The sequence below is a fragment of the Punica granatum genome, chromosome 5 (genome assembly GCF_007655135.1).
Source record: "Punica granatum isolate Tunisia-2019 chromosome 5, ASM765513v2, whole genome shotgun sequence".
In the NCBI taxonomy this organism is placed as follows: Eukaryota; Viridiplantae; Streptophyta; class Magnoliopsida; order Myrtales; family Lythraceae; genus Punica; species Punica granatum.
Genome location: NC_045131.1, coordinates 14,292,615 through 14,364,703, shown reverse-complemented (window position 1 = coordinate 14,364,703; position 72,089 = coordinate 14,292,615). Strand labels below are relative to the sequence as shown.

Genomic DNA, 72,089 nt, shown 5'->3' with positions numbered 1-72,089 from the left:
AACTTACTTCTTTGATAACATATCAAAAAGGCTGACCAGACGCTCTGATGCATATGCACTCAGTCGATGACAGTGAGGTGCCATGTTTGCCAAAGTTGCGAGACAGTTTGTATGTAAATAAACATCCTGTAAAGTTCAAACAAGAAAATTCCAGAATTAAGGTTTCTCTTAATTTTCAGGGACGTAGAGTGAGCCATCGATTGGAATAGCGATAAAGAAATTGCCATGGCGCATTTGCAATTCAACTGCTGCTTCTGGTATCAATGGTTTTGATGTGAATGCATGGTGATACTTGGACTTTATCAAAAGAATCATGCTACAAACTCTCTTTACAGTTAAACCAAACCCCACGGGCCCCAGCAAGCCTTCTACATACTTCACAGATAGACCATACCAATAATTGCTGTATATAAAGCTTTGACATATTACGACAGGTTCCAAGGGTAACAAGCTGTTGACCTTTGCTACATCTAAATGCATTTGAGGTCAACAAAGCATTCTGTTAAGGATGTTCATATCAACAATCTGCCATAGTCCATTCACAAAATACTATTTAAAGGACATTTGCCCTTTGTACGCCATGATACTGAGCTGCCTACTTTTCAGATTTAACTTATTTATATCTCAAAAATCTTTAACCCGGAGTCCGGTTGCATTTACTGCAAAAACAGAGGTGTTTGCTATGGGCCAGAAAATGCCTCAACATATAGCCCTGATGTTGTGGTGTTCTACTGAAAGTAGGTTCAAAAAGATGTGCAGAATTTATCTTCAAGTAAATTGAAGTCATCAAGCAAGTCTGATCTTAATAGTAGTGAAGATATATTGAGCTGAAGACTCCAACAGTGTAGCAAGATTAGGACATAAATAGGCACATGGAGTCGCATTAGGGTGTTTTGCCAACTAGTCTGCCCCCTTCAGTCAAAAGAAAAGAAGGAAAAAAAATAGGCACATGGAGTGTCTGTACAAGACATACCCGGAGTTTAGATAGGTTGTATTTCACTGTCCTTATTAGTATAATGACTAGCAAAGAGCCAAGAGATGTCTGATGAAGGCGGCGCTCCTGGTACCAGGGAACACTCGGCAGTGTCTGACCAAAAGAATTACATTAATAGCATCCTTAAAATGAAGTTATGTTAAAAAAAAAAAAGGAAAAGGAAAAAAAAAAGCAGCAATTCTCACCAGTTTGTGAACGCTTGCATTAAAGGATGAATCCTGACTAAGTATGAGAAGTATAATCAACAGCATATAGATATGATTGGAGCTCCTCTTTGAGGCATTATACAGAGTTTCCAAAATGGGCACCAACTGTTGTTTCAAACAAAAATGGGTCAATATAAGAACTTATTGCTGTTCTTTGCTGAATAAAACTGAACAATTACTGCAGTTCTTTGCCAAATAAAACTGAACAATGTATCATTGTTCTTGTTGATATTACAAAGCTATTATATTAGGCAGTGATTGCAACACAATCTTTCATTAATTTTGAGTTAGCAGCTTCTATTTCCCCCCTTCCGCTTACCTTAAATCAGAGAAATCCTAGAATTTGTTGAATCAAAAACTTAAAGAAAGGATTTCATGTCCAAGGGCGAAGAATTCCATCTAACTGTTATCTGAGGACGTACCAATCATTTTCAAAAGGGTTTTAATAAAGACACAGCCCATATTTTGAGACATCTCATTCAAAAGAACACGACAATGCTCCTTGTCAATTAGAATTGAGAAAATCCAGTCATCCTGTTATCACAAACATAGCTCTATAGCAAACGTGAGAAAGAGTCAATCAAAGGCTTCTCACATACTAACTTTCCTGTTCTGTAACAAGTGAATTGCTAAAAGTAATAAGTCGGGACAAAACCTCGCGATGCTGCAAATATTAATAACTAAAGGCTCTTCAGCTTCAATTTTAAATCACTATACTAGACATAAATTAAAGCTACAAAAAACAATCATAGTCAAAATCCAAGTATGCGGACTACTACTGTAAACAGAGCATACCCATTTCTGCAAGGGTGATGGGACTTCAATTGATTCGAAGAACTAATGTCACTAAAAGTGTTGGCTTCATGTTTCATCATGTAATCTTGTACATTGTCTCAGTAATCTACTATTTGAAATATTGGAAGGATATTTTGTGCTTATATCTGTTACTTGGATCAGGATCAGTTATCTTTGCCAGGTAAGTTTCAATAATTATACAAAACCAAGGTTAAACATCAAGGGAATTGGAATACCAGTGTATCTATATCCGTTCGCACTAAGACATACTCCAAGAAAGCAGAATTTCCTTGCACCAATGAATAGAGCAACAGGACAGCAGCCTCATCAGTCAAGCACCTGAAATGCAAAATATTTTTTTCCATAAATTTGGAGCTCTTTTAGGTTAAAGAGGTGTAATGCATTCATAAAGGAGTCATCCTTATTACAGCAATAAGAAAGAATTACCCAAATATCTTTCCATCTAGTATACTTAGAAAAGGTTGTAGCATGTATGATATCAATCTTGCAATAAGCTTCTCTCTTGCATTTTTCCATGTTTGTATAATTCAAAGCCTTTGAATGATCTTCATCTAGATCTTGCAGAAACCCTTTAGATGTGCAATGATACTCATAGTATGGACACTAAAACATGTAGGAAGTAATAAACGCAGGTATATTTAGCATTCACACCATAATATCCTACTATGTAACTACCTATCACTATGCACTTGGGACGAGGCATCATCTCAACTATTATAGCAATCCCAACATGTTGAGTCCAAACTTGAACCTCTTCGATTTGTCTCTAAAATCTAAGAAATTAGGGGAGAGAGACTCACATGCCCAGGGTGTCAAAAAGAGATGCAAAAGGTAGCTTCACAAGTGGACCATGGCATGCATTTCCTTCAACATCCACCACACGATCAACTGCGAGAACGGTTCTATCATATCAGAAATAACTGAGATTTATAATTGTAATAGAAAGTTCAAAAGAAATTGCTTTACATTCAATATCTCTTGCATTTTCTAGGGCCTTGCAATAAGGATTGTCACATAGGTATGTTGTCTCTTTTAATAGAGAATCTGAAGTGGCAGTGTCATCACTTTTCTCAGTCATAGCCTCTTCTCGAAGAACACACTTGCAATAATGGATGAGAACAAGTAACACCAGTAAACTGCATTCTGCCAACATACTCCTCGAACCTTCCTCCTTTGGGCTGACCAGATAGTTAAATGGTAACAGTAGAATATTTGCTGAAAGAGAAGATCAAATTTAGCCGGATTTCTAATACTTACAAAGCAAAATTGCCCCTGATATCCTTCAATAAGAAGCACAAACACTAGAAGCTATAAAATAAAATTTAAAAAAAGGGTAAAACTTTAAGCATGATAAATGATTCTCCACATCACATGGTGATGCACCTTATATCATTAAATTCCTAAAACAGGAATACCAGACCATGTATTAACGATCATCAACCGCTCAAGAAAAAACTTAAACATCAGGATACAAAACAATGGTCAGCAATGTATTTCTAACAAGAAGACTAGCACATTTTTAGTGAGTCTGCAACTATTCCACAGGAAAAAGAATATCAAATGATTATCAGCAAGTCAAATTTAGAATTAAAAACAACAGAGTAGAGAGATAATGCAACACGGCAATACATAATATAAAAAAAAATCACTGTTAAAAGATCTATGCCTCACATCAAGCTTGGGCAACATTGACACATCAACATATGCATGTGCCCGCATGCACACACACATACACACATATATCCCACAATACAGAGACATCTTTTTTAAAAAGGAATTTGACCATAAGTCATCTAAGCGTAGGACTTCACTTCGTCTAACTGAAGACTCAATTCAGCGTAGAATACAATTAACTGACAAGTTGGCTCAATTTTAATTTCCAGGTGCGGAAAGCCAAATACATGACACCAGTGCAATTCGCAACCTTTAAAGCTCACAAGAAACTGAAAGAAAAAAAGAAACTATATGCCCACATTGCACATGTAATTTGACTTAATGAACATAAAATAAAATGCATGTCACAAATTCACAAAACATATTTCAGATTATCAATGCTAAAGACATCAACCTACCTGCAGCAGAACCAACTCTTTGAAGAACACCAGGCGGACCACCATCTGATAATGTGGAATAAGATACTCCACCAAAGGATGTAGTAGGCCTTAAAAGATAGTTTTCCAATAGTCTCCGAACCACCAAACACACCAAACTACTTTCCTGCAGATATGAGGAATATTATAAGACTCAAATATGGATATGAGTAGTCAAAGACCAAAAGTAAAAAGTTTCCCATCCAGTAACCTGTGCCATAGCTGCATCAAGAAATGGGTTTACATCTTTCGGTCGTGGAGATGGACCAGAAAGCAGCTGAGTCGACATTGCGATTTGCATGAAGTTAAGTAGCTCCTGGTGCAGGATGTAGGTGTTGGGACTTGTGACAAAAACATATGGTATCTATCAAAATAAGATGTAAAAGAATAATAATAAATTCCAAAAGTTTCAAGGAACTCAGCATTCTATGAATACCTCGTATCCACGGAGCCAATGAAACTAAGCACACTCTGCATGACAAGATTCTCAATAGATTGACCTGAAACAATCTTAAGTGAGTAAGAAACTATTTGAATAGTTAAGTCATAAATTACAACCAAATGAAAATGGTTATCTGCTGAATCAATTCTTTTGCCTCACCCCCCCCCCCCCCCCCCCCCCCCCCCCCCCCTTCAGGCTGAGAAAACTGAAGCAAGTTACACACACCCAGATAAGTAAAGCACATAGTATTTCACGTATATTTCCATTATACTAGCTGAAGATAATGTCTTAAATAAATAAGCACAACACCTAAATGGTAAGCTAGCATGCAAAGGAGGTATAATTAAGAAAGGCTGAAGTAATTTCTAACATCGGCAACTGGCGACACCCATCAGCTGTCTACTCTATAGCACGGGTATGAAACTAAAAGACCTCCATTATGTACACCCCGAAGCCTCCACCCATCCCCAATGAACAAAAAGATAAGATGTAAATGATCAATCTACAACAATCAAGCTGGAATAAAAAAAGGCAGATTTCAGCGAAGGGGTCCAAGGATTAAACGAAGTACCTCCCGTAAAATGATCTGGAGTAGGCTCGGTTTCATCCAGAAACAGATACAAATCCTGGATACAGTCACTTTTGGTGTTCTCAATCAAGTGCTTCAAGAAGACAGAAGAAATAAACAATGCGTTGAGAATCTTCAAGGTTAGTGAGGGTGATGCTCCGGATGTCGACATCGACTCTTGCAAGCACCATGACAGGTGAATTAAGATTTTCGACAAATGCCTCGTGGAGCCATTGTTTTGTGCTGCAAAAGAAGGCAAAAATATAACAAAGTCAAGCACTTGGCTGGATTTACTATACGGAAGCAATAATTCTAGATGGAAATTTTCCGAAAAAATGGCCATCGTAGCCCAATCCTAGCTTTGCCGACGCAATTACACACGATAAATTGCTGAGCGAACGAACAGATAGAACAAGTGGCAGGAAAACCAGCAATCTGACACAATCGCGTGTCAATAGATTTAGCAAAAGAGAAGCAGAACTGCATACAATGTGATACCTTCACTCAAATCACCAAACTTACATCTATGAATGTACAATGCGAGTCACTTCTGAGTAATCAATCACTCATAGGAGTGGCCAATACATGCAACAGGTGTCAATCAACGAAGCTAACAACAACCGCTGGAAGATAAGCAAGCACGGAAGACAAGACATACTCACCGAAGAGCTCACAAGCTTGATTGACGCGGTCAGGCGGCCAGCGGAGATCTTGCGGCAGCTCCAGGAGCTTCTGCCAGAAATCGGAGCCGAGGGGGAACGACTTCTCGCCGACGAGCGTGCCAATCAAGTACTCCGCCGTGTCCTGCTGCGTGGAACCGCCGTACCGAGGGGTGGAAGGGACCGCTCCCATTGCAGGCAGAAAGCTGTGGGGGGGGGGGGGGGGGGGGGGGGGGGGGGGACACCGAGTCGGTGAAAGACGGGGGTCGCTGGGTCAACTGGGATCGGCCAATGACTGGGAACGTGTCGGCAATGATGGCATTATCTGAGGAACGGATGGCGACGGTGGAGGTGGAATTCAATCCGCCGGCCGGTGAGGTTTTTCTGAGAGTTACTTAGAGAGAGAGAGGATGGAAGGTCAGGAAGGAAGCTGGCAGAGGGAAGGCCGGGATCAGGGAGGAAGGACGGAAAACTTAAAACAAAACTTCGTGAGCAATTTTGGGCTTTTCATTAACGTGATGACGACTCGTATTTCTATTTCTATTTTCTTTTTATCTTTACGGAATTGGCCCTGAACTATTTCCTGCATCCAGAAGCGCAATGACTCCTGACGGGCTCATCCGGTCGACTCGTAGAGGGGTTCTCTCAGTCGTTGATTTTTTTTTCATTTATAAAATTCAAATTCGAAATACTATATAAATAAAATAAATATCGAATCACCTGAACTAACATGCTTTGGCTGGTCATGAACTTTTTTTCTCCATACTTGTAATTTATCATTTTCCAAGGTATATCTCACAATGTATTCGGCCAAAAATAGTGTTACTTTAAAATGAATTTTTTATATATTATTTTAAAATGAGGGATGTCTTTATTTTTGCTCGACTAATCCTATAATTTATGTAAATAAGAAACCAAAACAATTTTGGCAGACTTTTATTTACTTTTACTATAAGAACAATATATAATTCTTACACTTTTCTTAAAAAAAATGATTGATGAAAATGAAAATTGATACGGTGATAATCGCACTTGACCTAAAACTAAAAATATCATAAATTTGATATTTGTCAATGAAATGGAATGGAAGAGTATGGACAAGCTGCAACATATGGACAAGCGATGAGCCAAAACCACGAGCTGACGATAAAGTCAAAGAAAGGTTTGTTCTTTGAGCTATTGGATTGGATAATGATCATCCATAATTAATAAAGCTAGAAGAAAATTTACTATTTGAACAACTGAAATTATTTCCACAAACTAGAAGACAAAACTATGCTTCTATTTATAAAGTAGAATCAGCCCCTATAGAAAATACATAACAAGATACTCCTTGTGGTTTTAATTTCAAAAGAAAATGAATTTTGAACATTTCTTAGATATACTCAAATAAAATAAAATAAAAAATTAACATGCATATATTTGAGAAAATGAGAAAGCATAATTGCGTTGTAATGATTATATTTATTTGGAGTTGTAATTATGTGTTATTGAATTATGAAAAAAATGTGGGAAAAAGTAATGAATAGTTGAGAGAATTTAGTATTAAAAATTGAATTGAATGTTAGACAAAAAAATGAAAAAAATTGAAAAAAAGTAATAATTGTGTTGTGAAGATAAGTGGAGCTAAAGTATATTAGAATTAAAAAAAATTATTCATTTACCAAACAAGGTCTAAGAGATTTTAAATTTAATTTTAGTGGACGAGTCCCCAATTCCTTTATGCTTCTTTTTTCCTATCCATGCTAATCTTATTGACCTTCATGATGACAAAATAATGCATATACTTTGTAAATTATTTCATATATGGTCAATTAGCAGATTAATTGCTCATTTCTGCCCTAAAGTTTTAGGACTTACACGCTACCAAGTCAGATTGGAAACAAAAATATAATGGGCGTGTCCAAGGATGAAAATAATGTCGTTTTGAAATTAAATGATTCCATCTTATTAACTTCCCCGAAACCTAAAACCCTTTGTCTCCCCAACTTGTCTAAGATCGATGAGACACGGTTCTCCTCAAACCATAGAACGTTTCCTCAGTTGTTTGACTTAATAAGTATTATTTGTACAAGATGTACATGCAATCTCTTCAATCTTTCAGAAGGCAGGCCATCCGTCGAAGCCTGGCCTCTGTCGAGGCCTTTGCTCTTCGATGCTAGAGAGCTCTTCGCTCATTTGATCATTGGTGGTGAAAGAGTGAGGACCCCTGTTGAGGGTCTAGCTAGCCCGCTCCTCAATGATGATAACGTAGCCTCTGACAAGGGAGTCCCTCCTATTTGCCTTCCGTGGCCTCGCGATATACCAACAGCTAAAATAGCCTGTGGTTAGATCGATAACGGGACGATCAGTGACATCATGTAACTTGAGGAAGGTTATGTGCAACGAAGGCTACTTCGGGGAGGTTAGGTTAGTACAATTGGTTAGAATTTCATTCTAAAAGAGTTAGGTTGCGTTTGTTTTCATAATAGGATTTTAAAATCAGATTTTGATTTTGAGTGGAATAAATGGGGCACACATTTTGACTTTGTATGAGTTATGTTGTTTTGTTGTGAAAAAAAGTGGTATAAATGGGGCCCACTCTTTGACTTTGTATGAATTATTTTATTTTGTAGTAAGTAGAGTTAAGTTAGAATTGTGATTCTAAAATACTATCCTAAAACCAAACAAGCCCTTAGATTTTACTTTATGTAGGTGTTATAGGATCTGTTATCTCATACATGACACCATAATAGTAAAGAGAAGTAAAATGTGTCATTTCCGTAAAAATCCATCATGTGAAAAATTTAAGACAAAGGACCGAGTTTCTGAAAACTTGTCTTGTTAGTTACGTCCGATACCACGAGGATGAGAAGCATTAATTAGTACGTAAGTTTTTGCATTTTCTTATAAAACGTTCATATTTTGGTTATATTTCAATAAGGACCAAATGTCTTAATTTCTTCTCCTTTTTTTACCTTATGGAACGTGAGAAGTCGAAGCTTGAAACATATATAGAAAATGATTGACAGATAGAATCAAGATATCAATACAGAAATTTAGGATCAGGATTTGGAGATCCAAATGTATCTTCTATTATCGTATGTGCCGGTAAAGACCGACACTCATACGTACTGTGCTCTGCTTGATTAGAACCCAAATTTGACTCACTTTATCTATTATATGCTTTTAACTTGATCTATTCGATTTAGTTCTTGTCTAGTCCAGATATGAAATTATTCTTGTCTAGCGGTTATTGTAATTCGTTGTGATTTATGTGTAAACATGATAAAACATTCATGTAATTGTTTATGAAAAAAAAGTATTCAGGGCGTCAATTTGTTTTTGCTGACTATGGACAATTCTACAAACTAAAAGTTGTGTCCAATACGAAGGATGAAGATATTATTGCATGATTTTGTTTTAGGAGAACTATGAGCCTTGTACAAATTAGTAGACGAGAAGATAAGAGGGCACGAATGTTTCGTCCGGCAAAAAATTTCTAAATCGAAATAATTCATTCCCTGGAAACTCTACCATTCGCGATCCAATCAAAAGCTTATTTACATTATGAAACTGCAGTTTGTTTCTGTTTTCTTCTTTTCGTCAACCCATTGATTCTCCAATGACCACAAAGGATTAGATATAAAAAAAAGAAGAGGAAAATAGGAAAAGGGATAGGGTGGTGACGGATACTAGCCAATTGGAAGGTTAGAAGTCTCCCTCAACCAAGTTTATCATTATTCAAAAGAAAATATATAATAACAAGATGGAAACATCGATCCTATCCTAATGTAAGCTTGTGCTCCGTAAAAGTTATTCTCAACATATTCAAGTGACTAATTACCTAATTTATAGTCCATTAATTAGTATTTTTGGGGATAAATTTGCTGGACGAAATCAACTTTGATACAGTATAAGAAATTGTAGTTCCCATATATCATTGTGATTTCGGAAATTTTCGATTGTAAGCCTGTTTGTTTTGGGAGTTAAAATCACTTTGATTTTAACTTGAACTTGAACTAAATACACTACACAATAAAAATACACATTTTTCAAGTAAAAAATTTTAACTTTAACTTTAACTCAACACACTACACAATTATTTATCATTTTCCATAATCAAAATCAAAATTATTTTAACTCTGAAACCAAACGCATTAGGGTCCAATATAGTTCTCAAGTAATAATTTTATTTGAAATATATTTGCTCTTTTTACTTAATTCCTATTTTGGTTCAATGACTCAGCTAATGGGTCAGAAGAAAAAGAAAAGAAAGAATGATACTTTTGATTTTTTTCATCAATCTTGTCTTTTATTGTTCAATCTATCTATCATGCAGAGTGAAGAAATTACTTTATTGTTTTTTTTGTGGAAAAAAAGAATTTACTTTCAACTTTCAACTAGATGCAAGGCCAAAAAAGTTACAGCTAGATGCAGATCTTTAATCCTAATTGCAAAGTGCTCCCCTATGTTTAAAATTTTGAATTTAGTACGCTAGATATCTCATGATATCATCCGTTTCTCAAATTTATTTCATAATTTAAAAATTATCCAGAAAAATTTATGGTTTACATATGGTTCCAAATATATCATGTCGTTAATTTCTCCATCAACAATTAATAATGTTGCTAATGTAGAACGTAAGTGGGTCCATTCTTGCCACTGTGACTCTTTACCCATTATAGATTTAGGAAAAAAAATTAAAATAATAGGATAAATTTGCGAAAAAAATTGAAACAATGGAATAGGTTTGGAGCCCCGTATGTTTCATTAACGCACAAATTGATGGCGTAATAGATTTGGTATAAAATGTAAATCGTATGTCTTTTTGTGTAAATTTTAAAGCATGAGATAAATTTGAGAAAATGACAAAATCATAGATATATGGCATAATAACCCCTAAAATTTTACACAACACGACTCTACCCATTTGAAAAGAAGCACTATGCATTTCTGACCACTTTTTTTTTATTCTAAAAACTAAAATTTTTATAAAATATATAAGGAAAAAAAAAAGAAAGAAAGAAGGGAACAATGCCAGTGGGGGCCTCACCAATGGCATCCACCCTCAGAAATGGAGAATCATTATGGCAGGGATTGGGTCTCGAATCTTGAGGGGCTCACCAATGGTCTCCACCCCTAATTGAGAATTATAGTCATCTAATTCTTCGTTTTGTTTTGAAAAACTTAAAAGAAAATTGTCTAGGGAAATAGTGCTCTTTTCTTTGTCAACTCAAGTTGTTTGCAAGTTGCATTGGAATGATCTTCTAATTTTAACTTGGTTTTAAATAACTTACCTGGTTTTAAGTAAGATTACTTGGACTCCGTACATTGCGCAGTATCATTTTTTATTCTTTTTACCTATTTATGGGGGTGTTTCTTTCTACAGTTACATAAGAAAATGAACTATAAAAATAAAATAAAATGTAGACAGCTAAATTTGTGCCCATTAAATACTATTTGATCATCAACAATAGGGTTTAAGAATTGGGTGATTATACCATAGAACGTTAACTTATATTTCATGGTAAACTACAAATATCAGCTATTAGATCATACCAACTTTTAATCTCATCCAGTCCATTATTTACATATTTTCCCCCCAATATTTGTGGTCCTTTATACTTTCATTTTAGAACTTTTGTCCACAATAGTATACCACCATTTTCGAATATACTTTCCACTCATACCAATCATATTCCGCCACATCACCTTTCATCGCCATAACACCAACTCGGCCACATCACATGAACATCTCATCCATGTAACCATCATGTCAGCAGCACTTATAATTGGACCGATTCAAACCAATTTACTATTTTTTTTTCAATTTACAAACATAATTGGTTTGGTTTACAATTATGATTAGTTTTAAACCCAAATCGGTTTTCGGTAGGTTAGAAGCAGCCGACAACGGCTTCCGACAATGAGGCTTTGAACAAAGATATCTAACTCCGGGAACATGTCAATGTTTAATCGGTGATTGTTTCCAATGATTTGCTTTTGAATAATCATATCCAACTCAATCTTCTTTTCTTTTTTTCTTTAGGCCATTTGAAAGCATCCGAAAATGGCTTCGGACGATGAGTCTATGAACAATGATATCCAACTCAAGCAACATGTCAGTGTTCGGTCAGTGCTTGTTTCCGACGATCGGTTTTGAACAATCATGTCCATCTCGATAATTTTTTCTTATCTATTTTAAATTTCGTTCATTGCTTTATCATCTACTACGTATTAAATTTTGAAAAACCTAAGGAATCATGGTATAGAAATCAGTAGTAGTATCAGAGACGTATCATACGATAGGCATGTTCTTGGTGGAAATTGGAAATAGATTAGTTCGAACTAAACTAGAATTTAGTTCGAACCAATGATCGGGTTTCGGGTCGCTGCACTTTGCGCTACTGTTTTATGTGATTTTCTTGATGGTTGTCGGATGTCCTTTATTTTTTGATGGTCGGCGGAGGCCATGTCTTTTTTTTTTTTAATTCCGGTTACACTTCGGTTGAATTTTTTTTCCAAAATACGCTTTCCTAATTTTTCTCCCTTAAATCAAGGAAACATAATTTATGCAAAGCAAATTACATGGGTTCCATAATTATCACACATTAGTAAGTAAATAACCTAATTTGTTTGAAACTTGGTGGGATTCATTATAGTTCTCTGAGATTTATTTTCCAGCATTGTTCCTTATAATCATGCCCATCTCGCAATAACTTTCCCTCCCACATTTGAATCTAGGCGAGATTCGATTTTTATTTAGATCCAACTAATTACCATATTGAGTCGACTCAATATATCTATTTTCCTGGGTAGTTTCTCTAAGATTCATTTACCAGTTTTTGTTTCCTATAAACACGACCATTTCGAATGAACATACGACTCTGCAAAATAATAACCACTTTATATATTGGTTCGGACCATTTGCTTGATAAGCCTTAACCAACATTAGTAGCGAAAAGATTACGGTTAATTTTTCCACAAATGGCAATCCGCATAATTGATTGTGGTTATCCCATAATTTTAGGGAGGTCGGTTCCCAATTTAATTATGGGAAGTTAAAATCCCTTTATTAGTGCAATTTGTTATGGGAAGTTGAGATTCGACCCAAAAAAACTAAATTTCATTATGGGTACTTATAATTCCTCAATTTGCGGAATTTATTATGGAAATTACAATTCAATCGGGAAAAAAAATGAGAGGGATGGAAGGACGACTCCTGTGGGGAATGCGGTTATCGTCGGCTTTGTCATACTCCGGTAGCAGGAGACTGAGGTTATTGTCGACTTCGTCATCGAACTTCAAAACGAAGTTCGCAGCCTGGGCGTTGCCATCAACACGATTCAACTAAATTAACCCATCGACTAATTCGTAAATCAAAATGAAAACCCAAATGTCGCAGATGTTAGCCGAACAATCCATGGCCAAAACAGAGTGGGCGTGTCACTGCAATTAAAACTTTGGCGGCAGACTTACCTTCAAAACGATTAAACTGGTCAAATGCACCAATCGATTAAATCGAAAATCGAGATTATTGTTGCGAAAGTAAATCGACCGATCTGTGGGTGAAAGCCAGTGGCCACTGTCGCCGCCGCCGCCACTAGCCTTGTTGGTGGTCATTCAAAATGATGTATGAACCGATCATGTTAAATTGTAAATCGGTTCTATTAAACCGAATGTTGTCAAAGTGAACCGACCAGTATAAACCGGTTTTTAAATCTAAACCGCTCCATAAATCAGTCCACATCATCACGTCACCATGTATGTCCACATCATCTTCATTTCTTTAATCCCAAATCGGCCTACCTAATTTATTTTACTATATATATGGCCTGATAGATTTGAGACAAAATTGAAAGTTCTATAGGCGAATATTTACCTTTCAAAATAGGACTGAAAAAAATTGCGTTCCACCTTGGTAGAATTTGACCTTAAGATTTTATTTCAGTCTTTTTATTTTTTATTTTCAATTTTGGCCATTATATTATATTTGAAATTTTAAATTGATCCTTACACGTCAATTATTTCTGGAATTTCTAGGTAGGACCCCTATTATGTTTTCCATCTTTTTGGGGTTAATTTCAAATAAAAGCATATACTTTACCACCTTATCTAAGTATTAACGGAAAATTCATAAAACAAGTTTGAAAGTACACACTAACATTCATTCTTCTATTAAAAGATGTCATCAAAATAAAAACATATACTTTACCATCTTATCTAAATATTAATGGAAAATTCACGATTGACTGTAAACAAAACAAGTTTGAAAGTATACCCTAAAATTCATTCGTCTATTAAGTTTTCCATTTTTCAATCCATTTCAACTAGTTTTCATTAATTCCTTTAAGAAATTAAATAATATTAGAAAATGATTAATAAAAAGAAAAAAATACATATTAATGGAGGTGTAGCATATATATAAGCAGAGACTCATGGAGGCGAGACGCTGTCACGACCTTTTTTGGGTGGCGGCGGCTGACCTTATCCCGACATTTTCGATTTTTTTTTCTCTTTCTTAGTGCAAATGGGCGAATCCGACTGTGGCAGTAGACAAGGACCCCCAATACCACTCCTAGCTCCTCTTCGAGCATCTCCTTTTTATTTCTTTTTTCTTTTCAATTTTCTCAATTTTGTGCATTTTTAAATTATTTTCACTCTTAGAAAATATATTTCTTATGAAGGAAAAATTAACGGAAGTTACAAGCAATTACAAACAAAACAATTTACGTGTTTTTTAGGGTGGGGCTATTTCCACAACTAATTCTCCTAATTCCACAATTATTAATGTTTACTTGACTATAACGTCCTCACTAGTGAAACACTCGTGCGATGCACGAGATTGGTTATTAAATTTAAAGATATAATTTTTAGGGTTTTGATTAAATTACAGAAATAACCTTTTTAGTCACATTAGTTATCCTTTATTTCATGCATTATAATGTAAGGAAAGATTTAAATTGAATACTTGATTCTGTAATTAATAAGCACATAGACAGTAGAAAATTTAAAGTAATAAATATAATGATCCACATAAGAATACACCAATTAATTGGATAAAGTCGACATTATATTTATTTCTATTAATCCATTTGCATTTAAAGCGTATTTCTTGTTGAAAGTAGAACTTATACGTACGAATTAGACTTTTTAAAGGTAATTATGCAGCAACTGGCTAAAACTTGATGTTATTAAGGTGCCTACTGCCTACAATAGCCCTGCCCATGTGCTCTTCCGAATTTTATCTTCAAAGATTTGATTGGGGTTGCCATATTTTTGCTCGTGACTCCGATTTTTGACCTCCAACTCTAATCACCATAAACCCTATGGAATCTTATTTACTTTTTTAGAACATAGTCATCATTAATAAACAAAAAAAATTAAATATATCAATTTTTCCACGAACTAAGCATTCTAATACAATCAAAACCTAAAATAAATAAAACTTCAGAAAGTGGAAGCCTTACCTCGATTACCACTTCCAATTAAGCAGGAAGCTGTTGAAACTATTATAAACACATTATATCAGCAGTCTTCAATCTAAATACAAAGTTGATTTAGATCGACGTGTAATCTTTTTTTCCCTAACTTTCAGCTTCCATTCATCGGGGGTTTGCTTCCAGCACCTTAGAGAGGAAGTCCTTTTCGTTTTTCTCCGGTCATGATGATTTTGCTTTCCCAGTAATCTACTCATTCTTCCTTTTAATGAACACCGAATGCATTAGTTGTACTTTAACACACAAATATATAAATATATATATATATATATATATGTATTAATCTGAAACTTAAAAAGGTTAGAAGGAAAATTTCCCCTTTAAAGCCATTTTGGCTCCTAACAAAAAGCTATCCCAACCTTACTTGGCAAGATCGAGTAGCAGACAAAAGCTCTTGTGCGCGTGGATATCAAATCCCATAAACTCTGGGATATGATCAACCATGACTTTTCAGCCAGAGAAAGGAAATGTAGAGAGAGGCAGACAGGAGGAGTGCTTTTTGTTTCACTTGAGGAAAAAATAGAATATAAATACCAAATAGAATAATGAAGAGGAAGAGAAGAAGTCGCTATTGTTTCTTTCTTCCTCCGACAAATCCCCATGTACAACTGAGGCCATTATATTCTCTTAAAAATTAAATAAATAGATGCAGTCCCTATAAGATATATATGAACAAATTTCTAATGTATGAAATACTAAAATCAAGCAGATGTTAATAGTTTTGACAACATAATTCACCAATTTAGTATAAAAGTAAGTTCAATAAATTTCATAAATGACGGGTTAAAATTTAAATGATAGTACATTTCATAATGGCGAAGTCATCAATAGGTGGCTGGCATACCAATGCATGATCAATTTTTTTAAAAAAATTTCCATTACTCCCTATAAAAAACTCTTTTGTGAAATCTTATGTAGCTCTAGTAAAAAAAGAAATAATAAATTCAAGAAACCAGTCTCATAGTATCATATCCACCAATTGACCTTCAATATTTTTATGGCAAAAGAAGGAAATTTTTTTATTTAATATACATGCCTTCAATATTTGTGTACCCCATGCATAAACTGGTTGACGGTCAATGATCTTATAGTACCAAAAGAAACGACTGATCATTACTAAATGGACACCGAAACATATATAATTTAATCAAACAACGGAAGGCAAGCAAGACTAACTCATAAATTTTTTGAGAAATTTGAAAATATATGATTAGAAGAACTACCACAGCTAGAAAGTACCTCGGGAAAATATACTTGAATGTGGAACCTTATTTCTGTCTCTCTCTGGAAAGCCGTCCAATTGTTTAAGCATAAGCATGCCAAACTCAGATTTCAGACTTCTCTACATAAAGACATAAGCAGCGGTTTATATTAGTAGTAATAACTGATACAATCTATATCTATCTGTAATATATAAAAGTAGACGAGTGGAATGGTGAGAGTTCCATTTGAGAATCTTCAACTCCTGGTAAGATGTTCTCGATCATTCAAATCACTCCTCTTTAGTTAAACGAACTTATACTATCTTTTATTGGTATTGTATTCGACGAATGTTTAAAATTTGTTTAGATTATTTACATGTAATAATATATAATAAATTATTTATGAAAAATTAAAAGTTTTTTCGATAATCAAAAAGAATTCATCGAAATACGTAATATAACTTTAATCTCAATGTGCCAAATTCTCTATAAATACCCTACAAAATTCATTTTATCTATTGTCTTTCTATTGCTTTTTCCCTAAGGACTTATACATATTATAAGATTATGATCTCTCTCATATTATTCACTTTATATGTCTACGGTACATATTTGTTTATTGTAATCATGATTTTACTTATATGATTGATTTTTTTTATATATATTTTTATCTATTTGTAAGTCACATGTGTTGAAAGTTTACCATGTGTTAAGAGTCGTACAAAAACTCACTCAATTTATCTCTCGAAAGTTTGAGCATATTTTCATCTATTTCTTCTATTCCCTCTCGCACTTTCTTTTACCATAAAAAGAAAACATTCCTCGACCCTAATTTTATTCAACCTCGAATCTTGCCTCCTCATAGATACTTACGCATTTTAAGTCCACTAAATAATAATTCATCCATAAATTTTTCTTGGATCCGCAATATATTCGCTTCACAAAGAAAAATGGAGAAAGAATTTTATGCTTTGATGGAGTTCATTGATGCACGAAGATCTGAATATATGAAATCTCAAAGAGAAAACCATTTTATATTGATGAATGCATGCTTTGATGGTTATTCAAATTATTACCAGATCGCGATCGCACCAGAGGATCAAGAGAAAACCACATTTATGTGCCCAGAAATGGTCCCATTCATGTTCAAACGACTAAATGCTTGAGAGAGAGAGAGAGAGAGAGAGAAGGAGGATGCGCAAATTGGGGGAGGGACGAGGTGGCCCCAAACTGCGGCCACCTTGTTTTAGGCAGCCGCAACCTCGCCAAGTCTCCACTGAATCAAACACGTGCTAAGATTTGTTTCTTAGATTCTTCCTTTACGACTTTGGTGCACATTGCAGGTTCAAAAGGCTGCCAGAGGATAAGCTTCAAGCAGCCAAAGAACAGAGGCTTCCTACTCTAGAAAATATAACCCTACAAGGAGATGGCACAAGCCATGGCCAGCTATGGAATTTCTTACGAACACAAAATCTGGAAATGTATATGTTATGGCAATGTATATGTTATGCACTATCAAATAATGTTTTCTGTAGCTAAATGAATAACACTACCATCTACTATCGGCATTTTTTTATAGGCTGCTCTCTCTCTTTTAGACTTGGACTATGCTGTCACCTAATAGATGTTTTTTTTTCTTTGTTAATGGTCGATATAATATTTTAAGGGATCCTTGAATGTCAGAAAATTCTAAGGTGCAATCGCTTAAATTGGTTGTATGGTGCCAACACTTTCCATCAGTCATTTAATACCAGCTAATCACTTTTTTACCTACAACATCAGGACACTAATGGGTCACAATAAGATATAAGAGATTTCTTTGCACATTTTATATTTTATACCATTCGATATATAAATTACTAATGAGATGACTAAATTATCTATGTATTTAGTAAATCACATCCACTTTAGCAATTTATTATATTAATTTGTTTTACAACTACTAATAATTTTTGTAAATTAACTAATGTGGGTTGATTCAAGTGGTTCGACGCTTGTCCCTTAAGTAAGGTCTCGGATTCAAGTTTTGATAATAAAGAAAATCCATACTATAAGTTTTATCTCTTAGTAGACCAATCAATATACACATCGGAAAAAAATTGAATGTATTATTTAGACATTCATAAATTGCCTACGTTTCAAGTAAGTTACTAATTGGTTGAGTAAATTACTAGGTGGTTGTGTAAATTATATAGAATTTTTTTAGGGTTGATTCTACAATCGAATCCTAACTTGTGTTCCATGATGAAATATTAATTGCAGCCATTAGATTTCATCAACTTTTAATCTCTTCAATTCATTATTTACATATTTTGCTTGTATTATTTCTAGTCCTTCATAGTTTTATTTCACAATTTTCACCTACAATACTATATTACTGTTTCCAAATTTTCCCCACATGTACCAATCACATTCCACCACATCACCCATTATAGCCACGTCACTAAATCGGACCATAAAAACTAATTTTTAAATAAAACTGGTCTAATATAAGCTGAGCACATTAGCAATACGTCATCGACATGTAAGCGAGTTTTAATTTATGGACACGTCAACAACGCTCCATTGACATGTAAGCGACCCTCTAATTTTATTGTATTTTACAGGTGGCCCGATAGATTTGTAACGCCATTAAGAGATCTGTAAGTCAAAATGTTGTCTTTAATATTAAAAGGACTAGAAAAAAATAAGGAAAGCTCAAGAGTAGAGAGAGAACAAATAGAGCTTCAATACTAGAGAGAGAATGAAAAATAAGGGAAAGCTCTCGAAATGACCCCATTTATAGGCGTCAAAATCCCACCAAAATGCCAAAAGTCGTGGCCTTGGGAGTGTTCCCGAGATCATTTGTTCTGGCATGCCCGAGAAGACGAAACGACATCTAATTCAAAGGTTGAGGGTGAGTAGGCTAAAGCGATCTGATGGCTAAGAGGGCACGAGAAGAATTGACGCGGATTGATCCCTATCCACTGTTAGATCGAGGCCAATCTAACGATACGCAGTTGCTTGGAGTGTGCTTTTGGTGGGGGTATGTCTCGCGAGCTACGGAGCAAAATGTGTCAGTGGTTTCCTTGACCACGCGCGTCGCACATGCCCGAGTAGGGGGCCAATGTTGGGGACAGAATTTTAGACTCCGACCCAATGCAGCCCAAAAGGTCCAGAGACTAGGGTGAGGCCCAACGAGGCCCAGTCTAGCCATTTACGATACATGTCCAATCCTTCCAGTGAGGCCCACTCGTAAGGGCCTGTCAATAAGAGTTACTCTGAGGAATTTCCTACAACGACAAGATATACTTCCTAATATATCGAGGTATATGATACAAAAATATACCAAATATCTCATCATGGTGGTAAAGCATATTATCTATAAACCCTCTATAAATACATGCACTATACAAGTTTTTAGGGTTGATAAATACTTCATCATTTTTCTCATTTTTCACAGCTCACATTGACTTAAGTATCAGAGAGAAATCAAGCATCACTCCTGATCTCCCTTTGTGCAAGTGTTCAAGGCTAGACGTGGGATATAGATCAAGTCTCTTCATCGACGAAACGCACGGGAGTCACTCGTAGTTTGGACTTAAATTTCATGGTCCTAACAACTAGAAAGCTCTTCTTCTTCTTCTTCTTCTTCTTCTTCTTCTTCTTCTTCTTCTTCTTCTTTTGGGTGAATCCGAGAACGCTATAAGTTGATTAGCAGTACTTTCCGACCAAATTGAAGCCTGTTACCCTAACATTGATATCAAGTTCCGATCATTCCTTTTCCCTTTGATCGCTGAAAATATCAAATTTGTCAGTGTCAGTGATTATCATATACTGATTTAATCTACACGATAGCAAATTGGCATTTTCTGATAACCCAAGCAGCTGATTGATTAATTACCCATATCGGTTCTAATTCGACCTGATCATTTTCCAGCACACAAAATCTATTTCTCCACTTCTTAATTAGTGACTATATATCGTGCATATTAATTCTTAAACAATTTCACGTTTTATGCCGACCCTTAGCCCTATAATTAATAATTCTTTGGTGTTAGCAAGCACAAGTCAAGTGAATTAAAAGAAGAGGTGATTGTAGGCTCTCGGGGCATTGCTCTTATGTCAGGTAGAATGGATGTCAATCGTAATCGAATCGAAAAATAGGTTTTCTATGCAGCGGCGTTTGCCTTAATTTGGAGCTCAAATGTTCCGAGTTCAATTTCCATCACTCGGAATTTCACGCTCTCTCCTATTCTTCAATAAGTCCATGAATAGAAGTTATAATCCAAAAAAATAAAAATAAAAAAGCGAACGCACAAAACATATATACAAAATGGGCATCTCTAATATCAACTGAGCTTTAAAACTTTATAACTTGGCCAAAATCCGTTCATCTAGACTTAACTCTCGTAAGCAATTAATTATTGTTGATTAAAAATGAACGCTTATCTAAACATTGGTTGCAATACTGAAGTTGCGCCTACCTTCTTGCAGATATAAGAAGGATTTAAGCAAACTTATCAAAAAAAAAAAAAAAGAAGGATTAAAGCAAGTGCTACAGCATCGATCCATTTAAAAAAAAAAATTGGATAAGTGCTACAAGATCGATTCATGCAACTACTATGAATCTCCTACTCTTGACATAAAATAGGCAACTTTTTAGGAAGAAAGTATTTTATGTTAATCCAGGATTTACATAGAGTGAAATAGTATCCACTGAAAATTATCACAAATAAGGTTCTGTTAGATGATGAAAAATACTAATTTGGTTGAGAATGGCAGTGGGATGGATCTTATAGAGTCCTCGCTCACAGATGTACGCTATATGTATGAGAAAGGAGGCCATGAGCATAATAAATAATGACCAAAGGAGAATAATTTTAGAGCAGTGATGGTAATTATTGATCTCAGTGATGAAAATCATCAGAAACTCTTGGTTTCTGGTAGAAGACAAGTGTCCCTGCACTTAACCAATTCTTCGCCATTAATTGGTTTATTCCGTTCTTGGTAAGGTTTGCCAATTATATAGAGGGCAGATATCTATTACTTGGGCCTTACTTAGGATTACTCATGCTTCCTTCTTAGGTCCTAGTCATGGAGAATAGAAACTTTTGTATGTAACGGATATATCACGTGACAATGTCATAGGTTAATAAAGGTTTTCCAATGTCTATTAGTTTTTAGAAATATCCAAAAAAAAATCTACTATTGAGAAAAACAGAATTTTTTATGTCTCTGTGATCAAGGCTGTCAGAATCGCAATTCTATCTAGAATGATCATGGAATCGTGAATTGTAAGATTTTACTTGTAATTAAAAAAAAGCATTTATATATATATATATATATATATATACAAATCTCATGTTTGAAGTAAACATCAAATGATAAATCTTGTTGCTTCCAACTTCGTTCGTCAAAATCAGATGGTGTCTAGTCTTCACAAGAGAGCGCTCCCACTATAACAACCTCCAATAAAAATTGATATAGTACTGTGGTCACGAATCCTATAGGCGAAGCTGCTTTTCTTCCCTAACTTCTTGAAATCATCTTTCTTTGCACTTAAAAAAGTCGAAAAAAATTCTAGCCTAAATTATCTCAAACCAGACGGCAATCAGGAATCGGCCGGAACCCAATTCGAAATAGTTCCATAAACTTTCTAGGTCCCTATCACTTACAGTTATGAGACAAGTTTCAAACTTTTCATAAAATAAGAGAACCAATGAGCAATATTGTCGCACAATGAGAGAGATGAGAAGGGAGAGAGAGGGGGCATAAGACTTTGGGTTGAAACCAGAATTATAGAATCGGTCCGATTCTGCGATTCTACGATTTGAATCGCGATTCAGCCACAATTGTACCTTCCCGATTCATGCCATGGAATCATAATTGATAGCCACCCCTTGAATCGTAGAATCGTAAGATTCTAAAATTCGAATCGCGATTCTAACAACCATGTCTGTGACACAGTACCACGTAATATACCTGTTACACACAATACCTTCTAAGGAGCATCTACTACAACTCTAAATTTGCATCTTTATCATCGTCTTATGATGTCTATAGTGACGAGAGGCCATCGCCCATGACCCAATTTTCGGGAGTTGTTGAATCTTATATATGTGGATCTCCTTAATAAGATCTGACGGCACTTCAGAATGTCATTCATGGTAACGTCATGTCACCTTTTTCTTTTTCGATATGGACCATAGTATCCGGAAGTCCAATGGTTCCCGACTAATTCAGTTGACGTCATGTCACCTTAGAAATTTGCTATCTATGATATAATGTGATTTTAGAGTTGTGTATATGGCTTATAATTGCATGGGTGATGCTACCACGGTTGACTGAAAAAAACAACCACTATGATTGTTCTTTTTCTAGCCGTTGGATCAAATTAAGTAAGATATAGGCTGCATACGTGTTCAAATTCTTTTTACTTAAAGATTCACTCATCAATCTTTAACTTTCGATATTTTCGACCACACATTTTCTCAATGACGCCTGATTGCGTCCATGAACGAGCTAAATCTAGTTCAATATTGAACCGAACCAAAACAATATTCTCGAAGACTTAACTAACAATTCTCAACTCTCTCCAGCATTAGGCTACGATTATCGACTTCAAGATATAAATTAAAGAGATTAGGAACATATGTAAATAGAAGAACACACATAAGCGATGCCCATTTATAATGAGCAGACTTGTATAAGCTTGCCTTGAGGTTGTTCTCATCTCGCAGTGGAAGTTCATGGGACGCTTCACCTTCTCCATCAGCAAACATCAGCAAGGTCCATAATTTTAACAAAAACGATAAGTACCGAAATTGGTGTATTATTATTATTTTTTCTTTTTTTAATAAATGAAATCATTATTTATTTAATTGAACTGGTAGATTTTGGTTCGTTTTAATATCGAATCGGATTTTATTCGTTCACGGCGTGACCGGGCATCGCCAAAAAGATGTGTGGTCGAAAATATTGAAAGTCAAAGATTGATGGGTGAATCTTGAAGTAAAAAAAATTTGAATATGTGTATGGCTTCAATCTTTACATATTCCGAACCCACCACTAAAAAAAAGGACAATCACAATTTTTCTTTTTTCTTTTTTTCAGTCAATCATGGTAAGAGCTCCCATAATTGCATTGTGCTTTTTGAATGTATATATGGGAAGAACTAAAAACATGTAAAACGGTTGAAAGTTAGGAGAAAGGAAATAAAATTCTCTTAATGAGCAGATGAGGATGTCGGCATGCAATTACTAATTAATAGGCAAATGCGAATATTTTTTTCCGAAAACTCTGCTGGGTTTTGGCCAAATCAGGAGAATGGTATTACCAATTAGCGAGTATGGCTGTGACTGCGATTGGTAGCAGTTCACCATGCCTAACCCTCCCCCACCATATATATTGGTCGATATCTCACAATATCGAGTCCTAACAAGGTAAAGCAATTCACATGCATCTATTGTTCACTTAAGTACAAAAGAGTCGTGTGCTAATCAAGGAATCATGAGTGGTAATAAAATAGGGACGAAGAACACTAACAAAAGGATTGACAAGAAGGTGCAAGCTAAGTGGCACTCCTTAGAAGAAGGCAATCAGTCATTCAAAGTACAAGAACACGGCCACTAGAGAAGTAGATGAGTCATAAAATTAAATTGTTGTTTGTTTCTCATTTTACAGTCCTAATCATGAAGTTAAAGCACTCAAGAATTACCTGGCAGTTGATTGACTGTACCTTAAACATTTAAGTCAGTGAGACCAAATTAGAAAGAGGAAACTCAAATCCTAGACAAATGTTGGACAATTCCCTTTCAATTTGATCAGTAAAAACCAGCTTGGCGATGTGGAATTTTCGAGCCTATCTATTTTGGACTAGAGGCCAAGTACCCAAGTTGTTCGGCCAGCACATTAACATCCTCCTCATCTTCACCTTCGATGCCTAGCAAACCGAGCTCCTCGTTCCCCTCATTCAATAAACCTTCCCAAAATCCATCATCAAACTCTTTATCAACTCTACCTTCTTGATGATGTTCATGTTCCTCTTCAATTAGTTCCCCTAAATAGTTTTCCTCGACATTAATATCCCTTTGGCTTGTTCCACCTACCCCTTGGACATCTATAGCAAGTGTATCAATCTCGTCGAGTCCAAACTCAGAGACATCCCCCAAATTTTCGGGCTCAACCTTAATCAAGGTTGGGTTTATTCCCTCTTCATCATCATCAGCAAGGTCGATAGCATTACAAATACTATCACTATATTGCCCTTGATCGATAGGTCGCCTTCTCTTCTTGTTGATTGCCTCCTCGAGCTCCTTCCTCCGGTCTTTCTGCTGGACTAACTGCTGCATGAACTCGGGATTCTTCATCGCCCTAGCAAGGAAGCTCATCATTTGGCGGTGCTTTTGCTCAGTCCGGTGGAGGCGCCGTTCCATCTGTTGAAGGTAGGCCCTAGAAGTCTGTTGCTGTTGCCGGAGCTTGATTAGTTCAATCATCAAGACTTGCTTGTCTCGGTTTAGCCGGTCGACCTCCTGGTCTAGCCCGAATATGCCAACTTCAACACAAGGATCGAGAGACTGCTGCGAAGACGCAGCTTGAGGTTGAAGGGATTTTCTCCTCCTAATATTCTTGAGAAGATGCCTTTGCCCTCTCAAGAACCCCTCATTAGCAAACTCCCATCTTTCAGGATCCACCTTCCTAAAACCCTAATTTTACCATAAGTGGAAAATTTTCAATTATTACATATATTTTTGTAATATTAAATTGGTCATGTAGTAGAGAAGTTTCAAGAACGACTCATCTCGTATGATCATACCAAATAATGACCATAAGAGAAACAGGAAAAATAGCATTATTTTAAGTGTGCGGTTTCCTCTTTTCAATACTTTTAATTATTAATTAATCCCCCAAAAGTAATTTTAAATGATAATTAATCCCCATAAAGAAATCAATCGTCCAATGAGAAAGGAATTACTTTATCACCCAAGGTAATATAATCAATTAATTGATTAAGAAAATATTATTTTATTTGGCATCCGGTAGCTTCAGAACTATGTAGCACCCAATATGCCTCTCAAGTAATATAAATAAAAAATAATTTTTGGAAGTGCCAAGCTAATATTCAATCCAAAAATATTACTTGAATAGTTAATTACTTTGCTCCCTCTACATAACCAGTGCTACTAATGAATAATAACCCAAAAAAGGGAAAAATTAAGAAAATAACTTTTTTAAAAAAGAAAAAGAATAGTACTACTTACATAGGTATTCAGCTGCCTGATAAAGCTTGAGAAATTATTGTGCTTGAAGTATTTGGGCAAGAGGGTCATAGAGAAGGTCTGGGAGTCCCAAACAATGAAGCTGTTGTTACCCGTGCTCCAAGAAACGATGTGGTCGGTCGTCGGGTCGTCCACGATCTCGTAGGTCTTGGTGAGGAACGGGGGTGGCCCAGCATCATGGAGGCCTTCCATTGGCTGTGGGGTTGGAATGCCGAAGCCGGAGGCAGCACCAGCGGGTGAGCTCGCCCCCGGTAACTCCTCCTTTATTCGAGCTCCAAGACTGCTCATTTCCAAGAGAGACAGAGGGAGAGGAGATCGAGGATATTACTGAAATCGATCTCGTGTCGGGAGCTATAGATCAAATAGATCTTGCAGTTGCTGGGTTAACCGAACCTTTTCTCCTATTGAGACTTGAGAGATAGAGAGGAGGGAGCTTTAAAGGTTATAAGAATTAGACAAAGAAGAAGTGAAGAATGAATGAATGGATGTATCTAACTGAGAAAGAGTGACTGGAAGAACAACTGAGAAAATAAGAACAGATGGATTTGCGCCGGTATCATCGATTTATATATGTCTGCTAAAGGAAATAAAGAAAGAAGAAGGCACCCTTTTTCCATTTCTTTTGTCACTTTTTTTTCCCTATTCTTTTTTTTATCTATATTTGTATATATATTTTTTGTGCATCACTTGATATCCAAACGTTCAATGAGTACCCAAACTAGTCCAAGCTCGAGAGGGTCGATCCATTAAGAGTTGAAGCACTCCAATCGTAAATTCTTTTCATTTACAATATTCAAATTCAAGAGTTTACTTTGGAAAACATGCATTGATTTTCTTATATATTTTTATATCAGGTCATGCCTGAAACGGCAGAGGATGGGCATACGGGGCAAGGGCCCCCTAGGGTTATTAATGGGAACTTCATAATCCATGTGGAATCCAATCACTTTTGTACAAGATCTAAAATTGTTACGCCAAAAAAAAAAGAGTCTAATATCGTGACATCTAGATTAATAAAGTACATCTTAATATTATAGTGTTATAATTTAATTCAAAATATAAAAATGTGCGATTTTTATATGGCAATATTTTGCATTTCATGGGTAGTTTCTTTTTCTTATTTTATAGGAAAAGTAATTTCATTGATAGACAAAACTCCAAATGGGTATAGTTGATATAATTGAAATAGGTCATGATTGAGGAAGGGGTCTTGATATAGTAACAAAAGGTGCTGCTCTGAAACCAAGAGGTATTGGGTTCGATTTTCTCCAGTGGGACTTAAGTGTCCATTTATTTAACTTTATTTTCTAATCTTGTACTAGAACTATATACCTCCCTTATTACATAAAAAAAAGTTCGTGCCTCCAAAATATAAAGGATAAGCTTAGATATTTAATTGTAGGAGAAAATCAAACACAATATCAAATGAACGTAAACTCACACTTGGGGAGTTCAGATAAATCTATCTCTAGCATTTTGGAAACGGGCCGCTTTTTGGGAGGACAATTATGTCCGTCAAAGCTAACTAAGGTTCGGTGAGATGTAACTATCCACTAATGCACAAATCATCAATACCTTTTTCCAAAAAAAAAAAAAACCAGAACAATAGAAAGAAAATAATATTTCATCTATTTTTCCTCGACTGTATTTTCTAGAACGAAATCTTTTTTATAGGATTCTAGAATGCAATATAATAATACGGAAATATATACTTTAATTGTTCAATATTGTTGAGGAGTAAAATGGGATAAATCTCACATCGGAAAAGAAAAGGAAAATCTATGGGTTAATATATGGCTTGGGTACCACCACTTATCAGCTTGAGCTTTTAAGTGGATATGGGCCCGAGCCTGTATAAGCCCAATGGAAATTTAATATGGTATCAAAGCCTAGGTTACGTGTATGCGTGCCTACGAGCGTGTGCGCACCCACACCACGCCAGGCCCAGTATGTCGAGTGCAGCCAAGAATGCGCCTCATGTTAGTGTCCCCCCTCACTCGAGCACGGAAGATGAGCCCGACTCGAGGTCAATTGTTGAGGGCGGGTATTTAAGGGCACGTGACAACGTGTAGGCAGAAATAGACCACACGTTGCACGTGAGGGCGGGTGTTGAGGAGTAAAATGGAATAAATCCCACATCGGAAAAGAAAAGGAAAATCCATGGGTTAATATATGGCTTGGGTACCACCACTTATCAGCTTGAACTTTTAAGTGGATATGGGTCCAAACCTGTATAAGCCCAATGAAAATTTAATAAATATTCATTCTTCTGAGAATTATGAGTTTAGACAAGATCAATATATGTTAGGCTGTCAAGGTCATTCTGGGGCATGGATATGTTTCCTCCATTATGCTCTTTCCTTTCTCCTTTGGGAAAGTGGAGTGATGCACTCCTTTATTTTATTCTTTTCATTTTTTGGTGCAACCTTTTTTTTTTTTCTTCTCCCCCCAATAGCATACAAGTTCTTGCATCAAAGCGTAAGCAGCAGCGTAAACTGACCATTTGGCAAAACCAGATATTTTTCAATATTGCCAATTTTTTATGTCACTACCAAATGTCAATCATTCGATACTCACAATTAAATTTTCTCTTTGGGGCCAAGGCTTCACGTCATGTTCGCAGAAAGCACATTAAATCGTATCATCTATACATATAGAATATGTAGACCAATTACATGAGGCCGCTCTAACTGTAAGTTTACGAGATATGTTATTGTTCTTTTAATTATTGGTTATTAAGGACCCCACTAATGAAAGAAATTATGTAATAAAAAACCTGCTTTATGATTGGCCAAATACAAACCGAAAAGAAATTCGAACATTGTGGAATTGCAGCTGAAACAGTTCAGATATTATGGTTGGTAAGTAGGCCAGGGGAATTAAAAAGTAGACACCCAATTCAAAAATATCTTGGCTGGATGCTTAATATAATAATATAGGCCCTAATCAAGTATTGGACGTGGCAACATCCCATGGGATTTAGGAACTTGGTCCTCCTTAAAATTTGTCATATATTAATACTATGGACATATAATATAATATATATGTATATATATACGTATTTCTTATTTGGCTACACAGAAAAACCCTAAAAGCTAAAAGTGAAGAGCTACCTTCTTTTTGTATTCTTTCTTCTTTATTTTTCTGCCGAGCAAAAAAAAAAAAGGAGAAGAAGAACTTCTTTTTCGTTAAAAAGATCAAAAGAAGGTAAAAGTCTCCACAGGATTTCAAGTCGTGCATGTCGGTAACAAAGGTAAGGAGTAATTGGTCAGGAAATTCATCAAATGTCTTTTCCACGTGGCGGGACATTTGCACAATTTGGAAAATCAAAAGAAGATTATATTTTGGAAATTGGGTTAATATTTACAAACTAATCAAATAATTCAGTTGCTAGTTTTGTGGTAAGTAATGATAATGTAAGTTTGAATCACAGGACGAGAAAGGTTTTTGCAGGAAAGGAAAAGCAATCTTAATTAACCGACGGAGTTTGGATTTCACTTGTTATTTGGATAGAATTAACATGGGAGGGAATGGAAAGGGAAGGAAAATTTACTTAAATCAATTGACTAATTTTTCTTTTTATAATATATTCTTGTAAATTAAACTGGGTAAAAGAGATTTTTCAAATTTTAAATATTTTAATCGATCGTGCATCCCAAATTTCTCATAATTTGGAGAATAAAAAAAATAGAAGATTCCAAAGAAAACGAAATGGTTTTTCCGATTACAATAATGAAAGGATTTTAATTCATTCCATTCACCTTCCCGCCTTAAATTGCAAAAGCCAAATAAGAGAAGAGGGATTCCTCCCCTCCCTTTCCTTTACCATCAATTCTTCTAAATCAAATAGTGTAAATGCTCCATTTCTAGAATAGAGAGAACAATGCCTAACACATTTTTTTTTATCGAAAAAGATTTTAGAACCTTTTTTAATGGATCATTTTTTTAACTGAAGAAAGGGAATATTAGTTGGCAAAATGAACTAATGGAGGGTGCAACCAAACTAACTATATGACCATAGGAAACCCTTATAACTAAACTTCTATCGTTGCTACCGTCGTGTTTGGCTCCAGCAGTGATCCCCCGTTGCCTGATCTGATCAATCGTTCTATTTCCTTCATCTGTCTCTATCAGCTTCTCTGCTCCTTACCCTAAAATCTGACTCCACCTCCATACCCCATCCGCCTGATACTCCCCACCCCGATCCTCCTTCTCCTTCTACTGTTGTGTCTTGTTCGTTGCTCCATTGCTCCTCCTCTGGTATCTTTTATGGTCGTTGCCCACTGTTCATAGCCAAAAAATGTTATGGCTACCCGGACGATCATCGTCAACAATTTACCTAAGTAGTTTGATGGTACCCACCTGGTCGCTGCTATGTTTGATGTTCCGTCTACCACCCTAGTGTCCATACGAAAGTGTGCTTGGTTTGATTAGTTTGTGGTTGATTGTTATGTCCTACAATGTGTCGAGTCAGATATGTTTGCCATCCAGTGGGCGTGATTCCTTGATGTTTGTTATGTTGTTTACGTTGTGGGCTTGCTCAATACACTAGAAGAAAAACACATTAGCACGATGGATATTTGCCGATATTTGGGTAAGCATTGGCTAAGGTAAGGCAGGCAAGGGTCTTGGGGACGTCTCGCTATGGATCGTCTTAGTTGAGCTTCTCCCGACATTTACAGAAATGTCGAAACGTATGGCTCGAGAGAGGTGTTGTCAACATGTTGCTAGTTGCACTGGAAATTTCCCATCCACCACTAGCAAAAAATTTGAAACCCAAATTAAATCTTTGTGGTCAAGAACCAAATGCGTACTGATAACAAATTGTCAATGTGCTGCTAGTTCATGTTTAATATGAATGTATATGAGGATTGGGTTGACATGTACTCCTCAAAAGGTGAAGAAGCTAGTATTTAAATGGCTTCACAATGTTAGCTTGTCGAGGCTAATTCACACATGGAAGCTTGCATCTCCATTTATATCTACTTCACAAGTATAACAAGTTTACTATAAGAAAGATGCAAAGAACACGGGATGGCAACATGTTTCGGTGAAAAAGTCAATGAATTTGTATATGAATAGATTTGAAGCTCATTTCGAAGAAAATCGCGATGATGATATATATGCAGTGTACTAATTTTAGTGCAAAAAATATGTTTTCTAATTTAGGTTGAAATTCCCATGTGTGTAAAGTCTTAAATAAATAAATAAATAAGGAGTGCGGGAAATTTCCAATCCAGCCAAAATTTTGTGCCTTGTTTGGATTCAAAGTTGCATTTTAAAATCTTACTTAAACTTAATTCTACCCACAATAAAACAAAATTCTATTCACAATAAAACAAAATAACTCATACAAAGTCAAAGGGTAGACCCCATTTATACCACTCTTTTTCAAAATCAAAATCAAAATCACATAACCCATACAAAGTCAAAGGGTTGGCCCAATACATAACCATTTATACCACTTTTTTTCAAAATCAAAATCTGATTTTAAAATGTTACTTACAAACTAAACGCAGCATTGGAATCCAACCAAATCCTATTGTCAACTGGCTGTGAACATGTTGACAAAGCGTTCAATATATATATATATATATATTATATCTATGATTAGGTTGACATTTACTCTTCACCAGTTTTAAAGTAAGATCAAATGATTTCACAATGGTTAATCTGTCGAGGCTAATTCATACATGGCAGCTTGCACTTTACGATCCATTGTAGATCTTGATCGAATTCGTTATGCGCATAATTAACCTGTCAACTTATTATAAACGAGTTGATATTGTGGATATTGATAAAAATTATTTTTAATTAATAGTCTGATAACTTCTTTTTGGATAAATAATAGTATGATAACTTCCTAATTTATAACTAAGTATTCGATCTCGATATATCGAACCAATTTAAGTCCAGTTTGGGTTTGAGACATTGAAAATCACACATGAGTGGACTCACTCGATTAATCCCATTATATGAATTCGATCGCATTTGTTAAGAAGGGGATCGAACCCTATAATTTCTTATATAATTCATGCTTGTTAACTTTGAAGTCAATTTTAAAACCCAATTAAAGGCGTACTGACAACTTGTTGTGAACAAGTTGACAGATTGTGTTCAATACACACACACACACACACATATATGATGATTAGGTTGATATTTACTCTAATAAGTTGACAAATTAATTGTGCGTATATGAAATTCGATATATTTACAATGGATCATAAGGTGCAAGCTTCCATATATGAATTAGCCTCAACAATGGATCATTAACTCACTGTGAACAAGTTGACAAGGCTTCGGAGCCCCGATCACCCTTGATGCAATTCGCAACCCTTGCTACTTTGTCTTGTCCTAGAGCTTTGCCCGCTAAGCTCGTCTCTGATGTCTCATAGCATATGTTGTTTTGAGCTTTAATGTCTAATCTCAGCTCCCCCAACAAACCTGCGCTCAGCCCTTTTCTATACTCCTTCCAAATAGTGGCTCGGTTGGGATAAGACAAGGCTAGGTGAGATTATTGGCTCCGAGCTTGACTATCCATGAGTGGACTGAATTGCCATTTTTTTTTCAATTGTTGATATGATGAAGCAGGAGAATCTCTATGCCTCTCAAGGAGGAGGAGGAGGAGGAGGATGGAGCCGAATAATGAGCTTTACAATAGAAACTATGTGGGGAGGCAAAGGCTCAAGCGAAAAGGGAAGAAGAAAATAGAGCCAAACAACAAGCTCTACAAGAAAAATTTCGAAGGAGACGTACGGCTCTATAGAAGGCTCTAGAGGTGATGTTGATCAAGCTTATCGACTAAGTAATAAGATCGTGTTGTATGAGTATGACAGATTTTCAAATTAGTGAAATTGTTATTGGTAATATTTATGTTGTTAAACTTGTGACATTGACATAGTTTGGTCGGGAATTGTAACATTATGTTTGATAATTATGGTGCAGTAATAATTTTCAACATAATTATGTGATATAATTCTTGAGTTTATATGCATATTAGTAGTAATTATTGGGCGGTCCATTGGGTACTAGGGGTTACGGCGACTACTGTTATGTGTAGGCACAAATAGGTCTCCGACGACGTTTCTTATAAATGTCGCGAAACCTTATCCCGACCGGACCTTAGGCGACCCATAGCTAAATGTCGGCACAAATATCGTGAGACTATCACGATGCCTTTATGGGTCATCCTAGGTCCCAACATGGGTGGCCCTGGATCCTTTTTCTTGCAGTGTTGGTTTGTTTGGGTAAAAAGAAGGATATAAGGGTAGTTTACTTATAGTTGCTCTTGTTTTCACCTTTTTATTTTATTTATTTCCTTTGAATTTATTATATGTTTTTCAGGACGTGAGTTCATGCTAATGAGAAGTGTATATTGTTAAGCGAGATTGCATATCTGTATACTTCAATTCTATGATTTAAAGTTAATTTAACACTATTTAATTGCCTCGTAGTTTCACTAATAGTGTGCGTACATCTGTTGCGTGAGGAATGGCCTGTAAGCTTGTTGGTGAAACCCTAGACAAATGAAGAAACAACGGGTGGGCCATCGATGGTAAGCACGATTATTATCGTTAATTAGTTAATTAATTAATTAATTAATAAGGGTGTAATGTTTCATGATTTATAATATTTATATATTTATATAACAGACGCCCGTCGGATATTTGTGTTTGTGCGCTTTTCAGAAGATATTTTGTTGGTTATGTATAATATAATAATTGGATTGGAAGAAAAGTTTAAGTAGGAATTAAAATAGGATGCCTCTTGGCGTCATACAGAAGCTTGGACTTTTTAGTTCAAACAAATCTATTTTATTAATTTTCACCCAAAAAAAATCTGTTTTATTAGTTAAATTGTCAAACCAGATGGCACTTCCACTTGAGAAAAGGGCTGTATCTACACGAGTCATTTGCTCATTACAGTGCTCACATGGAAGCTGCTAAGAGGTGTCTCAATTTCTCTAGATCATAGTCACAGGCTCGAGATAAAGCTGCAGACATCTCTCGTAACTTCTTCGGCTAGAGTTTAAAACCTTAGACCGCTCTATCAAATATTTAGTAGTGCGTATACTATGAGACCGCTGCTAAAACAGTCGACTCGGACTGCCCGAAGAGAGGGTGTGGCAGTTTTGTAAATTCATCGGAAGCAGGGGGCAATTGATGACAGATAGACAATCAGACGATATTTCTCTAAAACTTTTCAGAGGAAAATTAACTGCGCATATTATATCGATCCAACATTTCTGAGGGGACATGAGGCGATTCGGCTTCTCCTAACCAAAATTTTGCTGAATCTGGAACTATTGTTGTTTTTAGGCTCAAATAGAGAACGGAAAAGAAAAGGACAATGCGGTTCCAAATTTTAAAGCTGCTGTTAGCCTTGCAACCACTGGACTAGGTTTGTATCTTCATTTTTTCCTTAATTTTCTCAAATTTTAATAAAAAAAAATGTTTGTGTGGCGCTACCTTTCAACTCTCCTCATTATACATGCCGCACAAGCTCGACAAAAATAGTATGTAAGACGCGTCACATCGGCACATAGTTAGTAGAATTTATCATTTCCTTTACGGGGCATTTGCGTTGCCGGGACGGCCCGACCACAGGGCAGCCATGGCACCGCCACAATTAATCTCACCGGCAGCCTTGCTGGGGCCGTGTTGACCGCCCTCTTTCCCCCTCATTATTTCTCATTATATTATCTTTTGTGGTTGAATTCTGAAAATCATTTTATCTTTTTTTTTTCAGTTGGTAAGGACATCTTAATCATTGCAGTTGCATATATTTGATTACACAAATTGATTGCTAAATTTTATTTTTTACACCTAACTAATTAAAATTGTTTTTTAACACAAAAAGACTTAACTTAATAAACTTTAGTAAAAAAAAGCGCTTAATGGTTAAGCTTGCATTTGGTTTTCGAGTTGGATAACTGATCCAACTCAACTTGATTTTGTACAATGATTGCAAGTATTGACAAATATATTAATGTGTGAGAATATATATATCTATGTATATATAGATTAGATAAGAAATTTATTATTAAAAAATTAATTTTAAAAGTGATTACGAAAAAGTATGAGTGAGAAAATATTAATAAATGAAAGATTAAACATGAATGGCAAAAAATATGAGTGAAAAAATATTATTAAATGGAAGAAAAAGACAAAATAATAATGATTATATTGTTGAATGTTGGGAAGAATAGAGTTGAGTTAAGTAGAGTTGGATTATTATTAAAAAGCTAAACAAAGACAATAACTCAAGACTTAGCATGTGTTTGTTTTAACTTAATCAAATAAGTGGCTAAAAGTTAATTACAAAGTTAGTCACATGGGAAAATGGATGGGAGAAAGAGGAAAATATGAGGGATAAGAGTTTAAACTACTCAATCATTAAGCCAAAAATCACTTAATGAGTAAGTAATGAAACTTGAATAATAAAATAAGTCATTTCTTACTTATTTGTGTTATTCACCGTTGTAAAACATATCATTATCCTCATCGTTCTTCCTCTCTTCCTATACATTTCTCTTTTTAACTAATTAAGTATTTAATTTTTAAGCACTTAATTTATCAAACACAACCTTACTTTTTTTCCCTACTTAATCGCTTAGCTAATCATGTATTTTTTTCATATTTGCAGCAGTGCCCCTGAATTTTTTTAAAATTTCTTAATATTCCCGTTTGCTCAGGACTAGGGGTGGGGTAAAGGGCAACCAAACTGCAAGGCGCTGGGCTCCAATCCCAACCACTACCACCACCACCATTGAGATCGCTTACGACCTCGACTAGGCGGTGGTGGCCGTTATCGGAGCCTACACCGCTCAGAATCATCTCTCTCTCTCCACTGCCCCTCTCTATTGACAGAGGTTCTCAGATTTGCTTTCTCTTTTTTTTTCCAAATCATTTTAACTGAAAAAACTATATAAAAAAGATGGGAAAGTGTAAAGAAGAAAAGTTTGATGGCATTATATAAATGTAGTATAAAATAATTTCAGAGTTTTAGCACTTGTTCTCTCCCACTAGATAAAATCTCCTTACTTTATTAAGTACTTTTTTGCTAAAACACATAAAAATCAAAACTTAATTTTCAACATTTAAAAATAAGTTGAAATGAACATCTAATAAGCATGTGATTGCCACAAGATACTCTGGTGCTTCCCCTAATTCCCATTATAACCCCTGTAGTAAAATGCAGTCCTATATCATTGAGACCAAAATCTAGCTATAATATAATGTTCATTAGGGATGTCTTGCATTAAGTTAAAAAAATTAAAGACTCACTGATAGTAAGAAATTTGAAGAAACATTGTTTTCTATCTAAATTTTTTTTTGGAGTCTCGATTTAAAATGAGAATACGAGAAGAATTATGAGATCGTGTTAACTCTTCTTGATAGGTTTGTAACGGAGCTGGGCAATTGAAAGAAATTTGTAAAATTTGTAATCTCCATTTTATTTTTCTAATGGATTACCTCCTAACCCGTTCTCCTCTTCCTAAAATAGAAAGTCAAATATGGGAATTTTTTTCTCACACTTTACTTTTTTTTCGATTATAAAGGAGACTCATAGACTTAGTAAAATAATTGTAAATAGTTAATAAAGAGGTATAAGTAGTCCCACTACGAGAATCGGAATAGGAATCTCTTAGTTATAAAGCAAGGACGTTAGCCATTACGCTATATTCTCTTTTTCTCTACCGCCTTACTTCACCCCTCCTAATCCCTCCTAATTTGATAATCAATCCAATCAAAGCCTAATCTGCCGTAATATCAAGTTTTTCGACAATTCAAAAAAAAAAAGCGATAGGGGAGGGAAGAGAAGAGAGACGAGAATAAAAAAGTGGAATCATATATCTTTTTTTTTCGGTAAGCTAAGCATATTGTATATTAAACAGCAACAAAATAAGGTTCAAAATACATCAAGTGTCCAGGTTCACTGAGGTGACCAATCTGGCACGACCAACGCTAGTGGCATCAGCAAATAACATAAAATACATATCCGGTAGGGGCTGAAGTAACACAACAAAATGCTCTCGCAAATCGACACTCTTCCAAGCTAGAGCATCGGCACAGAAGTTCCCCTCACGGAACACTTGCCCGCACGAATACCCTGGAATGTGCGGATGCTGCAATCAGTCACGAGAGTACATTATAATAGATTAGCATTACAGTCTCCCAAACAAGATCATAAACGACCATGGCATCTAACTCCACCTCTAGGTGAGTGATACCAAGGCTGAGAGCAAGTTGTAATTGATATCGTAGAGCTCATAATTCAGCTGCCACACTCGATGCTATACCAATTGCACCTTCAAATCAAGCCCTCCAAGAACCGTTCTCATCCCCGATGAGTCCACCGCCTCCCGCTTTACTCGGGTTACCGAGCATTGAGCCATCGGTGTTAAGCCTGAACCAGCCAGGACTATAGGGGACCAAGTAACAGCAATTTATTGTCGACTCTTTCTCATGGCCGGTTCTAAGGTCGCAAGGTATTCTACCGCCCTACAGCAAGTGAAGAGGGACAAATTAGGTGCTAGAGGCTTATCCTTAAAGATTTGATTATTCCTATCGAGCCATAAATGCCATAACGTGAAAGGGAAGATGATTGCCCATGGAATGGATAAGGAGTGAATTTCAGTAGCTTGGCAATTAGAACGAAGCCAAGAAGAGAATGGAAGGGAAAAGGATGAAGCTCTAGAGGGCGGGTATCTAGGGACCACCACAATGATTGAGCTGCCGGGCATTCTCGGAGGATATGGACAACAGATTCTAGAGAATTAGCGCATTGACCACAATGTGGATTCAAATTAAGACCTCTCCTGGCAAGTGTTTCAGAACAAAGAGTATAACCAGAGAAAAGTTTGTACTCTAGGGGGACACTTGGAGCACAAAATCCAGTCCTACTCCCTCAATCTTCCTCTGCTGGGATCACAGCCTTGAGCCAATACATTGGCTGAGGCCATATCAAATTCATCATTGGGGGAGAATTTCCAAGCTATATAGTCATCCCCCGATCTGGTAAAAGGGGTAGCTTGGCTTTAAATGAGACTGAGGGTGTGATCAGAAACAAAGATCAAAATGCCAAAGAAATCTCAACCACTCAGGGACACGCATCTTTGGACAAGCATATTATCATCTTACAAAGTAAGCGACCCTCGATGATAGCTCTAAGAGGACCATGTCCTATCTAGTCATCATACCAAAAGGATGTGGATTGACCAATACGCAAGATATTCCGACAACCGGCAAGACAAACTTCGCAGCCAGCACGAAGGGCTTTCCAAGAATCAGAGTGGGATTTTGGGATTTTTCGGGTTGAAATTCCCATCAAAATATTTGCAGGTCAATACCCGAGCCCACAGGGAATTTTGGTTGTGGCCAAATCGCCAAGCAAACTTTGCAGTCGTGGCAAGATTTCGAATAGAAGCTTGATACCTACACCCCCATCCCATTTGGGTTTTGTTATGATCTCCCAATTGATGAGATGAATCTTCCTTTTATCCTCCGTAGAACCCCTAAAAAGTCCCCATTGATTTTATCAAGGGTGAGAGCAATCTTTTTGGGGAGGATCGAGCATTGCATCACGTAGGACGAGATTGTAGAAGTGACAGAATTGATAATAGTGAGTCTACCAGCCAATGAGAGAGTTTGTGCTTTCCACCCAGCTAGACGATCCCAGACTTTAAGAATGAAAAAAATCAAATTTCATGTCGGTTTACGAAGGCTCATGGGAAATCCTAAGTATTTTCCTAAGTCTGTTGTTAGAGAGATTCAAAATGTGGTTGCCATCCTCATCCTTATACTGTCAGACACATTGGGAGAGACATATTCGTGATTTAGCAAAGTTTATTTTGTGTCCAGAGAGTTCACATAATGTATTAATCGTTTCGAGAACACAGTCATAGGTCTTTGTGTCAGTGTTCGCAAGAAGGATCAAATCATCTGCGAAAAAGAGGTGAGATAATTTCGGACCAGAACGAGAAGCTTTGATTCCCTTCCAATTCCCGCTCAAGCTATTCAGCAATCATCGCACTTAACACCTCATTGTAGAGAGAGAACATGTAGGGGGAAAGGGGGTCTCCTTGCCGAATGCCTCTAGAAGGTAGGAATGATTCCAATTTTCCTCCATTTCAAAGGATAGAGACATTTGTCGGTGAGATGCATTGCATGATGAGGTTATTCAAATGATCAGGGAAGTGGAGCCAAGTAAAGACAGACCGAATAAACCCCCATTCCAACCTATCATAAGCCTTCTCTAAGTCAAGCTTGATCACCGTCACATCGGAGCAACCAACTTTGCTCTTCATCGAGTGTAGGATTTCACGAAGAATGAGGACATTATCAGCAACTCATCTTCTCGAAACGAAGCTCGCTTGGCAAGGAGACACAATCTTATCCAACAAAGGGCGAATACGGTTGACAATAATTTTGGAGATCACCTTATAAGAAGTATTGCAAAGACTTATGGGACAAAATTGAGAAATACTTTCGGGTGCACGACAGTTTGGGATGAGGGAGATGAGGGTGTCGTTGATGCCCTCTGGGAGCTTGGTAGTGTGGAACACAGAGCTTCGTATGGTTTGAGACACCAAAGGGCTGGTTTGATTTCAGGTATCGAAACTAGCTCCACAAGAGAAAGGGTATATGCATCTGATAGGGGAATGAGCCCCATGGGTTTAGGTCTTGATTTCCTAAGAGACAGAGTATGCTCCGAGGAGTATAAGGACTTGAATGGGTATGAACAGTCTCCTGAATTGATTTTGGATCATAGGTCCAAGCTCCTGCCGAATTTCTTAGGGTCACAATCTTATTAGCCGACCTACGAATGAGAGTGGGAACATGAAAAAAAATTTGTGTTACGATCTCCATCAAGTAGTCGATCAGCTCTAGACTTCATAATCCACATTTCTTCCTCGAGTTTAAGGATATTTTGGAACTCCTCATTGAGCTGGCGATCAAGATTGGTAAGGAATGTGTTCGAACTAGAGGAGAGTGCAACATTGGATTCCTTTGAGTCAGCTCAAGATACGATTTTTGCGATGGAAAATATTGCCAAAAACCTCTTTATTCCAGATTTTTGCTTTCTCTTGGAATATTGATGTGGCTGGGATCAACTGGTCAGTCGCTTCCCGCTAGGAGGAATCAACGATTGAGGGGAAGTCTTTATGTGAAAGCCATGGTATCTAGTCTAAAGGAACGAGAAAGGCTATTGTTTGGATTAGGGAGAAGATCAATGGGACAATGATCAGAATGAACTCTCGGAAGATGGGACACTTGGAGCTAGGAAACAGTTGTAACCAGGACGCATTAGCAAGGACACGATCAAGGCGTTCCTGAATGAGCCCACCCCTATTTTGAAGATTTGTCCAAGTGAATATATGGCCAGAGAACCCTATATCTATGAGTTTGCACTTTCACTAGTTTCCCAATACCTACTGGATGCTCTACTTCTCACCGGCCTGCCCCCAAATTTCTCACTAGGATCAAGAATTTCGTAAAAGTCCCCCAAGACAGTCCAGGGCAAGTCATGAGCATTTGACACCGTAATCAAGTTATTCCATAAATTATTTCTATCAATAGAATTATGGTAGGCATAGATGGCGCTAAATAACCAAGATAGGTGAGAAGGAATGACCTCAACCAAGGCGTGGATCTCTTGTTCAATAGTGGCTATGATTCGTAGGTTGACTCGATCAGCCTTCCAGAGCAGCCATACTCCTCCCGAGAATCCAATTGTTTTGGTTCAGTAAAAGTGGTCGAATGGTAATGAATTTGCTATGGTCGCAGCTCACTCCCCATCCACTCTGGTCTCCGTGAGTAGCAATATGTCTGGACGGTGAGCACTGATCATGTCCAGTACAGTCCTGTGAAAGTTATGATTCGCCGCTCTGCGGCAATTCCACACCAGCATAGTCACATGGAATAGGTCCGGGAGTGTGAAACTATCCGCAAAAGCAGACAGGTCAGTGAGCTCCGGATGGAGCTGAAGACTCTGGTTCTGGAACTCCGTCCTCCTTGGGAGAAGGACTCTTGCCGTGAAGCATCACGATGCATCGCACTGGATTGTCACTCGGTTGCAGATCCACTTTGAGACCAAAAGAGAAATTTGTGTAACCGAGATACGTGGAAGCACCTTGAGAGCCATCTCCGTGTTTGGACCCAGATGACGAAACTTGCATTGATCAATGAGCTGCATCTCTTCCACCGCAGGCATCCTGTCTACCGCTTCCAAGTAAACTCTGATGAAGGTGCGAGGAATTCTCACCCTCCTGAATGTTCCTGTCGAACCTCGCTCCCTCCTAACGAGTGGTTGATCCTAACAGGTCCGCTGCCTCACACTGGGTGGTTCCTCTTGGAAGGTGTCTTGGGGAGGGGGAGCGAGGTGCTGCTGGTGGGGCAAGGCAAAGATGGCTTTGTGGTTCCGGTGAGGTGGTCCTCCTGTGGGAGATGAACAGATAGGGAGGTCGGAGAAGGTAGTTCATGGTTTGATGTTCGATTTTCATGAGAGACCACCGCATGTAGCTAAGTTTGTTTTGTCATACGGGGTATGAACACAGATTGGAGGTTCTCAAGGGTGACTGCATTCAGCTGAATAAGAGGGGAAGGGGTTGTTTGGTGGGATCACACCGTACATAAAATTTGTTTTGTTTAAGCTAATAACATATGGATGAGTGTAGAAGGAGACTCCAAACCCAAAAGAAATTACAAATGTTCGCACCACCAAACGTCCCAATAGTGATTAGACTGCTTTTTCTTTTTGTTAATTTTTGGCTGAAAGAATTCAAGATTGACTGCCACAGCTCATTTTTTGAGATGGAGATATGATCATCCTGATCAGCTTTGCAAGCAAATTATTGCTGACCCATGTTAAGAATCTTAGTCCCGCATGAAAAAAAAAATATCCATGAATTTATATAAGAGGTTTAAATACTATCACTTATCAACTTGAACTTTTAAATGAAAATTTGCCTAGACACGTATAAATCTAATGGAAATTTGATATGGTATCAAAGTACAAGTTATGCGTATGCGTGCCCAGGCGAGTGTGTGCACCCGCACCACTCCAGGCCCAATATATCCGAGTGCAGTTAAGAGTGTACCTCGTGTAAGTCTCTCCTCACCCGAGCACGGAAGATGAGCCGGGTTTGAGGGTAGTTGTTGCATGTGAGGGCGGGTGTTGGGTTTATATAAAAGGCTTTGGTACCACCACTTATCAACTTGAGCTAAGCGAAAATGGACTTAGACTCGTATAAGCCTAATGGAAATTCGATAAAATCCTATAAATATCATTTGAGGGGATTTGATCTCATCCAATTGCTAGGGTTAGTGACTCCTAGAACTTTCACCTTACACTCGCAAAACACCACTGAGGGGCCTCGATAATCTTTTTTTTCTTTTTTCTCCTTTCCTTTTTATCGACTTTTGCTTTAAACTTTCTATAAAGTTTCTATAAGTGATAATCCACACGATTCGTTCTTCCGGATTAAGTACTGACACACCTAAATGTGGCAAAGGTGTAATCTCAAACCAAAGACGAGCTTTGTACTTGGGGAATGTTAAGTAGTCTTGTTGGATGATGTCAAATTTAGGTTTTATTGTTTCTTCATTCTTTTTTTATTGTCTCTTCCCTCTTTTTTAACTTTTAATTTTGATTTGCTCTCTCTTTCATATTTATGTGTTTGAATATGTTACATTTTTTGGATATTGTCGGTTTCTTTCCAAAATTTTCAACCTCCAAAATAAACCCTTTTTATTTTATACGGTTTTATGATTCTTCTTGGTAAAATTACTAAAGAAAATTAAGTGTGTTCGAGTATGTCGTAAATGTTTATCCTAAAAGGAGTAAGCTAATTAAAATTATATGCCTTGTATAGCGAAATCTATAGAGAATTTAGACTAGATGTAACTATAAAGAGTACTTGAACATTTTTCAGATAACAAAAGTTAACAATTTCAGACTTAGAAAAAGATCAGTTGATGGAGGGACAGAGAACAAGTCTTTACTTCGAATTAAGAGGTTTTCAATTTAATTCTCGCAAGTGAAATATAAAGGATAATAGATGATAGGAGGATAATAGATGATAGGCCTCTGATCAGAGAGTGTTGTTTGATTAACCAACTTTATTATAGGGACAGTTGAAAGCTAAAATTATGACAGTTTGGAAATGAATCTTAGCTTTTATACAACGTAGCACGTATTAATTGCATTTTAGTCCCTAGGGTAAAGATATATATAGATATGTTTTTACAGATAACCCTAGAACGAAATTGATCATCAACCGATATTAGAGAGAAAGAGAGAAGGTTTTGACTGAGGCAATAATAGCAACTACCGCACAAATCCTAAGGCTGATTGGAGTTCTTTTCGGTTCCAGTTCGGCATTTCGGTATTGTCCTTAACGTCCTTGAAGAGATCCTTTCATTCCGTGATGATCCCGTTCGAGATCGGTGACCTAGATCAAAGTTTACGGGTCGAGAGGAGTCCAATCTCGATGGAGACATGCTCGTGTGGACGAACTAGAGACCGGACACTTGGACGGTTAGTTTGATCGACTCGAATTAACAAGGTTAGTATAAAAGTTCAAACTTTTCTTGTAGATTCGATATGTAACGTTGTCTATTCGTTTAGAAGGCGATTCTTATATCAAGATATGATCTTGAAGTTTTCGATTAAACAAGTACGCGATAAAAATTTGTTTTTTACCATAATTAACGTTTCCGCTGCGCACATGCTCGGTTTTCTAAAAGTGGTATCAGAGCCACCCTTCTAATCGATTACATACATGTTTTGTGCCTAATTTGGTGGTTGATTGTGATTTATTAAAGTGTTTGATAAATCGGTATCGGATCGGGTACGAGAAATCATTTCTTGTAATCGGGTTTAGATCATCGAATTGGTGATCTCTCTCAGCTGAAAGGTCAGCCGCGAGATGGCCTTTACGTGGCCAAGAACAGCCACAGCAGATGGCTGTTGGACGGCCACGGAGACTGAAAAGGTTGCAGTAATCGTTGATGTCCTGGCGCGATTGGGCGCGACTAGACGCGACTGGATGCGACTGGGCGCGACTGTTCGCAACTGGGTGTGGCTGTGAAGCGCGAGACTAGACATGGCTATCCAGAACCAGTGCTCCTCGCGTAACGAGTAAATTTCGATATTTTCGAAAATAAGATTTTCGAAACAATTAATTACCAAAATTATTTTTCGTAATATTTGATTTTATGAAATTGGATATTTGATATCTTATTCTAATGAGATTAGAGATTTGATATTTGATATCAAAAGAGATTTTGGAAGATACACTAGATATACGATATCTTATATATTTTTCCAAATTGGAAATTTCCTAATATTTGATATTTGGATATTTTGTAAAGTGTTACAAAATTGGCACGATTTATTTTCCTTTTATGCTATTAGTTTCCTTTCATAAATTTCAAGCATGGTGTGTGATTATGGATTTTAGGAAATTTTGCTTAATTCTTGTGGCTCTAGGATTAGGCTAATAGTAAGTCCATAATCATGCTTTTATTGATTCCGAATATATATTTATGCATATGATGCGTGAATACGGATAATGTGCAAAGTGAAACCAAATAGTAATTACGTCACCAAAACAGAAAATCTTCCAAATTAAAATATTAAGTCGGAAATGGCACGAGGTTGCGAACCTCTATCATGGCTCTCCACCAAAGCGTTCTCCAAGAGAGTTTCAGTTCGTTTCATTGTCGGTCGTGGACACACGAGGGCATGTGACACACTAAGAGATCTTTTTGCATGAATGATGAAGCATGTGATGTTTTAGATTGTCGGTTGCCAATAACGGCAGGCACCTGAGGTAGCTGACATATAGGGCTTGGTGGGTCAGACTTAACTATGTATGATGGACCGATAACGGCAGGCACTTGAGGTCTAGAGTACTAGGAGCCGAATTGATTGAGCCATACATAGAAGATGTACTGAGCAAAGAGTTGTTCGCTTGTAGAGTGCTTGTTTCCAATAACGGCAGGTACCTGAGGGAATCAGCATTTTATGAGAATTCAATCACCCGCTAGGAATCTTTCCCGATTAGGATTCTTGTTTCCTATTTTAGAAGTGTAGGTTTTGAAAGGATAGTGGGAGACCATTTTGATAGAAAGTCCATGGTCATTATGGTGATATATACATAAATTAATTAATTTAATCTTGTTATTTACTGCAGTCATGATAAATATGAAATCTATGAATCATTTCTCATGCATAATGAGTGATAATAGGCTCACTGGACCTAACTTTTCGGACTGACTCCGTAACCTGAACATTATCTTGAACATGGAGGCTCTGGGATACATCCTGGAGACTCAGGAGATTGAACTCTCTGACGAGGCTGCTACGAGTGATCAGCATGACGCATATGATCAGTGGTCTGTTGATGACACGAAGGTCCGCTGCTATATGCTTGCTTCCATGAGCAATGAGTTGCAGAAGCAGCATGAGAACATGAAGAGTTCTTGTGAGATCTTTAAGAATCTCAGGGAGTTATATGGGGAGAATAGTAGGACCGCACGATATGAGATATCGAAGGAATTGTTCTGCGCGAGAATGCAGGAGGGAACTGAACTCGCAGCTCATGTGCAGAAGATGATCAGGCTGATTCGGCAGCTTGAGAAACTTGAGTTTCATATGGATAAAGAACTCCATGTGGATTTAGTTCTTCAGTCCCTCCAAATTCTTTCTCAGGGTTTATTGTGAATTTTCATATGAACAAGTTATCATGTTCGTTGTCTGAACTACTGAACATGTTGGTCTCTGCAAAAATGCAATGAACAACAAAATGAAGGATAAGGAATTCATTCTTGTGGCTGGTACTTTTTCCAGGGAAGAAGAAGAAAAAGAAGTCCAAGAAAGACTTTGTTCCTCAGCAGTCAGCAGGGGTGACCAAGAAAAAGGGTATGCTAGTTTCACGGGGCCTACGGAAGCGTGAAAGGAATAGAAATTCAAAATTTCCTACCCGTGAAACTAGATCCCAAGACCTACTAGTAGAATGGGAATAGATAAAGTGTACCTGAAATCTTTTAAACTGTCGATCGAGCGTCCCACGCGTGACGCCTCTACCGGTATCCACACCGACTTCGTCGACGAGTCTTTGAGATCAACAGTGCTAGCGGCCAACGCTCGAAGGAAACACCGGTGTGACTCCAATAACAATAAGACTAATGGACGTCTTCAAATCGAACAATTCAATCCGAACTCTCGTACACCCATACACAAAACATATATCCACACATATATATGTCATACATATATATATATCCATTCGTCATCATCTTCAGCCATTCCATTTGTGCTTTTATATATAAGCACATAAATGGAAGGCTTATGATGCATGGCATCCATGCATATGGACACATGGAAGGCACTTGGCCTTCATGCAAAATTCCATAAGTAGCTTTGCATGTGTGTGCAACGTGGCCCTTGATTCGAGCCTCGTGTGCCTTTGTTTCGTGTATAAATTGGGTCCAATTAATCTAATTAACCGGGTCCAATTAATCGGCAAATTTAATCTCATTAAATATCCGATTAACTAATCGCACCGTAACTCGTCTAATCTCTATTAGACAGATTTAGTGTTTCAAAAACATCTCGTCGATTTGGTCGTAGTGTGTTACCCTGTAGGTTCCCGATTACGTTGACAGTAATATCGAAATCTCTATTTCAATATTACAAACAGTGAGCGGCATCTAGCAATGCATCACTGCTACTTAAGTAATCAGAAAGTCAATTTCTCGACGAACCTTGTGACTTATGTTACCGTGCAGTATAATCTCTTTGTCCTCTATATCTCTATTGAGCCCAAGGCATGGTCGTTGTCATCCTTGTATGGCTCAATCTCTTTTTCTTGGTTTACCGGGTAAGTCTATCAGAACAAATGAGATCGATATCCCTATATCGACTCATTTGGGTATGCATACACTTATAGACTCTACCCACCAAGCGGCCGTGAGATATCACTCCCATTACGTAGGAGGGACAAATTCTATTTTGGTCACTCACATTCCTCTCATGCTCTGTGATATACCCAATAACTGTCTTTATAACCAGCCTGTTATGGTGGCGTTTGATAGTATCAAAGTATACGACATTACATGTAGGAAACTATGATGACCTCAAGTCAAAGGACCACTGCACCATAGTCACTTTGAGATCTGCTAATGACAGTCACGTAACAACCCATGTAGCAGTCTCATGACGGGTCAGTTCAGTACACATTACTCTTAATGTATACATGCGGTGTGACTCGATGTCTCCACATCCATGACCTGTGAGATTTGGCCATCAATCTACACCCACACTAGTCTAACCGCATTATCGTTGTCCTAATTAACGATAATACTTTGACTAGGGACATTTAGGAATAGTGTTCGGTCATTATAGGATTTCACAATCAAGTCACACTTGATGCCTGTTGAAACTACTATTCCAAGGACGTTATTGTGTAAAATTAATATTCAGCGCAACCCACACAATAACATAAATGCCTCGTATTATAATGAAATATATGTCATATTACAAAATTGATGACAGATTGCCTCTAAGGCATACACCAATTCCCAACAGGGTAAGGAGAAGGTTGTTGTGGATAAGGGAACTTGTTTCCATTGCGGTGGGGATGGACATTGGAAGAGGAACTGTTCTCAATACCTCGCCTAGTTGATGGCAAACAAGGGAGAGAAACCTTCAGAAGGTATGTCTATCTCTTGTTATGTTAGTTCCAATGGTTCATATAGTTCATCTACAACTTGGGTTCTTGATACTAGTGCAAGCTCACACGTTTGTACCTCTATGCAGGAACTAGCAAGCAGTAGAGTCCTCGGAAGGAACGAGGTTTGCCTGAAGATTGACAATGGAGCAAGTGTTGCTGCCAAAGCTGTGGGGTCGACTTCGTTACATCTAGATGGACATGTTTTATTTCTAAATCGTGTTTTAGTTTTACCAAACGTCTATCGAAACATTATTTTTGTTTCTAGTTTGACTAGGAGTGGATATTTGTTTGATTTCAAGCATGATGTTTGTGACATTTATTATGGTAATAAACTTATTGGCGTTGGTTATTTACACGATGACATTTATTATCTTATAGCTAGAAATGGAACGCTTCCGAATACGATTGAGATTAATACCGTGTCTGAATCTACTCCAAGTCTAAAGAAACTTTGGCACCTTAGACTAAGGCATGTTGCAGATGATAGGATACATAAGTTGGAGAAGATGGGACTTATAGTTCCATTGAGTTCAGAACCCAATCCGACTTGCGAGTCTTGTCTTCAAGGCAAAATGACTAGGACTCCATTTGTAGGACAAATGAAGAGGGCTGAAGAAGTTTTAGAATTCATACATAGCGATGTATGTGGTCCATTTAATGAAGTGGCTCGGGGTGGATATTCCTACTTCATCACCTTTACCAATGATTATTCTCATTTTGGGTATGTTTATCTTATGAAGTATAAACATGAATCTTTTGAAAAGTTCAAGGAATTCAAAGCTGAAGAAGAAAAGCAGAAATGGAAGAGCATCAAGACTCTTTGATCAGATCGGGGAGGAGAGTACATGAGTACTGAATTTGGTGATTTCCTAAAGGAACGCGGTATTGTTTCTCAATTTACTCCACCAAGAACACCACAGTTGAATGGAGTTTCTGAGAGGAAGACCGTACCCTGTTGGACATGGTTCGGTCAATGATGAGTTATACAGATCTCCCAATTTCGATGTGGGGATATGCGCCGCAGACCGCATGTTACTTGCTTAATAGGATTCCGAGCAAGTCAATCTCTACCACTCCATATGAGATATGGAATGGTAGGACACCTAGTCTTAAGCACGTTAAGATTTGGGGTTGTCTTGCATTCATTAAGAAGCAGAAGATCGATAAGCTGGAAACCCGGTCCAAGAAAGGCAGGTTTGTTGGTTATCCAAGTGCAGCCTTGGATACTATTTTTATTTCCCTGCTGAGCAAATGGTTATTATCAGTAGAGATGAGATCTTTCTGGAGAAACAGTTTGTCCAGGAATGTGGTATAGGAAGGCAGATAGTACTTGATGAGGAGTCATCAATGCCACAGACCAATCAAGTGCCCATTTCGATGGACGCTGATAAACCAGTTGAGACACCTACTTACCAGGCAACTCGTACTCCCGCGAGATACCTTAATCTTCATGAGAGCGTACAAGAGTTGTTTGTTCATGGAGATAATGATCATAGGGATGATTCATCCACTTATGAAGAAATTATATCAGATATAGATTTTTTTTGAATGGTAGAGGCCATAAAGTCCGAGATAGACTCTATGAGCGAGAACCAAGTCTGAGATCTTATTGACCCTCCTGAAGGTATAGTACCAATAGGGAACAAGTGGGTCTTCAAGAGGAAGATTAGTGCTAATGGGAAGGTAGAGACCTATAAAGCTAGGCTAGTGGCGAAGGGTTATCACTAGAGGCAGGGAGTCGACTATGAGGAGACTTTCTCGCCTGTAACTATGCTAAAGTCCATCAAGATAATGCTAGCCATTGTCGCGCACTATGATTATGAGGTTTGGCAGATTGATGTCAAGACCGCCTTCCTTAATGGATACATTGAGGAAGACATATTCATGGACCAACCCAGGGGTTTTGAATCCAAGGATAAGTCCAAGGTATGCAAACTTAAGAGATCCATTTATGGTCTTAAGCAGGCTTCGAGGAGTTGGAATCGATGTTTTGATGAGGCTGTAAAGTCCTTTGGTTTCATCAAGAATGAAGATGAGACGTGTGTATAAGAAGGCTAGTGGGAGCATGATTGCCTTTCTTATATTATACGTGGATGACATTCTACTAATAGGTAATGATGTTGGTATGCTCACTTCTGTAAAGGTCTAGTTGTCTAATATTTTCTCCATGAACGATTTGAGAGAAGTCACCTATATTCTGGATATTCGGATCTATAGAGATAGACCGAAAAGATTAATAGGTCTGTCCCAAGCCCTATATCTGGATAAGGTGTTGAAGAGGTTCAACATGCAAGATTCCAAAAGAGGATTGCTCCCTGTGAGACACGGTATCCATATCTCTAAAGTGATGTCTCCTACGACTCCTGAGAACATAGAGAAGATGGCACAAATGCCTTATGCTTCGGCCATAGGTAGCCTAATGTATATTATACTATGTACCAGGCCGGATATCGCGTATGTTGTTAGTGTAACTAGCAGGTATCAATCCAACCCAAGACTTGATCATTGGACTGCTGTCAAAAACATCCTTAAGTACTTGAGATGGACTAAGGATATGGTTCTGGTATATGGAAGAGGTGAGTTGAGACTAGATGAGTTTACAGATTCTGATTTTCAATTAGATGTGGATGATAGAAAGTCTATCTCCGATTATAGATTCACCTGTGATGGAGGTGCAGTTAGCTAGAAGAGTTCTAAGCAAGAGACGATTGCAAATTCCACTACAGAGGCTGAATATATTATTGCATCTGATGCAGCGAAGGAGGCAGTTTGGATTCGAAAGTTTGTGACAGAACTCAGTTTTGTTCCCTCGATATCGTCACCAGTAAAGCTGTACTGTGACAATACTAGAGCGATTGCTCAAGCAAAGGAACCGAGGTCACATTAGAAGTCTAAACACATTGAAATGAGATATCATAGATTATCGGGAGAGGCGATGTAGCTATGCAGAAAGTAGCTTCAGCGGAAAATGTCGCTGATCCACTCACGAAAGCCATGACGTAGCAACAGCTAGAGAAACATCTTGAGAAGATGGCTCTTAGATACTGTACTGAGTGGCTCTAGTGCAACTGGGAGATTGTTAGTGATATGCCATAGAGCCTGATTTATGTATTTGGATAATTCCTTTGATGGCAATAAAGTTTATTCTATTATTCGTATATTGTCTATGTTTATTAGAATAAAGTCCTTAAGTTATTTTGAATGCTTCATTCTTAAGAGTTAAAAATATGAGTGACAAAGTAATTCGGTAAAAATATCTTTAAACTGTTCATGATCGTAGGAGACTTAAGTCGACATTATTTCTCCAGATAAATCGTCACATCTGTCTATTTCCATGATTAGTATACAGATACTAATGAAGATGGAGTAATAAGTCTCATGCTATCTGATAATTGTTATCATGACAGATATGTGGATACTTATATGATAAGTAGTCGAACGTGACGTACAGATAATATTCATACGGTAATTTACTAATGTCAATAAATGTTATATGGATCGTATTAGTGCATATAGTCCTTAGACCTGAGATGGAATGCTATCTCAAGTATAGGTGATTAGAATTTGCTACTGCTAATATATTTGTGCTTAGCATGAGTATTCGGCAGATAGTGGTTGTAGTTAGTTATACTTGGAGTTAGGTGTTCGATCAAGACGGGATTCACTAACATGAGTAAACAGGGAAAATGTTCTATAGATATGAGTTTTGTTCTGGATCGAGAAATCCTTTGCCGGGGTAGATAGACTCAAATAGAAAAGAGTTTCTATTCAAGTACTATAGATCTAAGAATGAAATTAGATAGTCCATATAATCGGCTATAGAGTTTGGCATTTACCATAACTCTTGCTAGATCGGGATCTTGTAGTGAAGGGATTCAATGCATGGCATATACGATCAGAGGTTCATCAGAATGTTTCAATTATACATTCGTCATCATTTGGATTGTCACGATATGCTGCTAGGTGTCACTCGTGAACTTTGGGAACCAAGGTTATTTTGGGAATTATGCTTTCGATTACATAAAAAGTTTCTGGTAGTGTCAAAAGAGTTGATACTATAATCTCATTACCATTTGATGATGAACCTAGTTAGTCACATACATTGAGCGTGTCTAAACCGAAAAAAGAATTAATTCTAATTAAGGAAGTTAATTAGGAATTAATTATCGAACGAGGCTTGCAATGTGGTTGCAAGGGTGCTAGCACATCCTGAAGCCGAGTTCAATATCAAGAATAAATCTAATTAAGGAAATACGAAAATTTTCTTATTTGGAGAGTTTCTATAAATAGATTGTCTATTGATGGAAACTCGTGTCAATGACTTGTTTGATCTTTCTTTCTTACAACAAAGGTAAGTCATTGGATGACTTAAGTGTGAGGACTCATTTGTGATTTATTAATTAATGTGGATTAATTAATAATTGCACTTTAGTCCCTAGGGTAAATATATATATAGATATGTTCTTACAAATAACCCTAGAACGAAATCGATCATCAACTGATATTAGAGAGAAAGAGAGAAGGTTTCGACTAAGGCAATAACAGTAATTCGGCCGCACAAATCCCAAGGCTGATCGAAGTTCTTTTCGGTTCTGGTTCGGCGTTTCGATGTTGTCCTTGACGTCCTTAAAGAGATCATTTCATTCCGTGACGATTCCGTTCAAGATCGGTGACTTAGATCGGAGTGTACGGGTCAAGAGGAGTCCAATCTCGGTGGAGACGTGCTCGTGTGGACAAACTAGAGACCGGACACTTGGACGGTTAGTTTGATCGACTCGAATCAACAAGGTTAGTGTAAAAGTCCAAACTTTTATTGTAGATTCGATATGTGATATTGTTTATTCGTTTAGAATGCGATTCTTATGTCAAGATATGATCTTGAAGTTTTCGATTAAACGAGCACGCGATAAAAATTTGATTTTTACCATAATTAACTTTTCCGCTGCGCACATGCTCGGTTTACTAACAGTATTCACTAGGAGCATCCAAGATTGTGCTAAAAAAAAGTTGATTTAGGCTTCGTTTGGGAGTGCATTGGCGATTGGATAAATTTTCTTAATTGATTTTTAAGCAGAAATAGTGTTTGATAAATTATTTTAAAACCATGGTTGATTTAAGCGAATGGAAATGTAAATTAATTAATAAGTGTCATTTCAGCAGTTTCAAACTATTATCTCTCAAACACTATGGCCTGTTGGCATTAAAACTCAACTCTATTCAACTTTGTGTATATATATATATATATATATATATATAATTGGGTTGTAATGATTGTGTTGTTGAACTATCAAAAAAAATATGAAAAGGTAATGAATAGTTATATTTCAGCATTTTTATATCAGCAACAGTTTTCCAAGCTAAGTGTTTATACGTTTTTATTGATATATGTTTTACTAGAATTTGCCCCGAGTGGTTAATTCAACCTATTAACTAATCACGGTTTACCGATAATAACATGTTGTCAACTTCAACATAATGTTATCAATTTTTCAAAACTAAAAATGGCTTGGACCTATGCTCGAGCGTAGACCCAAGCCTTTTTTTTTTAATGAAAAAGGCCTACAATGCCGTTAATTAGCATTTGTATAAACTTGTCTTGATCAACGCTTTGTAACAATCGGCGTAGGGTAGTTTAGTCGACGCTATTTACCAAAAGACAAGATTAGCAATCAATACGGTATGTGTCACCTCACGAATTCTTTCCTTATCTATATTTTTTTAACTTGTTTTCAAGTTTTACCAGTCCTATGATGCTCTTTTACTTTCGATGCTGTTTCATGTTTCTTCCTCATTCATTATATTTTGATTCGGGTTTCCATTTCGGGTTCAAATCACATATAAGGATGACCAAACTGAATAAGATTTCTCATTGATGATTCCCAACATCGATCATTGGAAGTTGCCTAAAGAGGAAACAGAGAATCAACTGACAGTATAAAACATCCAAGACTAGGCGTGTAAAATGACTGAGCTCAGCTGCGAAGCACCACTGCTCGATCCCAACACCCCTTGAACTATTTTTTTGATGTATATCCTAATATTCAAAAGTCCAATAAGCCCCGATTATTTTTTAGTGTATATCCCAATATTCAAAAGACCAACAAACCCTGCCTAATCTAGTTCAAACCGAATCGATCCAATCTATCTTGAGCTGTTTTTGAATTACCATCGAGGTCTGTCAAGTACTCATTTCAAGGCTCAAACTCGGCTCAACATCTTACAAGGTTTAAGGAAATTAGGACTTCTTATCGACAAGATCGTAATGTATGAGAATAATTTGAGAGAAATCATTGCAAGGAAAGCGTGATTAATATGTTTCAGGGTCGTCATCAGTCATATAGAATGCGATTCGCTTAGTTATGTGCTGCAGGTACATGACATCTCCAGGAAGACAAATTGCTCGCTAACGCAATCACCAGCCATATAAATTTCCAAGGATATGAGCAAGCAAGATCCAAATATAGCTTTTTCATTCTCAAGAAGCTCAAATGAAATGCTCTTCCCAGCTCTATTCCATGCTAAACAAATGGCAGTGATCTCTTTTATGCAGTCCGATGGAACATCCCAGAACCAACCCGAAGACAGTAGATGGACAAGCAAACGGACAATATAGACATACAGACCTCCGTAAAAGTATATATTATTTCCAGGGGATGCCCGACTCTAAGCGGAATTTGCATAATTACATTATTAGGTTGAGACTGGAGAAGCAAGCCACAAAAGACAGCATTCAGTAAACAGCATTCATATAAACTGTAGCACAACAGTATAACACATATGGTACTATGTGATATTCTCAAGCTGCAGCATCAACCGCATGGTTCCCGACTTGAGTTTTCCCGAAAGTCTCAAGATATTCCTTCCTGTTCATGGGAAGATACAGCCCTCAGCCTCACTAAACAATCATGTTTAAGAACCACATGCATGCTAACATATACTTCATGGCAGAAATTTTCACTGATTACAATTATCAGCAAATACATACCTTGCAGGTAGGTGGTCGTGAGGGCGGTTGAACGGGGTCCAAATTGGATCACCGACAAACAAACGCATTGCCTGCAAAATCAAATGACGATTTGTAATCAAAACTATAAAAGTTCAAGTTATATTTCCTACAATGGACATGTCGCGTCCATATATAGGCTACATCAATGAACATTCCCACCAAGATTATTCATTGCGTGCAAAAATGGTATTATACTACACACTGAAAGAAATTTAAAGACAGATTGAATATAAAGATGGGAAGCGACAAAGCATTTAGATGACATCAACAATAGCTAAGACTTTTTCCAGATACAAGGACATGCCTCTACATCATATTATATCCTTCTTTACTATTAGCTTGTTGGACTTCATCATATTCATGCCGAGGTAATGATAAGGAGTAAAGGGACAACAATCACACAAGCGGTGAGTCATCATCGCCTTTGCGTATTTATAAAGATGCCGAAATAGAGGATACACTAGGGAGCAGTTCCTTCAAAATCACCCTGGCTGAAACGAGTAAAGACTGTAACGCATGCATAGGACACTACATTACCTTGATATAATTGTCACTATCTAAAGTGAACCGGTGATAGATTCCTGCAGGCAATACAATCATCCCACCCTTCTTCACCCATACACGAATCCACTGATCATTGCGATCCCTGACATCAAAGTAGCCTTCAAAGAAGCAAAAGTCAAAACACTGAAAATGGTTGGGGAAGTTAGGCACATTTAAATTAGAAAAGGAAACAAAGTGAACTCACCACTCCCTGCAACACAGTAGCGGATCTCCTCATCAGTGTGAAGATGCTCTTCAAAGAAGTTCTTGATCTTTTCCTCATAATTGGGGAGTTTCTCTGGGCAAACTTCACAGAAGTCCTGAAACATTATATTGCAGAGATTTTTCACTGTATTAATCAAACAATACATTCCTTCATGGGCGCCACTTCGAAGATGGACCACGCAACAATAGTTAAACAAAGTATACTGCATTCGATAGGTACCCTCAGGCTTATATGCTTCAGTGGTGTACCGTAGACTTCTAGACAACACTAGAGAGACTAGCATCAGATCAGTGGGATAAGTTGGGAACCTTACTTTACCCACTGACCCCATCAGCTAGACCAAAATATCTAAAAGTTCGGTATTTATTTTAAGTAATATTTGTCCATACAAGTAGCGACTGGACTCAGGCTAAGTCCAGTCTAACAAGTGACAACGAGGATGGAACTTGATAACAAATCCAACATATGATAAAACAGAAAAAAGCAACTGACCATGTAAGAGTATCCACGCTCCTCACGAATTTTCTTTAGCTCTTCATCTGTTTCATAGTTGTCTGCATCCAGCCTCCAGCTAAGTACTCCAAGTTCTGCAATATCAGTCCATAGTTATGCCAAGTAAGTCCAACGAACAGCACGGGTCAGAGATGACATGCTAGCAACGAGCATGTAAAGAAGCTTACCAGCAAGTTGCTCAAGTGAAAGAAACTGCTTGGGCTCACGGTGATGAGGGAGTCTTTGGTCTTCATCACTATCATCCATGTACCATGCTTGGATAACTTCCTCTCTAGGGTCCTGCTTAAGTAAAAAAGTACGGCAAAAGAATATATGGTTATTAGCTTTATTAACTCTTCCAAGGAAGCACTTAAAATGTAAACTAGGTTAGATCTGAAAGGACAAGCAGCATATCAAAGACCTAAAGAATGCTTGATAAATGCAAAAAGCAAAATCTCCAGCCATCAAGTCGTTCTGTCTTGCAAGTTTGGGGAATAAAACATGTATTGAGTGGTTGCAGTTTGAATTCGAAATAGCTTGCTAAATAAGCCTTTTCATAACGTCAATTCTTAGGTTCTAATTTCTTCTTTGTTTTTTCTGTTTTGTGGATAAGTTAGGGTTCTGATTTCTACTGGTTACGAAAATAAAAACCCCGACAAAAACTATGGAAATATCAGCAATAGGATTAGGTTCAGGGGTCACCATTCAATAAGCTATATCTGCTATTTCTCAAAGCACTAAATGGACCTCTATATAGAAATTGCGTGGGTTTTCTAATGAATTATACCCTCCAAGCAAGTTATGCTAATATAGCAGAGCTGCATAATTAAGCATCAGCCACTAGGTAAAAGGTTTTCCATGATGAGTTGGAGAACTCCATATCATCCATGCCCACCTAACAAAACACCATAGATGTTCGAAATTCCCAAACGTTCAGTATTACCACAATAGGATACAATAGCATCAAAACATAATCTCTCCTCTACGACTATCACCAACTCGCTCCATAGATACTTCTATTTACCAAAGCACATGCAGTCCGAAGATTAAACCTCCGGCTAGACACAAGCTTCCCCAATCCGAAACTAGTCCATCACCATCTCATGTTAAACCGTATAGCGACAAACCCGTATCATTATCCGGTGCTCTCAGATTGAGACAAAAGGGATTTACAAAGCAACCAAACTACATAACCTCTTAAGATCAATAAACCAATATCAATAGCTGGTGTTTTTAGCAGCACAAAGCATGCAGGAACCCGAACCAATCATCGAATCACGAATATACAGTACTCAATTCCAAGAAATTCGAAATAATTCAACAAATCCAGCAATCCATCAAAGCAGGCGATTGAAGAACTCTCTAGAGACCGTATGTCCAATTTCAGAAACCACGATCGGGACGATCGCAGATCACAACCAACCGATCTCTGTTGAATCTGAAAAGACAACGGCAAGAAAGGAGTGAGATTTGGGAGAGAGGATCTTCACCTTCTCAGGGGCACCGACCATTTTCGTCTCCGCTTCTCGGGCTACCAGCGTCTGATTTTGGGACGCCCACCAAGACTATGCCAAGTGCTGGCGATGGCGACTCTGATCTCTCATCCGACCACGGTATTTATACGTCAGACATCAATATGCATTGACCAAAATACCCCTATTCACTTGCTCCGAATGTTGGGATAAGTTCATCGAGACATTCGACGCCATGTGAAATTTTGCCAAAATCAATCCGACACCTAGGTGCGCGGTCAAGGAAAACGAAAAAGAATACCAACTCCGCGACGCTCGACGACATTTCGAAGCTGGAAATACTATCTAGAGAAATTTTCGATGATTCTATGTTTATAACGTGAGAAATACCAGCAAAATTTGACCGAATATAAAACCGCTTTTTTATACATGCGAATTATGAGTAATGATTTTTGAATGCCGTTTGTTATTTCTAGTCAAATCATCAAAGATAAAATAATAAGCCTAATCTTCTCCATCATGAATTTAATTTTCACTCAAACAATCAGGGTGCGTTTGAATTTAAATTAAACTAATTTTGATTTTAATTTTAATTTTGATTGTGAAAAATGACAAATGAGATGTGATTATAAATTTGACTTGGGAAACGTGTGTTTTTATTATGTAGTGTGTTAAGTTAAAGTTAAAATTTGATATTTGGGAAAAATAGGATATAATTCAATTCCATATTATATGCTTAATAATTTGATGATGTTCGTGCGCCACCACCTCTTACTCCCTCCCTATCTCAAAAAAATTTTTACCGATCCCACCCCGTTACGCAGCATGAGAAATCATCAATTAAATTGTAAAAAATAAAGGAAATAATTATTAATCACTCGACTTCTTGCACAGCGTGTTCCGGGACATTCGCGTATATATGTATATTTTTTAGTTAATCTTTTTGTCAAATATATTTATAGAAATGCAATATAATGATGAGTTATGGTATTTCGATTTTTTTTTTAATGAATGAGGGTCGAAGCCCAATTGTATTAAAAAAGATAATTAAATAATAAAAAGTTGAGACATAGTGACCCTCGTGACATTTCCAAACCGAACAAGATCGAGTCCGCGGGGATAGCTATTCATCCTATGAACTCCTAGAGGGAGTGTTAGCGAATAATTCGCCAACCCATCCGTGCATATATTCCCCTCGCGATATACACGTTCTAGTAAACCTGACCAGAATTTTCAGTTAATATTTTATATATTTTATATAAACATGGGTTATAGTATTTTCAGTTAAAATTTTATAAATTATTTATGAATTTATTAACTAATGATGGAAATTATGGAAAATGTATTGAGTTGATGTTTGATCCATCGCAAATTGAGCGACTGTCCTTAAAGTCTACGTGATAGGATCTTGCAAAACGAAGGAAGGCCTCTCATGAATGTCTGCATTTATTAATATTTAGTTAATATTTTTATGAAAATTAATGGTTCGATATAATACTTGTATATGTATATATTTTGCCTAAGAATGAAAAAAACTACTCAAGCATGTGTTTGAGGAAAATCTATATTGTGAGACTCTGAATTAATTACCTAGAAAAGTCTAAGCTTTTTTACATTTTATTAATTCTAGCACGAACTTTTTTTTAAACATAAAAATACAATAATTATCAATTTGATATATCAATATTAACATGCATAAACTTTTCCTTAATTTTAAATGGGAATTGCTAGCCACCAATCCCCAATCAATGTGGCCAGCGAACCTATAGGGGCAGTGGTGGCCTTCGGTGAGGCCTGCAAACCCAAATTTGAAAAATTAAAAAAGTGAATTCGAAAAATGATGGAAGGAAGGGGTTGTCGGTGGGAGCTCATCGACAGCCACCACCTCCCAATCAAGGTTATCACTTCTGTCATTATAGGGGACCCTAACTGAGGGATGGGTGGTCGCCGTTGAGGTTCCACCGATTGAAAAAAGCTGATTCCGTGCTAACATTGATATCATATTAATAGTTTGTGTATTTTTAGGTGAAGGAAAATATTTATACTAAAATTAATAAAATATTAAATATTTGAGCTTTTTTAAGAAATTAACTCGCGAGACTTCCTATGTATCATCTTCGTTAATTTGGGCCATTCATTCACTTCCTCTGGATGATGGACAAGAACAAATCCATGCTCCTATAGAAAGACTTTTGGTATCTCTCTAAGCCCGAATCACTCCAGGCCTCTCTAGTGAATAGTGTCGCCTAAACAATTACAACCATCAAACATTTTACCTACCAGATGGAAAACTAAAATGCTTAAGTAGTAGTTTTTGACCCAAATAAATTTACTTACTACGTCTAGTTGAAGTACGATCAGTGTGGTAGAAGCAATATGACATGTAGTTGAAGCTAGTTTGCCCTCTCCATCTACAAGTTTGCAGGCTCACTAAGAAAATTATAATTCATCCTAGTGGAGGAGCTGCAGAAAGAGAAGCTTGATTCAAGAGTTTTCCAATTCTATTCTGATTTTCTTTGGTGGACCTCTATCTCTTCAATGCACTACTGTTGCTGGGCTGGACACTTCTCTCTAAACCCTCTCGGAATAGAGCCCTCCTTCTAGTCTCCCCTATCGATGCATCCATCACCCTCTCCCTTCCTTCTCGATTTGTAGGTCCCAACCCCTCCACCGATGGTTGTATATATCCACCACTGGAGATCTCGGTGGTTTTTGTCCGGTCGGCCTAGTCTGGTTCAGAAACCCAGACTCTAGCTAAGATGGCGCCTCGGATCCTTGAAGATACATGCTCGATATTCTCGGATCTACTCGAATCTTCAAAGATCCAGACTTTTGTTTGGGACAATTAGCCCATCATGTGGTGTATTTCGTAAGCCATAGGGGTTACGACGTTAGTTTTTTCCATTTTTATTCCTATATTTGGCATTTTAATTATTTTGGTTCTAAATCTTTTCTCTTTTATCATTTTTATCCTCAACTTTTCATTTTCGTCCTAGAAAGAAAATCGAAAGGGAATGAGGGGTCGAGGTTGCCAATCGACTATCCCGACCCCACTGAGGTCACTAGCATCCTCCATGGGTACTAGCAACCTCGGTGGAGAGGTCGAGGTCGCCGATTGGCAGCCCCAACTCCCCTGAATCGATTGGGGACTCTGAGTTGAAGTTCGCGATCAATTCGTGGGCTGGGGTCGCCAATCAGCCACCCCGACCCCTCCACCGAGGTCGTCAGTGTCCTCCATGGATATCAGCGACCTCGGTGGAGGGGTCAGGGTCACCAATTAGCGGCCCCAACCCCTGAATCAATCGGGACTCCGAGTCAGAGTTCCCGAACAATTCGCGACCTAGGGCCGCTAATCAGCAATCCTAACCCTCCATCGAGGCTGCTAGTGACCTCTGTGGGTACCGGCAGCCTTTGTGGAGGGACTAGGGTCGTTGATTGGCGGCCCCAACCCGCAAATCAATCAGAAACTCCGACTTGGAGTCCATGATTGATTCAGGGGTTGGGGCCACCAATAGGCGACCACAACCCCTCACTGAGGTCACCAATACCCATGGAGGATGTCGGCGACCTCAATCGGTGGTCCCGACCCCTATTTCCCTTTCGATTTTCTTTTTAGGAATAAAAAAAAGGAAACTTAAGAATAAAAATGGTAAAAGAAAAAAGATTTAGAACTAAAATGATTAAAAGGCTAAAATATTAAAGACTAAAAATGAAAAAAAAAATTAACGTCGTAACTCCCTATGGCTAACGAAGTAAACCACATGGAGGCTAATTATATCTAACAAAAGCACACGGTGTAATTTGTCCCGACCTCAAACCATAAGGGGTTTCTGCACTTTTCCAAAAAAAAAAAACACTGCTGCTGCTTTCCAGCAAAGTAAAAACATAGAAGGAATTTATATATAATATATATATAAAAAATCGAAATTCGGAATGTGCGAGCTCCGTTTAAAAACCGTTAACTCCTAGTAAAATGTTATTACTTTCTCGAATCAATCCATTTGATAACCCTCGGCTCCACATTAAATTGATATTTCAATTTCAGTTCAATGAATTTTATTATATTTATTTTGAATCACATTCGACGTATTTTGATTATTCGTCGATTATTTGTATGTGATAATATATATAATTATTTTTACAAAAAAATTAAAAGATTTCTCAATATTTTGAAAGAGCTCCTCAATATAAGTGATTTTTTTTCAAGTTCAATATACCAAATGCTTATAAATATGAAACGAAAATTCTTCTTTTTTGCATCTACACTATAAATCCTCCATGTTCTGTTGCACTAATGCAAATCATAAATTTATAATATATTTTTCTATAACAATGAGTATTCGGGTTTCGCTTAACTAATTTTTGCAATCACACAATGAATTCCTAGCAAATCCATGGGACAAGTCCTCCAACCACACATGCCATCCCTTGGGTTAATATTATAAGATTATTAACTCTCTATACATATGATCTTCTCATATAATCATATGGCTTGAATATATATATATTTGTTTGCTACCATGATATTTAGTTTTTTTCGTAATTTACAGTATTTATTATGCCTACTTGATAAAATATATAATTTTTTTTATATCTATATCCATTTGTACATCATATATGTTGAATATTTAATATAGAAATTTATCGCGCAACTCGCTCCGTCAACTAGTAAGAAATAAGACTCAAAGCACTTACCAATACCAATGTTTTTCTACATGGAGATCTTTCATGAAACCTAAGTCTTAAATATCTATAAAAATACCTTTGAATTTTATGGGTTTTTTTTTTTCACTTTCTACCCCGTTGATTTTCATGGAAGAGCTAGGGAAGAGAGAAACAATGACACAGTTGATAGAATTTGAATAAATCTTTGACAAAAGTATGCCTTGAAATTTGTTTTGCCTCAGCTGATCAATTTGATGGAAGAGAGGTTATCCCATGACATGCACACAACAAACAACCTCCTACAAACGCTACGTAATGAATTTGTTCTGTAATTCCTGATATGTTGATTTCCACCAATAGATGAGAGTAAATAATTACAATGCCACAGGCAGCATTTAGGTAGACCTTGGGCAAGATATGGTACCTTGAAATTTTTACATTAAATTGACAGAGGAGATGGTCTGTCCCATAACATGCACAGCTCAGACGAGTCGAGTGACAGTCCTAAGAGCATCCACAATGTTCTCTTTTTGCCGGCCCAATTGCCTCCACGTGGCAACTGGGTCGGGCCGATTCTCTTTCCCCTAGAGTGCACGGCATCCGGCCCGATAAAGTGGGCCGAATGCCGCTGCAGCATAGTCATGCTATCTCTCTCCCCTTTTATTTTTTATTTTTATTTTCCGGAAAAAGTACAAAAATCATCATTGTAATTTAGGATCACGACAATTTGCACCATGTGTTTTTGTCAGGGACGATTAACCACCATATGATATACTCCGTTAAACATAGGTGGTTACGGTGTTAATTTTTTTTCATTTTCAGTCCTCAATTTTTAGTATTTTAATCATTTTAGTTCTAAATCTTTTTCTTTTATCATTTCTATCCTAAACTTTTCATTTTATTTCATTTTAGTCCTATAAAGAAAACCGAAATGAAAGGAGTGATTGGGGCCGCCGATTCCATCGAAATTGTCAATACCCACGAAAGACGTCGGTCAATTCGGGGTTGGGACCGCCAATCGACGACCCCAATCCCTCCACTGAGGTATCCCGTTATCTCTCTGCCCTTTTATTTTATTAGAGGACCTTTCGATGAAGGGCTATCGCATAGCAGGCCGGCCCCACCAGGCCTACTGTTGACGGCAACCTCTCTTTTTTTTAGAAATGGATTCCACAAGTCATTATTAAATGGGACTCTTCAGCCGCTGCCATTAATGACGCTCATGTGAGGTCTCCGAAATGGGATTTGAATATCTGACATTGCGACACACAGGATTTGACTTTTTGGTTGTCTTTCGTGATTAAGACGACTCAACTCCATGAAATTTGGCAAATGGAGAGGAAGAGGAAAGCCAACATGATGATGTTGTGAGACCACTATGCGAAAGGGCGATTTGTCTCGATTTGCAAGAAAGTTTTAGAGGACTCTAAGGAGAAGAAAAGACGGAAGCCGGAGCATCTGTGCATGAACAGACAACAATCCAAAATTGGAGACATGAAATGGGTTAAAAGTACACGGGCAAATGCATGAACCTTCGATCGGTAAGAGACAAATGTATGGGCAACTGCATGAATCTATAGCCAAGAATTGAATTGTTCGAACAATCGAAAAGACATTTAACCACGAGTTGACACTTTTGAAAAAAATGATATTTTGTGGGTTTTTGAAGAAGAGAAAAAGAACAAGAAGAGAGAATCACTAAAATAGAGAGGAAATGAGAAATTTGGGACCTATTTGGATTGCAAGTTAAAATTTTTAAATTTTAATTTTAACTTTAACTCAATACACTATACAATAAAAATACATATTTTTCAAGTTAAAAATTTTAAATTTAACTTTAACTCAACACACTACACAATAAAAATACACATTTTTTAAGTCAAATTTATAATCCTTTTTCATTTGCTCTTTTCCACAATTAAAATCAAAATTAAAATTTTATAACTTTAATCCTGAATCCAAACGGATATATCCTCAATTACATAGCTCTTCCTATGCATAAGAAATCGTCATAACAGATCACGCATCCCTCACTTCCTCTGACAAACTCTGACAATACTGAAAGAAATTTAACAATATAAGGAATTAAAAGTAAATGGCCATAAACATCTGTGCGTGTTCATTTATTGGGCTGAGCCTATAATGGGTTTGTCGGTCTTGACAGGTGACGTCAAAATTCTGAATGAGTTCAAGGTGATGAAGCTAGAATTTTGCTTTCCCGATAGTCTTCTTAATTCATCATCCACCCAAATGTTTTCTTCCACAAAGTGTGGACACAACGGACTTCTCCATTATTGTTATGTTTAATGTAAAGTAATTATTAATACATCCATTGAGTCAAATGATTTTCTAATTTGCATATACAGTTATGTGATTGAAGAAATATTATAGGTGTGTTTGAGTTGTCTGTCGATAACATCATGTATTATTTGCACTATCATGTATGACTGATTGCCTAATTTAAAATTCACATGTGATATTTAATTAATTGTTGAATTTCAATTACATACTAAACAAACATATAAATTTTTTTAGGTTATAATGCATACTAGGCAGAGCTACTGGTAGGATCCGATTCAAAGTTGTAACATCAACGATGATAAGTAGGTCGTATATATGATGTTTCTATTTGTATCATTAATTCTTTCTTTGGACCAATGATTCTAGCCCGCATATGGTCCAAACTAAAAGGGGACCAAAGAGAAGAAGTTGTGGTCATGACTAACGTTTTCGCCTAAAATCAAGATATTTTTCTTCTAAGTATTTTATATAGCAACCTTATTAATTCTTCCCACCACATCATTTTGTGGTAACAAGACTATTTGAGATCTTCTCATCTTGAAAATTATTATGGTGTGTTTGATTTTAGAGTTGAGTTGAGTTGAGTTTTGATTTTAATTGGGTTGTAATGATTGTGTTATTGAATTATAAGAAAAAGTATGAAAAAATAATGAATAGTTAAGAGAATTTAGTATTAAAAATTAAATTGAGTATAATGGAGGTGTATGTGAATTTATGTATGGGCTCTACATTTTTTATTTTAAAGAGTTAATTTTTATTGTATAATGAGTAGAGTTAAAGTTAGAGTTCAAATTTTAAAATTCGATTGCGAAATCAAACGGAATATACTTTTTATTTTATTTTAGAATCTTCATTTCCTAAAGCCTTGCACATGTATTTTCAGCGGAAATCTTAAAAGGAAGTCAAAATTGGCAGAGGCAAATAATTTTGTAAGTATATCCTTGTATTTTCAATAATTTTCTTTCTCTTTGCTATATTTAACAAAAACCAACTAGTTACTATTCAAGCGATTCGACGTTTGTCCTTCAAGTGATATCTCGGTTCAATCATGCGAGGAGAAAAAAAACTATAATTAGAAGAATTTTACCCGCTACACCCACCCCACTGGATCTGAACTAGTCGGGGAAACGTTAAACATATTAATGCCAATGATTGTACCAAAAAAATAGTAAAATAAAACTCTTCTCAATTAACCCTTCAACAAGACCTTGCTAAGACAGGAGGGGAAAAGAATATGAGGGGCTGCCAATAGCAGTGGCCGGTGCATACTGATCCGAGGGTAATTCTGTCAAAGTGACAAAAAGTCGAAGCCAGCAATGTTCTGCCTTTTCTACCCTTTACATCTTCTTTACAATGTCCAATTTGGCTAGGATTTTCTCGAGTCAAACTTGGACATTTAGAGAGGGAGAAAACGATGATTCACATTCGTTCTTAAACTGCACATTATCTACATAAAATTCCTTGCTTGTCAATCAACAGACCCGACATCAGCCGCTACAATTCGAATCGACTTGAAACAAGAGACTCTGAAACAAGTGGGACTAACAATGATTCCCGAGAGAACGGTCGCCTCGGCCGATGTAAGTTCTTACACACTAGCTTATGAAAAAGAAATGAAAATTTTCTTAGACTAGTATCACTGCCCAGAGCTTGGCATAGGAGGACATTAAGTGGAAGGGCAGACACGAAAATAGATAACAGAATCTCAGTCCACCGAATTAAATTAATTCAACTCATCATAGTGATAAGATAAAGAAAAAAGCCTTACAACTTAGCAGCAAACTTCTAGAATATACAAAATCGGCCCGTCGAGCTTCCTGCTCCACGATAATTGATCCTCCTCAAAAGGCTCCCTCTCAACCAAAAATAGGGCAGAAACCAATGCCTCAGACCCAGAGCCCACACCAAGATCCTCACTGATTTTTCTTCCCTACCAACGCTTATTAGAGGCAATAGCTATAGTTTCTCAGCAAGAGAAACGATCACTCAGCTTCACATGCTGTTTCACTTATGAGGCTTCTTATGCCTTAAATACCTGCACTAGAACAAAAAAAAAAGACAGAAAATGCTGTTCGCATCAAATTCTAACAAATACCTGCAAAAATCGAGTAAGGAACAGCAAATGGAAGTAAACAGTGACAACGAGTGCATCTCGTTCTTCAAGAACAAATATTGGATCAACATGCGGCAGGAAAAACTAGCTAATGACAGCCACGCATTTCCTATTTCCTTTTATTTTTCTGCCAACAAATCATTCCCATGATGAAGAGCAATTACTCATTGGCTCACCTGAAAGAGAAGCAAAGAAAGCTGGACTCTGAAAGTTCTTCCAAGAGTCCCCAGTTAGACAAACCCCTCCACGTGAGCCTATGAATAATTGGGCTATGATTTGTTGGCCGAATAATAAACCAAGTTACTGGGCCGTTATAACAGGAGTTCTTGGTTTAATTCAATGCATTGTTTTTGTCGAAGGTTGTGGCTTGTGGGAGAAGAGACGGAAAATTTTCCTTCCCCCTCCCCCAGCCCCTTCTCTTCTGCTGGTTTGAGCATCAAATTACAATGCACAGTCTAATCTACATTATCCTAGGATGTCTCAACCATCTAAAGGTTTCAACCGCTGGCAGTTAAAACATGCACAGTCAATTTAACAAAGTACCTTCTTCATTAAGATCAACAGAGAGACTAACAAGGTTTGATCCTTGTGCTACTCCAGGTTGTGGCGGAGAACTTCTACTGCTGCTCTTCCTGAACTGGCCATTCGAAATAGGTGTCTTTACTTGATGGTTCAAGTATATCTCTAGGTTGGATGAGACTGGACCCGCATCCTTCCTGACTTTAAATCTTCCCCTGATAGATAGAAAAGCAGAGACAAGGAAAATAAGTAGATGAGAGCTCATGTACTATATCAATTATTGTAAGGATAAAAGTTGCACCACTAAAAATTGTTCCAGAAATAATTGCTGAGTCGCTTCTGGTACCTGTCTTTTCGCTTCTCGAGATACCTCTGCAACAAGACTTTTCTGTTCAGCTGGCCCTCCACATCTGAAGAAAGATCAACCATATAAAGGGTATAAGCCATAGGCGTCCGTGTTCATTGGCTTAGGAAAACCCAACTACTATGAGTACTGTATCAAGTCAAGTTCTTGTATTATAGAGCAGATGCAGTGAAGACCACGTACAATGTAGCTAAATAATGTTAATATCATCTCCAAATACTGATCCACTATCAATGAAGTTCCAGTCGAAACGTCCAACCTCTTACCTAGGTCCCGAGGAAGGCTGCCTCTCCCCAGATAGTGCGGTGAAAATTCAGTCATCTTCTCTGAGCAATCAAATCAAAATCCTCACATCAATAACTCCAAGTGAAACAGACATTTGTCTTATCCTGAGTCCATAATATACAGGATTTTGTCTAGTCATAGATGGCAAGCTGAACTTGAAACCTTATGGTCTGATTCATGCAGCAGAATGGAGAGGAATGCAATTCCATGGCATTACACTTTGGATTGCTACTCCATTTGGTTCAATGATCATTCCATTATACCAAACAAATGGGCGCTAAGAGAGATTGCATGACGCGAGGTAAGTGTCTTCTGATTGTGAGAAAGAATACCTATTTGTGTGGCATGAGAAGCAATCGCTGCAACTGGGGATGAAGGACCGAGTCTGTCGTTCATAGCATGTACACGACAGGGAAAGGACAAAACTGGGGCTGTTCCATTAATAGAATCATCCTGTGGCAAATGGACTGGACTGGCTGCCAGCTGCATAATACTTCGTGCCTGCAAATTGATACATGGATGAAATAGAAAACTTTGGCACGAATAAGCCAATTTTTTTAGGCATCATAATCATAACCAAAAGAGAACTTCATTACCCTGTCAGGTGAGACTCCATCATACACATTGACCTGACCGCAGTAGAAAATCGTCATCTGCCCAACTGCTTCCTCAGCAGCACCAGTACTTCTGCCACCAAAAATTTCAAATCTTCTTTTAGAAAAAATTTTCCAACAAATATTTCCTTGTTAAAAACCTATGCATACATGCTCTCCTCAGCAACCTGAAAAGGTGGGACTGACTTCTCATTTTCTACAATAGGTAATCAGTGATTAGCGGGAACCTTAGTTAAGATGTCATTCAAATAAGTAATAGATGACACTAGCTCCTTTAGTGAAGAAATGCAGATTGACGATTATTCAGGCTAAAAGGCAGGTGTTGTCCATCTCTTCAACACTTTGCCGGACTGATCCACGGTAAGGGACAGAAAGGAAAGGGAGGTGCAGGGGATGAAATTGGTTGACCTTGTTTGGATGATTTACCCCAGGAGACGAGGAAAAGAGAATCCTTTATTTGGAAGTTGAGAGGAAGCAAAAGGAAAGGGGGAAAAAAAATAAAAATAAAAGATCCTTTCTACTTTCTCCCCGGACGAGCCATATATTTTCCCACCCAACCCCTCCTCCCCACCGGCCCAGCCCCGCCGCCCTCCCCCCTCAATCTAAAAAACTGATAACCAAAAAAGAAGTGCTATGTCCCCGTATCCCTCCATCCAAACCAAGCAAAAATGCTTACAGCAATAAACTATGAATCAATTAAATGACAACAGCACAGTGCAAAACATGGAATAGAGCATATTATACATCTCCGAATAATCTGGGATTTCCTCAAACTAATTACTTGGAACATCTATCATCTATGCCATGCGACTGCCCGTCAAGTAATGAATTTCCAATTAACTAACTATAACACATTCTCCCCAGCAGATATGTAACATAAAAAGGGAGCTGAATAAACATGCGATAGACTTCAAAAGTCCAGGCTCCCAGTTAATCAGAATATGAAGTACCAATAAAGGCACAACCATGGTGTGAGTCTCGAATTAGATTGCTTGTAGAAAAGCTAATCACAAGACAACCACATTATCCAATTAATGACCCAGCAAGAGACTTAAATAAGCACTAATCGACTGAAAGAACTACTGCACGTTTCAACAAAAAAACAACAAAACAGATTTTCCACCTGGGACTAGCGGCCCTCTTATCCATCTCCATAGGCGATGAAGGTGCATCCTGTGGTGGCACTGGTTCCAGAGGGTCCCTACGTCGATACGGGATAATTTCCTCAGCTGACTCGACTGCATTGGCAGCAGCACTGAGCTCCTTTCCGGAGTCACCCGAGTTCGAATTTGCCTGCAATTACCGAGTGGAATTGACCCCAGAGTGAAAGAGATTTCAGTAATGTGACATAATCTTAAGTCAAAGTCTTTATAACAAAAACCAAGGCTTCAACAGGCAAGAGCTTATTACAGCCACACTTCACAAACCAGGAATTGACCCCAGAGTGAAAGAGATTTCAGTAATGTGACATAATCTTAAGTCAAAGCAGAGTCTTTATAACAAAAACCAAGGCTTCAACAGGCAAGAGCTTATTACAGCTCATATATAAAAAAACCGACCACGTTGTCTTTTTTAATGGTTTCTTGTCTGATGCTTACAGCGGATTTTCAGCTGCATTTTGAGCAATTAACAATTTGGGGAGAAACCCTTGTCATGTTCCTGCCATTAAATTCACCGGGAAACCGGAAATTCCCTTACCCGGGGCAGGTTTTCCTCTGCAGCGGCGGCGGAGACCACAATCTTCCTGAGGGTGGCCCGGGCGCCGGAGTCGTCGTCACCGCCGCCCTCGAGTAACGCCTTGAGGGAGATGACCTGCTGGATCGCCTGGGACTTGTTCCACGAGGGCCGTCGCATCCCTGAAGCCCCACGCGTCAGAGGGCCATTGGCCGTAAGAAACCCCCAAAAGGAACGGCGGGAGAGAGAGACACAGAGAGAGAGAGAGAGAGAGAGAGAGAGAGAGAGAGGACAAGGGAAGAATTAGAGCTGACCTTTGTCCTTGAGGAACTTGCGGCAGTCCTCGCGGGTGAGCTGGGAAATGTCGTCCTCGGTGAGCTGGGCGAGGGGCTTGTCGAGGATCGACCGGACCGACGTCATGCCGGCGGCGGCCCCTCTCCGATTGCCTCAGATCCGCTGGCGGGGGAGGGTGCGAAGTTGCCGAAATGGGCGGTCAGGGCCCCACCGCCGGGGTCCGGGCTACTGCGCCGAGGAAGGAGAAGGAGAGGGCCGTGCGGGTGCGGCTATCAGCAGCGGCGGATCACCGAGCATCGGAGGGTAGCCGGTGGTGGTAGCGAGGAAGAGAGAGGGAGAGAGTTGTAGAGAGAGAAAGAGCAGGGGAGAGAGAGAAGAGAGAGAGAGTGTGTGAGTGAGGGGGGTGGGGGGGGGGGGGGGGAAGGGAAGGCTGCACCCTAGAGTGCCACGTAGCCATCAGTCTGAATTATTGTTTAATATTTTTTTTATTTTTTGGGGGGTGAAATCAAATTATCAAAACGCAAATCCATAATATCTAAGAGGCGGCAGGGGAGTAGTTAATTATCAAAATCACAGACAAATTGATTTTTTTATTATTAGTTAATTAATTAATTTTTATTTGTGTTGTTTTATTGGGATTCGTGTTGTGTGTTGGCCTTTATTCTTTGGTGTCCCCCTGTGCCAAGGGGCTTTGACTCAGGTCACTGTTTGCCCTCTCCCTCTTATATTTTCTAGACAAAAAGTTGCAAAGGGTTTCCCTATCCATTAGTTAAAAAAAGTAAACACTATCACTATAAATTATTAATGAAAAACTTGAAAGGGAGTTTAGCATTGTACACGTCCACAATGGAGAGCTTTCATGATCGATTTTTATTGGTGTGACCGACTCATGTTTTTTTTTTTTAACTGAAGTAAAAAATAACTATCAATATGTATTGATATTGATCTAGATAGCATTGAATTTTTACTATTTATACGAATTTGATCCTATTTTCAGTTAAAAGTTCAAGTTTATTAGTGTTAGTATTCAAGTCAATATAAATCCATTATATTACTTTTGATTTTTTTCTTGTGAAATTCTCAATCTCAACAGATAATCTGGCACTTTTTCTCCTAAAAAAGCTTTTCGTTCGAAATTTTGGATGTAAGTCTCATGTGTACTAACAAAATCGTAGAAAATTCACTCCTATTGAACATGCTCAAAAAGAAGGAAGAATAAAGTGCGGTCGCGAACCACTTGAGAAGAGTATAGCTAAACTAGCGAGTGGCTTCTTAGCCCATGGTCTGCCTCAATGAACTAGTCTCGCATCCCTAATAATCAAGCTATGATCAGTTTAAAATAGGTCATCGAAGTACCTTAGAACCGTCCCTTTACTCTAGACACCTGTCTCTTTTGAATTATTGTTACAATTACCGCTATCTTTTCTTAGGAGGAAGGCCATATTGACTTAATAATCATCGGTAAAATTTCCGTTTAACTTCTGTCAGATGAAGAATCAGCGAAGGAAGAGATCAATGAAAGCCCATCTTGAAATGACGTAAGCGATTGCTTTCGTTCATGACATCAAACTTTTAAACAATTCATCAGTGGCTCAAGAGCTTCCATTCTATCAAGAATAGATGGCTAAGTTAATCCGAAGAGCTATACTCCTTATTAACTTGACACCTCAAACTACACAGTTAAGATCTATTAGACATTCAAATATCACATTAATAAAAAAATACTACCAAAGCAACCGACATATAGTAATCAATATAGTGAGGCTTGTTCTCGACATTATACTTTTTCTAAGAAACAGTTGCTCTTTTCAATTACAAAGCAAGGGTCTCTCGTTATCAAAACCAAATCAACCAACATCAAGCTATTAATATTATCCATATGTATTAAGAAAGTAACACTTGGGCAATTGATTGGAGAGAAAACAACATCATATAGCACATATTTTACCCAATTTTAAGGGCAAATTACAAAAAAAAATCCAAATTTTGTAAAATGTCTCAGTTTTGTCCTAAATTTTATTTTGTAACAAAAAAAACTATAAGTTTTCTAAAATGTC

At 37.4% G+C, this 72,089-nt stretch overlaps 4 protein-coding genes across 5 annotated transcripts in view; all 4 read right to left on the bottom strand.

The window, feature by feature from the left end:
* LOC116207704 (dymeclin) overlaps positions 1–6,283 on the bottom strand; it is an 8,129-nt gene extending 1,846 nt beyond the window's left edge. The window contains exons 1-11 of the mRNA XM_031540775.1: positions 5,779–6,283; positions 5,120–5,359; positions 4,543–4,606; positions 4,318–4,447; positions 4,089–4,233; positions 2,983–3,231; positions 2,817–2,904; positions 2,232–2,334; positions 1,180–1,305; positions 974–1,087; positions 8–126 (exon numbers count right to left, since the gene is read on the bottom strand). Coding sequence (XP_031396635.1) covers positions 8–126; positions 974–1,087; positions 1,180–1,305; positions 2,232–2,334; positions 2,817–2,904; positions 2,983–3,231; positions 4,089–4,233; positions 4,318–4,447; positions 4,543–4,606; positions 5,120–5,359; positions 5,779–5,968 — 1,568 coding nt within the window. The 5' untranslated portion in view covers positions 5,969–6,283. The remainder of the gene's footprint in view (positions 1–7; positions 127–973; positions 1,088–1,179; positions 1,306–2,231; positions 2,335–2,816; positions 2,905–2,982; positions 3,232–4,088; positions 4,234–4,317; positions 4,448–4,542; positions 4,607–5,119; positions 5,360–5,778) is intronic.
* Positions 6,284–23,937: 17,654 nt separating this feature from the next.
* LOC116208405 (heat stress transcription factor A-6b) lies at positions 23,938–26,308 on the bottom strand. Its single transcript, XM_031541817.1, has 2 exons — positions 25,702–26,308; positions 23,938–25,146 (listed from the first exon to the last, which is right to left on the bottom strand). The coding sequence occupies exons 1-2, from the start codon at positions 26,005–26,007 to the stop codon at positions 24,307–24,309; spliced, it is 1,146 nt and encodes a 381-aa protein (XP_031397677.1). The 5' UTR covers positions 26,008–26,308; the 3' UTR covers positions 23,938–24,306.
* Positions 26,309–53,906: 27,598 nt separating this feature from the next.
* LOC116208406 (1,2-dihydroxy-3-keto-5-methylthiopentene dioxygenase 2) lies at positions 53,907–57,377 on the bottom strand. Its single transcript, XM_031541818.1, has 7 exons — positions 57,222–57,377; positions 55,920–56,031; positions 55,732–55,826; positions 55,219–55,333; positions 55,008–55,132; positions 54,450–54,520; positions 53,907–54,327 (listed from the first exon to the last, which is right to left on the bottom strand). The coding sequence occupies exons 1-7, from the start codon at positions 57,240–57,242 to the stop codon at positions 54,261–54,263; spliced, it is 606 nt and encodes a 201-aa protein (XP_031397678.1). The 5' UTR covers positions 57,243–57,377; the 3' UTR covers positions 53,907–54,260.
* An 8,260-nt stretch (positions 57,378–65,637) lies between these two features.
* LOC116208925 (protein TIFY 4B) lies at positions 65,638–70,436 on the bottom strand. 2 transcript variants are annotated; one of them, XM_031542500.1, is made up of 9 exons: positions 70,053–70,436; positions 69,763–69,920; positions 69,188–69,357; positions 68,047–68,137; positions 67,783–67,951; positions 67,432–67,491; positions 67,148–67,211; positions 66,826–67,016; positions 65,638–66,209 (listed from the first exon to the last, which is right to left on the bottom strand). In XM_031542500.1, exons 1-9 carry the CDS (start codon positions 70,156–70,158, stop codon positions 66,190–66,192), a joined length of 1,029 nt encoding a protein of 342 aa, XP_031398360.1. In that variant the 5' UTR covers positions 70,159–70,436; the 3' UTR covers positions 65,638–66,189. The 2 variants fall into 2 exon arrangements, with proteins under 2 accessions (XP_031398360.1, XP_031398361.1); XM_031542501.1 differs by having other exon boundaries at positions 65,638–66,204.
* Between the last annotated feature and the right edge of the window lie 1,653 nt (positions 70,437–72,089).

What these genes read in the sequence shown, in the direction of transcription:
- LOC116208406 (XM_031541818.1), bottom strand. Translation starts at nt 57,242, where the DNA reads ATGGTCGGTGCCCCTGAGAAG. An exon ending in TTCACTTGAGCAACTTGCTG is followed by an intron (nt 55,827 to 55,919) that starts GTAAGCTTCTTT and finishes CTGATATTGCAG; the next exon opens with AACTTGGAGTACTTAGCTGG. An exon ending in AGCGTGGATACTCTTACATG is followed by an intron (nt 55,334 to 55,731) that starts GTCAGTTGCTTT and finishes ATAATGTTTCAG; the next exon opens with GACTTCTGTGAAGTTTGCCC.
- LOC116208405 (XM_031541817.1), bottom strand. Translation starts at nt 26,007, where the DNA reads ATGAGCAGTCTTGGAGCTCGAATAAAGGAGGAGTTACCGGGGGCGAGC. An exon ending in TCAGGCAGCTGAATACCTAT is followed by an intron (nt 25,147 to 25,701) that starts GTAAGTAGTACT and finishes TGGTAAAATTAG; the next exon opens with GGTTTTAGGAAGGTGGATCC.
- LOC116208925 (XM_031542500.1), bottom strand. Translation starts at nt 70,158, where the DNA reads ATGACGTCGGTCCGGTCGATCCTCGACAAGCCCCTCGCCCAGCTCACC. An exon ending in ATGGAGTCTCACCTGACAGG is followed by an intron (nt 67,952 to 68,046) that starts GTAATGAAGTTC and finishes ATCAATTTGCAG; the next exon opens with GCACGAAGTATTATGCAGCT. An exon ending in CTCGAGAAGCGAAAAGACAG is followed by an intron (nt 67,017 to 67,147) that starts GTACCAGAAGCG and finishes TCTATCTATCAG; the next exon opens with GGGAAGATTTAAAGTCAGGA.